Raw genomic sequence first — 58,469 nt, 5'->3', positions numbered from 1 at the left:
GATTTGTAGCGCGATGGCCGTTGTTCATTTCACAGGCTCTCCTCGTGTCAAAGTACCCTTGACATTTTGGTCTGTCGACGGGGTACTATTGCATTGCCGCCAGAAATATTTTAACACAGTAAACTACAAAGGTTGTGCTTCAACAATGTCTTCATTTTAAATTCAAACTTGACGTACCAATTGGGTTTCTTTTGTGTTGAAATTGACCTCTTCTAAGTGAATTTATACCATCTTGGCTTGATAATTCTAAAGTAATTGCCTTTCCTGTCTTAAAAACTCAATCAGTAGATGAATTAAAGCTTAGATTTTTAAACTGCCGAAATGGGGTTTCTTCTAACGGTCGAAGCACTTCCAATTTTCAAGCTTATCTAAATTTAACTAGTGCATTATGAAGAAGAGGGATGTGTTTATATTTTGTAAACATTTCATTAATGGAGGACATCGCGTTTCTTTCTACGAGCGAGATGAAAATGGGTTATTTTTAGTAAGTTTCGTGACCGAAAGGACGCTAATTTGCCGTATTTCAAACTTTGCCCGATTTCGAAAAAAATAACACGCTGATGAAACTTTTAACATTATTTTTGAAAATACGCCACTTTAGAGATTATATGGGCAAAATATGAAGGAATTCGAAATTTCACGACTGACGCCCAATTTTTGATAATTTCAGAAATCGGCTCTTAAGCCTTGGATAAAGTTGTTCTGTTGCACCAAGTTATTACGAGCATAAATGTTGCAAATAGAGAGTTTTACCTTATGAATAATCAAGTTGATGATTACGATCCTCCCTTCTGGATCGCTGAAATGGCTGGTGACGGATAGATCATAAGAAGAGTTAATCAGAATACAAACTCCTTTCTGACGATTGGTCCCATGGGAGAAAAAGATGCCACCTCCCCATTCATGTTTCCACACTACTTCATCTTTTGGTTCAGAGTATGTTTCTTGTAGGAGATAAAATAAACATTTTTGGCTCTTCAAATAACTGAAAATACTTCTTCTTTTAAGTTGGCTTTTCAAGCCTCTCACATTCAAAGAAAGTAAACTGCACTTAGATAAATCTAACATGTCGGAGAAAAAAAAACAATATTACATCAACACCTAAAACATAGGTACACAAACAACCCAATAATAGGACGCTAGGCACAAGAATACAAACATAAAGTCTATGAAATCAAGAGGCAATTAAACAACCTATGTACTACCCTTCGAGCAACAGCCTATAAATCGACAGATCCGCTAGATACCGGCATATATGCTAATAGTACACTCTTCAAGAATACAGGATAGTTAATAGCAATAAATGGCATCCTAGAGTTGCTTTACGTCTTCGATGGAAAGCATTTTCCTTGGTCTCCCCGAAGGGGCCGTTTTGATAAATACTTTCCCATCCAACAACCAGAAACTTATAATCTTTCCATTTTTCTTCTTCTGTAGAGCCAAGGACATCATTTCCCTTCTGTAATTGGTCAAGTTTTCATTAATAAAGATGCGGTGGTTCCTTTGTCCGGAGGACAAGGAGCTCGGTAAAATACTTGAGAGGGTTACATTCTTGAGCTGAGTGCGAGCTTTGTATAATTTAGTTTTGTCTTTGTGATTTGCAAATTTAACAATTATTGGCTTTATTCCCTGTTTACGATATAGACGATGCGATATCTCGATCTTTTCAGCCGTCATTTCCACTCCAACTGCCTCAGCCACTGTGCACACAATCTCATCGGTCTGGGCATCGATGTCTTCGGGAATGGCGTGTATTTCTACAGAGTTCTTCCTAGAATATTGCTCAAGCTCTTCAAAGCTTACCTGCAATTCTTCAATGTTTTCCTTCTGTTCCTTGACTGTATTTTTAACCCTGTTTAACTCGATTTCCAGTGACGCTACGTATGTGTTTTGGTGCTTGAGTTCTTTTTGTAGTTTGGTGACTGCGCTGTTACTCTTTGAGATTTCGTGTCGAAGCTCCGCAACCTCCTCAGTCAGTTTGCTGTTATCTTTAGCTAATGAAGTAATAGTGCCTTGAATTATGTCGATGGCACCCTGAATATTCTTGAGAAGGTTGTGTTTATCCTTTAGGTTCGGTTCAGTTTAGCCTAATTCCACCCGAAGTGGTTGGTTGCAATCAGAAGGAGACGCCATGTTTAATTGGTCACCACGTGGTTGTTTGTGGTCCGGTGAAACAAGGGCGGTACGGAGCTCAATTACACACGTCCGGCCATGATTGTGGCCCAAGCCTCTCTCTCTTTTGATGAGTAGACGTCAAAGCGAAACTATCGGGTCGACATGAATCTTGAAAACTTGCAAGAAAAAGTGAGACAAAACTTATGGAAAGCGTAAATATTACCCAAAATCTTCCAGAATCGGCTTTCTTTTCCGCTGAAGAGAAGGTCCAGTTACTCAGTGGTAATTGCCCACGGCACCTGACTAAAGAAAGACTAAAGGAATGGTTATCATACTGGAAATGAACAGCGAAAGATGGAGTGCGTGGTCCGACGTTACGAAGCTACGAAGGCTGAGCTATCTCAAAGGTATTAAAGACTCCAATATTTATTTCTCTGTGTCATTGCCTAAAGCGGTTTGATTTAAAAGTATAAGTTCTATGTTAATCTGTTTTACTTTCCGCAGGGTCGTCAGCTATATCAAGAATGGGTGGGAGGGAAATTTTACAGACAAATGGCAACACTTTTAATGAAGTAAACAGATAATGGATCTAACGACGTCCGTCAGAACGACCACTTGTTCAACGGGTTTATATTGTTGACGCGAAGAACGATGTCCCTGGATTTAATATGAAAAACATCGTTTCCTACTTCATTGAAAGAAAAGCTAAAGACAACGAGTCCAACGAAGACTACAAGAACATCAGCACCAAAGCTTTCGGTTTGTTTTGACATGGACACATCCAAAAACTGGAACTCGCTAGTGACGATGACAAAGTACATTTTCGATGCGACTGCCTACCTGAAATGAAAAAAAAACTTGAGTTCTAATGTAAAACTCTCACTATGTAATGATGGTGAACATGAAGGTGATATCGCACTTGCTAGCTGCCCCTGCCCAGCTGGCAAAGGTCCACGTGGTTCTTGTAAACGCATAGCAGCCCGTTGTTATGCGATTGAAGAATTAGTGAGACTGAGCTGGTGTACAACGGAATTTGAAACATGTACCTCAAGACTGCAGACTTGCAACCAACCGAGAAAGAGGAAGCTTGATTCACAGTCAGTATACGAATTTAATTTTTCAAAAAAGATTTATGGAAGGGAAGAAAGGAAAACTGCCAAACCTTTGAATGATCCTACACATCCATCTGAAAGGAACAGTGATCCGACAAAGGACAACAGAGAACTTCTTGATAATATCAAGGGGGTAAAACCACATTGTGGTTTCGTTTGTTTGCTGTCAGATGAAAAACTGTACCAAACGGATTCTTAAAACTACATAAATTTCAGTATACAGTTTTTCGAATCATTTTCGCGCTGTATATTAAATGGCATCAACTAGAGATGACCGCCGACTGATGTTCTTTATAGCCATTGCTATTTTGGTTGCCTGCCTGGTAGCTATTGCCGCTTTAGTTTTAGCTGCAATAACGATATCAATGGTGAGGTCTCGTAACACTCCGACAGCTACTAATCTTGATACCAATGTACAAGGTAAGAAACTCAAAACGTTTACGTGTTAGTCGTCATGCCAAATTTGAAAGTCTGTTGCTTACGATGCCTGAATTAAAACTGGTTGCAATCGTTTAAAGTACTCATTCAAGTCTGACCTGTTTAAGAACTAAACGTAAAAAATTTAAATGCATTTCAACACAAGTGCTAGTTGCATAAGTATCCTTGTCTTTATTACGCAATGATCTTGGAAGAGTTCTTTCTAGTCTTTCAAGGTCATTTTGTCACTACAGCTATCTACGTATCACAATTCAACAGGTTATCGTGGCTTTGTTTTACATTGACAGGCTATGCTTGATCGCTTAAGACTTCAAATCCACTAAAAATGGAAATTTCAAAACTGATCAATCGTTAATGCTCCTACAGGACTAATACCAGTCGGGTTTTGATATTTAAATTCGTTTATTGGGCCAAAAAAAGAAAGAGGAATAAAAGCGTACATTCCACAGTTACTGGAATATATTTGGCGAGGGAGCGAAGTAATTTTTTAGAAAAAAATTGAAAGAATTAGGCCGTAACTTTCCCCTAATCACGGTTGAGCGGTGGCATGTTTACTGCTCCCGGGGTATAAATGAAGTTTAATTAATTATCTTATTGAAAATGAGCTGCTGACTAAATTTCTCGCAGCATGCTGCACTAAAATCGAGTTTAAAACCTAACATGTAATTCTACATTATATTTCCTATTTTAACTATATAGAGTGTTTTCCAAGTAGTTTAGCTGTTTAACTGAGCTGAACATTAGCCACGAGTAGTAGGGGTCAATTAGGGTTTGGCATGCAATGCTATTAACTATTTTTAGTAAAAATAAATTACTCATAGAAACCCCTGGAAAGCAAATTCGCCTGAGGAGTTCATTAGAGGAGGGTACAACTAATGCTATTAATTGTCTTCAGTGGGACTGAACGAAAGATAGATTCCCTCCAAAGCAGATTCAATTATTTAAATCAGCAGAGCTATATCTTCAAACAACGTTTAAGTAACACACTCCGGCGGGGATTCTTAAAACTACCAAAATTTAAGTGTACAGTTTTCGAATCATTTTCGTGCTGTATTATGGTATCAACTAGAGCTGACCGCCGACTGATGTTCTTTATAGCTATTGCTATTTTCGCTGCATGTCTGGTAGCTATTGCTGCTTTAGTTTCAGCTGCGATAATGGTATCAATGGTGAGGTCTGCTAACACCCCGACAGCCTCTAATTTTGATACCAATGTACAAGGTAAGAAACTCAAAACGTTTACGTGTGAACAATTTATGTAGGAAAAAGGTTGCCATCGTTAAAAGTACTTCAGATCTGACCGGTTTAAGAACTAAACGTAAAACATTTAAATGCATTTCAACACAAGTGCTAGTTGCATAAGTATCCTTGTCTTTATTACGCAATGATCTTGGAAGAGTTCTTTCTAGTCCAAAATTTCAGTTTGACAATTTATTTTAAAACAGTCTCTTTTTGGTGATTATCTTAACTGCTTTAGTTAGCTCCAAGTCGGTAGCTGAAATTTATCCAATCTCCAAACGGAGTTAATCTTACTGTTACAGGAGTAAACTCACTTATAATGATAAATAACTGATTTCTTCTGTGATTTGTAATAACTCAAACCGTGGGAACTGCGCTATCTAAAGGCGTTAACTTCACTCCACTTTATCCCTTACTTTAACTTTTCCTGTGTCAACCGACTTTCAAAATAGCTTTTAAAAGTAATTATTTATGTAAGCTAAAGCACAGTTTAATCTGCTGGTGAGTAATTACTGGTGAGTAAAAGAGTTATCAATAAATTATTTGATGTAAAAGAATCCTATCTTGCATGGGTTTCGCAAGTGTATATTTCCGAATTTCTCTATTTCCTACTTAACTTAAACGAAAGTATACGACGAGCCCAAAACCAAAAGCTTCGGCGCACAAACCAGCCTTATTACCCCTCAATCGAAAGAAAAGTCTTTAAGCATTGAATTTATCGAAAGTTCGAGATGATATTTTCTGTTACAAATGCACGAGTAGCTAGGATTATAGAGACTAAGAAGTAATAAACGTTCTCTGGTTAACAATTTCTGTAAGAAATTGACTTTCGGCAACCTGACTGCAGTCTTTGACGAATGATAAAAAGCGCGCGAATGGATGAATATAACCATATGTCAGTGCGAAAAAATAGCGGAATAATAAACTAATTATAAAAGACTATTTTAAAAGAATGCCCCTAGGCAACGGCATGGAATTGTCATCTGCTTTACTAGTCATGCAGTATGCGGTGGTCACCTTTTTCAATCACTCTTAGGTTTTCAGAGTCAATTAAGTGATTGTTAATCTGCGAATGATCAACTAATGTTGGATCCTTTGTGACAATCTTAACATTTTAAATGTGTTACTTTTTTTTTTTTTTTTCGACTTTCAAGGCATCTACCCATTTGGGCGATATAAAAGTGTGGAAACACAAAATCAGCAGAGATTCCAGTCTCTTATATCACGCATCCAGCCACCCGAACACAACAGAGAAAAAATCGCAAGAAATTTGACATTACACGAATGACTTGGAAGCCAATGGCAACCCTCTGTCTTTTATTTCAAATTTCTAAAAAAAGGAACCTCCCACAGAAATAAGCTCTTTGCCAGAAGAAGTAGTCGCTAAGTTCTTCAAGAGCGTAATGACTTGCACTTTATATCAAAAACTGTGAAATGACGCTAAAAAATTGGACGGTAATATCTATCTTGTGGTGATCTACTTCACCTGCGGTCTGAGAAGAAATCAAGGTCATTTTGTCACTACAGCTATCTACGTATCACAATTCAACAGGTTATCGTGGCTTTGTTTTACATTGACAGGCTATGCTTGATCGCTTAAGACTTCAAATCCACTAAAAATGGAAATTTCAAAACTGATCAATCGTTAATGCTCCTACAGGACTAATACCAGTCGGGTTTTGATATTTGAATTCGTTTATTGGGCGAAAAAAGAAAGAGGAATAAAAGCGTACATTCCACAGTTACTGGAATATATTTGGCGAGGGAGCGAAGTAATTTTTTAGAAAAAAATGGAAAGAATTAGGCCGTAACTTTCCCCTAATCACGGTTGAGCGGTGGCATGTTTACTGCTCCCGGGGTATAAATGAAGTTTAATTAATTATCTTATTGAAAATGAGCTGCTGACTAAATTTCTCGCAGCATGCTGCACTAAAATCGAGTTTAAAACCTAACATGTAATTCTACATTATATTTCCTATTTTAACTATATAGAGTGTTTTCCAAGTAGTTTAGCTGTTTAACTGAGCTGAACATTAGCCACGAGTAGTAGGGGTCAAAACAGGGTTTGGGATGCAATGCTATTAACTATTTTTAGTAAAAATAAATTACTCATAGAAACCCCTGGAAAGCAAATTCGCCTGAGGAGTTCATTAGAGGAGGGTACAACTAATGCTATTAATTGTCTTCAGTGGGACTGAACGAAAGATAGATTCCCTCCAAAGCAGATTCAATTATTTAAATCAGCAGAGCTATATCTTCAAACAACGTTTAAGTAACACACTCCGGCGGGGATTCTTAAAACTACCAAAATTTAAGTGTACAGTTTTCGAATCATTTTCGTGCTGTATTATGGTATCAACTAGAGCTGACCGCCGACTGATGTTCTTTATAGCTATTGCTATTTTCGCTGCATGTCTGGTAGCTATTGCTGCTTTAGTTTCAGCTGCGATAATGGTATCAATGGTGAGGTCTGCTAACACCCCGACAGCCTCTAATTTTGATACCAATGTACAAGGTAAGAAACTCAAAACGTTTACGTGTGAACAATTTATGTAGGAAAAAGGTTGCCATCGTTAAAAGTACTTCAGATCTGACCGGTTTAAGAACTAAACGTAAAACATTTAAATGCATTTCAACACAAGTGCTAGTTGCATAATTATTGTTGTTTATTACGCAATGATTTTGAGAGAGTCTTTTCTAATCCAAAATTACAGTTTGACAATTTATTTTAAAACAATCTCTTTTGGAGGATTATCTTCACTTTTTCATTTAGACCATTTTCTGTTCCTATACGGATGGAGCTAATCTTACTGTTACAGGAGTAAACTCACTTATAATGACAAACAATTTCCTTTGTTATTTAAAATAACTCGAACTGAAGGAACTGCACTATTCTAAAGGCGTTAACTTCACTCCACTTTATCCCTTACTTTTAATTTTCCTGTGTCAACAGACTTTTAAAAATCAATTCTGTATGGCATTTTGTGAGCTAGAGCACAGTTTAATCTGCTGATGAGCAAAAGAGTTATGGCTTTTGTAACCTTAATTATTGCCTACCAGTAACTTGTTAGAAAGTCTACGACGAGCCCCCGGGGGGGGGGGGGGGGGGATAGGGGTGTGCAGCCCACTTCTCAAAACCCTTACCCTATTTATGACCAAAATCTGCGATTTTCCTTGCCCTATTTATGACCTGACAAAAAATCAATAGCTTCGGTGCACAAACCAGCCTTATTACCCTACAATCGAAAACAAAGTCTTTAAGCATTAAATATCTCGAAAGCTCGAAATGACATTTTCTGTTAAGAATGCACGAGTAACCAGGATTATAGAGATCAAAAGCTAAGAAACGTTCTCTGGTTAAAGAATTCTTGAAGAAATGGACTTTCGGCAACCTGACTACAGCCTTTGACGAATGATAAAAAGCGCGCGAATGGATGAATATTCGAAGGCGAATTAAATATTGGTTAATATTGGTTAATGAACTCTAATTATTTATCTTGTTGAAAATGAGCTGCAGACTAAATTTCTCGCAGCATGCTGGGCTAAAATCGAGCTTAAAGGTTAGCATGTATTTCTTTATACTGTTTCCAATTTTAACGATATAAGGTGTTTTTCAAGCAGTTTCGGCTGTTCAACTAAGCAGAACATTAGTCATAAATTATGGGGTATTATAGCGTTCCTTGGCATGCAATGCTATTAACTATATTAAGTGCAACTGCACGAAATATAGACGCTCTCCGAAAGAGATGCAACTATTCAACTTTGCAGTGCTGCTTCTTCAAATAAGGTTTTTAGTTGTGCACCGAGTTTCTCATAATATAATTACCTTCGTGGAATGCGTAGTTCGAATCATTTTTGTGCTGTTATGGCATCGACTAGAGGAGAACGCCGTCTGATGTTCTTTATAGCCATTGCTATTTTCGTTGCCTGCCTGGTAGGTATTGCTGCTTTAGTTTTAGCTGCAATAATGGTATCAATGGTGAGGTCTGGTAACACTCCTACAGCTTCTAATCTTGATACCAATGTACAGAGTAAGAAACTCAAAACGTTTACGTGTTAGTCGTCATGCCAAATTTGAATGTCTGTCTGTTGCTTACGATGTACTGTTTTCAAAATGTTTGGGAGTTAAACATTTTCCCATTATCTCTTATTTACATTTTTATGATATTAAATAGTAAATATTAAATAGTAAATAGTTGATGGTGCTGAATTTTAAAATATTCTCCATATCTATGTAAATAATTATACAATTCTGCCTTTTGGCTGCCATATGATTATCCATAATAACCTATTTATTTATTTATTTATTTATTTATTTTTAGGTGTCAAATTTTATAGTCGCTAAAAATGATAAAAAAAAAACTAACTATACTTACTAACAAGCTGACTACTTCTACTACAAATATTAAACCTATACCTTGCAAGAATGCCGCGTGTAATACCTGAGTATGAGTAAATGAGCTCGTGTTTGAAGATACGGTTTTTTTCTCTTTAATTTTAATTTTAAATACATTTAGTTTTTGATTCTTTTAATTATCTCTTAGGTAACCAATCCATATCACAGTTCCGCTAAAGCTAAAAATAAGCGCATGGATATGGTATAGATAGCTTAAATTCAGATTTACTGATACTGTAAAGACTGTTTAAAAGTTGTTCATGTTATGTTTGTTGCAGAGATCAATGAATGCGACAGTAACCCGTGTTTGAACAATGGCACGTGTGTTGATAAGATAAACAGCTTTAACTGCACCTGTCCAGGAGGATTTATTGGCAACCGATGTGAAACAGGTTAGAGGCAATAGCAAACAAGTTACTATGAACTCGTAGTAAAGGACTAAGAGTTTATTTGCGTTCTTAACTTTTTGTGGTTACGCAAATTGTCGTAGATTTTAATGAATGCGCGAGCAATACGTGTCTGAGCAACGGAACGTGTGCTGATAAGAAAAAAAGCTTAAGAGCGGATGTCTGTAAATATCAACCAGAGGTGTGCAATAGCGAAAAATTCAAAATTCTCAAAAAAATTCACAACATAGCCCACGGTAAACTATTGCAAGAAATACATGTTTTACTTCGATCCGATAATTATTTTTGATGTGAGGCTATGATCCTGAATTCACCGCTCCCGAACCGGGTTTTCGGTGTCTGACACCACATGTTGCTAAGACCTTGTTTTAAAAATCAAACCAGTTTTGTTCCAAACGAAAAACATCCAGTCTGATAAAGTACATAATTATGGACATCATGAATGGTATGTTACTCATCTGAAGTGAAAATTAAATATTTAGGAGATTTTTCAATATTTACAATTTTTTAAGCGATTTCTCGTGATGCCAAATTGACAAATTTGCGAGGCTAAAATCATCGACTGGTACATGGCGTTGAGGATAAAGATTGACAGCACGTGAAAGAGCATCATTTCTTCTTATAAAATCCGCTTTCAAAACTATGGGCAACACAGAAGGAAATTTTTGAGGCCGCTAATTACAAGTAGTACTTTAGTGAAATTTGAGCTTTTCTGTCACGGCATTCCGTTGCTAAAACTCAGATAAACACAACATGAAAACGTTTCAAACAACAATTGTTTGTTGGTACTTGCTAAAGGTTTTGGCCCACGTTCATAATATTACTTTCCATGGTTTTTAATCATCTCGGGCAGGCACAAAAGATTGTAGCAGTTTTATTAGACCCCGAGTTCAAAAGCGTATAAAGGTCACAAAGGTCAGTTTACGTAGTCAACGTTTTGAATTCGGACCAGAATGTTTTGCATTGAATCTTACTTTAGAACAAATGAAAGAATAGCTACAAGTGCTACGTAATTCATACCTTTTTAGCGAGCTTTCTGTACATTGTAGAAACCATCACATCAATCAGGAACGATATATGCATTTTGCCGCGATTTAAAAATACGTTTAACGGCAGAGATTGCGTTACAGTTTGCGCAGACCACTTGCCCCCAGGGGGAGGGGGACTCCTATATCAAATTGACGGGTTGATCGTCATAAAGTTTGAAAAGTATGACCCATGCTTATAAGACTATTTTCCTTCTTTTAGGGGCAGTGTCAAAAGATTTTAGCGGAGTTCAAAAGCCGTACACGGGTCAGTTTACGTTGTCAACCGGTCGCAACACTAGTGAATATGGAATAAAATGAAACCAGGACTTCTTTCATTCAATCTTACTTTGAAAAAGTGGAGCAAACAGCTAAGAGTGCTATATAATTCATACCTTTGAGCGGCCACACTGGATGTTTAAGAAATATGGGACATCTATAGGAAACATCGTAACACCTTAGGCCGTTTTATACATTTGGTCACAAAGATTGTTTTACGTACATTTCACCGGTAGACCGCTGACCTTGCACTTACGTACGCCCTTCTCTACGGGATAGAAAGCGATGTTTCGTCCAGCTAGACCCCAAAGACAATTAATTATATAATCAGTTCAAACTGAGATTACGGTTTTGGGTTATCACAATTTTATCTGATTGCGTCTACACTCGCGCAGTTGTTTTGATTTTTGATAAAGTTTTTCAAATTTCAGTCTAACGTAGCCTGCGAATACAGCCGCCTCTCATCGCCCCCGTCCCCGAGGGGCGTTTCGCGAGGCTACCATGAATGCTACTCAAGGAGAGTTAAAAGCAATGTGACTGTCTAGTTCATCTGGATAAGACCCAATTTTCAATTTATTGTTCACAAAAATTGTCTGTTGTATAAAAGATAAAAGATAGTTCATGGAATTTGAGCAGGCATATGGTTTCTTTGGCCTTAATGGGTCAAAGTAAGAACACGATCCAACAAGATCATGTTGCCTGAATATTTGGTGCTATGCTCTGAATTTTAAGAGTGCTTGCGAAAGCCGACAGGCACTAATATCGAGTTCATCTTGTGGATAAGTCTGGATTGCACAAATGTGATGCTCCGATCTCCCTTCGTTTGCTTGAAATGATTAGCTGCCCAACTTGGTGGGACCGGCGCAGAATCGGTTTTGGCAGCGTCGTCTGATGCCATAAGCATCTCGATGTCTTGAATAAAAAATGGACCTGATTAGATGGCTGTCATCGATTTCGAAGATATCATGGGAAATTTTGCCCTGAAGTTTAGTCAGTTAGTTATGTCACTTTGTAGAACTGGCTTTACAGCCAAAGGAGCGTAGCTGTGCCGTCCAGGCTGTGAAACCGTGGCCCTCTTTCTGACAAAAATTGCTCCCCCTACATCCCTCCCTTATTTCTACTGACAATGTTCTGTGGTCGACTGTAGCAGGTGTGAGTCGTACTGCAGGAATTGGGGAAAATAGGGACGACAGTGGTGACGCAACCCCGTTTCCCTCCTCGCTCTTACCCTACCGCCTCCCCACTAAGCTCCCCATTGTTTACGTCGGGAAACTGTAACAGTGACAAAGCACAGGGCCAAATAACTTTTAAAAAAATCACTAAAAATCATAAATGTGTGTGGATGTAATAACCAGTAATTCAGAATCAAATTGCAAGCGTTTTTAAAGGTAATTCTTATTTAAGGTCAGGAGTTTTGCGTTACAGTTATTCGATACCTGCTCTGCCTACGAGAAGCTCCGCCTCAGTTTTCAGTGTTCAGTCAGCAAACCCCGTGGCAATTAGATAGTTTCGAATGTCTGTGCCACAATCTCTGATTGGAATACATTGGATATTCGCTGGATTTCCAACACTTTGTCCACATTGTCCTCCAACAATCGAAGCATACTCACACGATACCATTTCGGCTCAATTTGTTTGAACGCAGTGAAACCGGCAGAATCGAGCATTTTAAAAGTTGGATTGCAGAGCAAAATAAAAAAACTGAAGCGATCTGAATACCAACGTGGGCTAACTGCACGTTTAGAAAGTTCAGTGACAGAAAATACAGCTCACAAGTAAATCGCAGTTACAGTTTGTATCGAAGGGGCAGTGAAAAATTACCCTTGGCATGCGCCCAGGGGGTACCATTCGAGCAGAGTCTCTTTGATCTTCCTAGATAAGTCGAAGGGCCTCTGCTCGCAGGGTACCCGGGGGTGAACCTTTATATAAAAATTGACGGGGGTGATCGTAGCTTTCGGGGGTTAAAATTCGTCGTTTGGTACCTGTCAAAGGTATGGTGGTACCTTTTAGCCAGTTTTAGGGTATTGAGCGGAAACATATGAGAGAAAGTTATTATAAATATCAGTCAACTGTCACTTAGCGTATTCATTTTAGAATTGGTACCACTAAGTAGGAAAATTATACAGACCACGGCTTCAAAACAAATTCTGGTACCTTTCAGTGGTACTAGCTTTTCAAACTTTATGACGATCAACTCGTCAATTTGATATAGGAGTCCCCCTCCCCCTGGGGGCAAGTGGTCTGCGCAAACTGTAACGCAATCTCTGCCGTTAAACATATTTTTAAATCGCGGCAAAATGCATATATCGTTCCTGATTGATGTGATGGTTTCTACAATGTACAGAAAGCTCGCTAAAAAGGTATGAATTACGTAGCACTTGTAGCTATTCTTTCATTTGTTCTAAAGTAAGATTCAATGCAAAACATTCTGGTCCGAATTCAAAACGTTGACTACGTAAACTGACCTTTGTGACCTTTATACGCTTTTGAACTCGGGGTCTGATAAAACTGCTACAATCTTTTGTGCCTGCCCGAGATGATTAAAAACCATGGAAAGTAATATTATGAACGTGGGCCAAAACCTTTAGCAAGTACCAACAAACAATTGTTGTTTGAAACGTTTTCATGTTGTGTTTATCTGAGTTTTAGCAACGGAATGCCGTGACAGAAAAGCTCAAATTTCACTAAAGTACTACTTGTAATTAGCGGCCTCAAAAATTTCCTTCTGTGTTGCCCATAGTTTTGAAAGCGGATTTTATAAGAAGAAATGATGCTCTTTCACGTGCTGTCAATCTTTATCCTCAACGCCATGTACCAGTCGATGATTTTAGCCTCGCAAATTTGTCAATTTGGCATCACGAGAAATCGCTTAAAAAATTGTAAATATTGAAAAATCTCCTAAATATTTAATTTTCACTTCAGATGAGTAACATACCATTCATGATGTCCATAATTATGTACTTTATCAGACTGGATGTTTTTCGTTTGGAACAAAACTGGTTTGATTTTTAAAACAAGGTCTTAGCAACATGTGGTGTCAGACACCGAAAACCCGGTTCGGGAGCGGTGAATTCAAGATCATAGCCTCACATCAAAAATAATTATCGGATCGAAGTAAAACATGTATTTCTTGCAATAGTTTACCGTGGGCTATATTGTGAATTTTTTTGAGAATTTTGAATTTTTCGCTATTGCACACCTCTGGTTGATATTTACAGACATCCGCTCTTAAATAACTGTAGCTGTCCAGGCGGGTTTATTTTCAACGATGTCAAACAGAATACAGATAATTGCAGACAATTTTTTTATCAATTCATCAAAAAGGATTTAAAGAATAATCCTGTTTTGGCCGTCGATAAAACCCGGAACATGTAACATTCCGGAACATCCCGAAACACGAAAAAAAATAAATAAAGGAAATATGAAAAAAAAAAGTTTGTATATTTATATAAAATGAAATTACATTGTATCCGAAAAAAATTCATACAAGAAGAAGTACGGAGTAGGTGGGACGGTAGTATAAATGGGGTATGTACTTCAATGGTATGTACTTCATGTATCCCTTATTATAATAGGGGATATATGAAGTACCTACGATAAATGTGGTGTTGTAACTGACCACACTGAATGAAGGCGCAAGTACTTTCCCGCCATTTGCATCACGTGCTTATTGTCCGCTACGCCAGAGATGGATCAGTTCCGGCTCAGCTGACCAAAAAATCAATTTCCTGATGTTCGGAGTGGAACTAAAAGTCGTTCGCGCAGTCTTTTTTACCAAAACCCTCCCCGGCTTCCCGCGTCTTCGCCTAGGGCCTCACGTTCCGTATTTGTACTCCTTTGTTGGTCGTTCGGGAGCTTGGACCCGTTTCTCGAATGAAAGCCACGATAACTTCTCTGCCCTTCCATGCTATTTTCAATGGGTTTTATCTTAAAAAGGCAAACAGGCCTAACAGCAAAATTTGTTCATATGAAAAATAGTTATAAGCGTAGACAACAGCTTTGTAAAAGGAAACAATCTGCAAGGAACCGCACAACGAAAATGCTGCAAGTATACGCAGGATCTGTGAAAGATCTAATCAGCCAAAAATATAAATGACTCAAATTTCTGTAAGGCTGATCGGACTGCGTAGGGAACTTAACACGACAGCGACATGATAGAGACCAAACCGAGAATCAACAGAATGCGGCACCTCTATCATGTCGCTGTCGTGTTAAGTTTTCTACCTTCATCCAGTGTGGTCAGTTAAAACACCCCATTGTACTACCGTCCCACCTACTCCGTACTTCTTCTTATATGAATTTTTTTCGGATACAATGTAATTTCATTTTATATAAATGTACACACTTTTTTTTTATTTCTTTCCTTCATTTTTTGTTTAATTTATTATTATTATTATTATTATTATTATTATTATTATTATTATTATTATTATTATTATTATTATTATTATTATTATTAATTTTTTTTTTTTTTATTTTTTTTTTTTTTATTTTTTTTTTTGTATCTTAATTTTTTTTTTCGTGTTCCGGGATGTTCCGGAATGTTCCATGTTCCGGATTTTATCGACGGCCTTTTGTTTTCAACTGCTTAGAGTTACTTTTGTTGCAGAGATCAATTAATGCGCGAGTAACCCGTGTTTGAACAATGGCACGTGTGTTGACAAGATAAACAGCTTTAACTGCACCTGTCCTGGAGGATTTATTGGCATCCGATGTGAAACAAGTTAGAGGCAATTCCGTTTCATTTACAGTGAAATCGAGTAAAAGAATCATTTATTCTTGTCTCTTCAAAAACTGTCTTCATGCCTTTTTTCTCAGCAGATTATGGAAATTGCAGGCAATATGCATTGAATTCGTACTAAAGGACTTTTAAAAAGTTTCTTTCTCTTTTTAACTGCTTGTGGTGATGTTTGTTGAAGATATCAATGAATGTGGAAGCAACTCTTGTTTCAAAAAATGAAACCTGTGTTGATAAGAGAATTTGTAGAAAAGAAAAAACCGCCAGTCATTTAATGTTACCGGATACCTTTGCGGGTGTCCTTCGCGAAAAAAAATATTTGCGCGCTGTCTTAAATGCAACAACCATAAACTATATATCAATACAAAGCTAATGAAATGTACTATCCGGTAAAAATTATTTCGTTTTGATATTTTCTAGCCGTAAGGAGAGCGCGTCCCAAAAGCCCAAAACGACTGATGTCTCTTTGAGCGAATTTATCGGGTATGGAATTCGACCGCAGAAACAAAACTACTGTATCATATCAATCACAAGGCATTAATCTTCAAAACTGTGTGAGGCTTTTTCGATATCCCTATTGGTTGCTTCGCAATTTTACTGTCAATTTTGATGATCAAAAACTCACCGATAAGTTTTACGACGAAGGCCATTGCGGTAGATCAATTTTACAAAACGGAGATCCCTGACACGGTTTTTTTGCTCGGTGTCTTGGGAATCTTCGGGCCAAATTTCAAGGCAATCCGTCAAATTCTTGTACCGTATAAATTACTTTAAAGAAAGCACACTCGCGTAAAAACGAAGTACGTTTTTTCCGCTTCTAAAGGTTTACAAACATTTCACGCCATTGCTGCGCCATATTTCAACACTATGGATGCCGCCGACGTCGAAAGCCGATAGAATTACAGGAGACTTACTGCTGAGTCCCCTGAGATTACTGGTGTCGCGCCGGAAAATAGTTGAATACGTGACTGCAGTTCTATTACCAGTCAGAATTTCTCGGATTTCCTTGCGAAATGCCGGGCAGAAAAAATTCTTCGAAGAAAAGGAAAACTGCTGTGGCCTCGACGGTGAGCCCCATCGATCCGAAAGAACAGCTGCAGGTAGAAATGCGGTCACTGGGGTACGTTGAAGGACTATTTATATATACCATTATCCATGCGAATAAATTGCCGTCGCAAGCTTGCAGTTCAATATCCGAGTTTTTCTGCTTTGCAGGTTTGATGGAGATATTTTCACCCGCAACCTGGAGGCCAGCGTTGAGCGCAATATGTGGGGAGGGAAAGGGCCTCAAAGAACTCCATATATCGATTATTGTACCTGGGCTTATGCGCTATGCGCTTATGCGGTTTCGGCAAGAGTTTTTCGCCATCCTTCATCGAAAACTTTCTTCTTCTTTTTCTTAGGACAAGTTTTCTTCTTAGTTTTTCAACCACGGACTCTTTTCTTTCAAATTTATCGCCATACACGATACGCAAAACGAATACAAGCAAAAACTTCGTGTGAATAAAGTTCCAAACGTAAACAAAAGGAAGAGAAGCGACATGAAATGAACGACTCCGGATGTTTTCCCGCTAAAGCCCTGACGCTGACACATTTTAATTGGCTTATAGCACTCTGGCGGGTGATCAAATTCTATTCTCGGTTTTCACTGTCACGCCATTGAAAAAATAATCGAAACCACTCCATGAATGAAGTCAAGAAATTGACATGGTATAGAGGATAAATAAATAAGGCATCTGTCCAAGTGTCAGGTCTGTGCGGCATTCCGCACTCGAGTTATTTGACAAAATGTTCCACATAAATTTATAGAGCTTAGTATGGAGAAGCCATGTTTGTGTCCCTCTGAGGAGCACAAACATGGCGGCCGGAAATACGAAAAAACATCTGGTGTTCACTTTTGCCAGAAAAGAGGTTTGTTTGCCCTTGTGAATTTTCGAATGTTTAGATTAATATTTCTCCTCAAACTTAAATTGTTTAGAATGCTGAAAATCACCCGAAGAGTCATTTTTAAGATACGGAAAAGCTCTGTCACGGCCGTCCTCCTTATGTCACGCCAATGGAAACTCAGAAATTGAAACTGTTCTATTTTCAAAAGGAAGCACGACATCGAGCTAAGAAATTGTGAACAGACATATTTTTAGGTAATCTTTCCTTGTATGAAGGTAAAAATTTTGTAGGCCTCCCAGTTTTGAATTCTAGAATTTGGTGACGTCACGTGAAAACCGAGAATATGTGAAAACTTTCTTGTTGATAATTCGCGCACGCCTCAAGATTGTAATATATTTGTTTTTCTTGAAAATGAAGCGAGACTAGTAATGTTTAATTTGGCCTCAAAATTTTTTTTGGCCAAAAAAAAACGTCTCTCGAAGGTATCTGGTAACCTTAAAAAGAGTCTAACTTAGGCCTCGGCTTAAGACAATCAATGGGCCTCCAAATCTGTTTATAAGTGGTTTATTTTAAGCAAAAAAATAGTTTTCAAGTCTGGGATGCAAGCCTTTTTGTTATCTTCGGCAGTTGACAATGTTTAGATATGATTGTTGGCAACATTGAAAATGGCTTACAGCGTGGTTTTGTTAAACACTGTCTTCCAATAACTGACACTTCAGTCACTTTGTGTTTTTAACTTGTGTGGTTAATAATTGTTTAACTAATATATCTCATCTTTTACCTATAACCAACAAAATCAAATAATCATGATCAAGTTCGTCCATATAAGTATCAAAATCCATGATTACTACCAAACGCACAATTCGTTTATGATGCACTTGGCCGAAATTTCACTTTTTACACTGAAGGACAATGTATTCAAAAATAACTTCAAACACCTGTCAAACCGGTGATACCGACCATGACTGCCTTAAAGGGAAAGTATCATGGGGTTTTTTATATATTTTGTTAAAAATGGTAAAATAAGACCTTCAATCAGCAGCCAATAATTCTAGAATGAGGAGAGGAAAGAAATCAACACAATTCTTGAAAGGAACAACTCGCGATCTGTTCTAGCGCATTTTGGAAACAAAAATGCGAAAACTTAAAAAAACATTAGCCTAACAGTTTTCCAGTTTCAATCCATACCGACCTACTCTGTCTCTGGCCAGAGGCACTAATCGACAGTTTTAATTCACTGAGGGGGATACTTTATACCAAACTTGACAATTGTTTCTTTGTTTCTACCTGTCAGACAAAGATTTTTGGGTTTGAAGTGACAGCAAATTTGCGTGATATTTCCCCTTAAAGGTAAAACTACATAATGGCATCGTCGATAAAATTGTTACATCATCCTATCATGATTCATGTCACGTTAATAAGAAACCACCGCATCTATTTATGAGATCAAGACAATAGGCTATGGCTTCATTGTCGTTAAATTTTTTTCCCCGCAAAAATACGGAGTTTAACATGCATTCTATCGGCTACTGTTACTGTTGTTGCAGAGATCAATGAATGCGACAGTAACCCGTGTTTGAACAATGGCACGTGCTTTGATAAGATAAACAGATTCAACTGCATATGTCCTGGAGGATTTATTGGCAACCAATGTGAAACAGGTTAGAGGCAATAGCAAACAAGTTACTATGAACTCGTAGTAAAGGAATAAGAATTTATTTGCGTTCTTAACTTTTTGTTGTTACGCAACTTGTTGTAGATTTTTCAAAAAATAATTCTGTCTTCAACTGCTAACGGTTACTTTTGTTGCAGAGATCAATGAATGCGCGAGTAACCCGTGTTTAAACAATGGAACGTGTGTTGATAAGATAAACAGCTTCAACTGCACCTGCCCTGGAGGATTTATTGGCAACCAATGTGAAACAGGTTAGAGGCAATAGCAAACAAGTTACTATGAACTCGTAGTAAAGGAATAAGAATTTATTTGCGTTCTTATCTTTTTGTTGTTACGCAACTTGTTGTAGATTTTTCAAAAAATAACTCTGTCTTCAACTGCTAACGGTTACTTTTGTTGCAGAGATCAATGAATGCGCGAGTAACCCGTGTTTAAACAATGGAACATGTGTTGATAGGATAAACAGCTTCTACTGCAGCTGTCCAGGGGGATTTATTGGCAACCGATGTGAAACAGGTTAGAGTCGACAATAGCAAACAAGTTGACCTTTAAGGTTTATTTGTTGTAGATGTCAATGAATGCGCGAGTAACCCGCGTTTAAAAAAATATATCTCATCTTTTATAACCAACAAAATCAAGTAATCATGATCAAGTTCGTCCCGTATAAGTATCAAAACCTATGGTTACTACCAAATGCACAATTCGTTTATGATGCACTTGGCCGAAATTGCACCTTTATACCCTTAAGGACAATGTATTCAAAAATAACTTTAAACACCTGTCAAATCGGTGATACCGACCATGACTACTTTAAGATAAAACTACAACATGGCATCATTAATAAACGTGTCAAACCGGTTCATAACCTTTTAGTAAGCCTAAAATAAAACATGACATCATCCTATTATAATTCATGTCACGTTAATAAGAATCCACCCAATTTTATTTATGAGATCAAGACAATAGGCTATGACGTCCTCGGCGTTAAATTTTTTCCTCCCGCAAAAATACGGGGTAAAACATGCATTTTATCGGCTACTGTCACTTTTGTTGCAGAGATCAACGCATGCGACAGTAACCCGCGTTTGAGCAACGGGACGTGTACTGATAAGAGAAACAGCTTAAATAGCTGTATCGTCCAGGGGCGTTTATTTTCAACGATGTCAAAAGGGTTCCAGATAATTGAACACATTTTCTAATGAATTCATCAAAAAGGATTTAATAAATAATTCTGTCTTCAACTGCTAACGGTTACCTTTGTTGCAGAGATCAATGAATGCGCGAGTAACCCGTGTTTGAACAGTGGCACGTGTGTTGATAAGATAAACAGCTTTAACTGCACCTGTCCAGGAGGATTTATTGGCAACCGATGTGAAACAGGTTAGAGGCAATAGCAAACAAGTTACTATGAACTCGTAGTAAAGGACTAAGAGTTTATTTGCGTTCTTAACTTTTTGTGGTTACGCAAATTGTCGTAGATTTCAATAAATGAGCGAGCAATACGTGTTTGAGCAACGGAACGTGTGCTGATAAGAGAAACAGCTTAAATAGCTGTAGGTGTCCAGAGGGGTTTATTTCCAACGTTGTCAAAAGGGTTACAGATAATTGCACACATTTTCTAATGAATTCATCAATAATGATCTAAAAAATAATTCTGTCTTCAACTGCTAACGGTTACCTTTGTTGCAGAGATCAATGAATGCGCGAGTAACCCGTGTTTGAACAATGGAACGTGTGTTGATAGGATAAACAGCTTCTACTGCAGCTGTCCAGGGGGATTTCTTGGCCACCGATGTGAAACAGGTTAGAGCCGGCAATAGCAAACAAGTTGACCCTTAAGGTTTACTTGCTGTAGATGTCAATGAATGCGCGAGTAACCCGTGTTTCAAAAAATATCTCATTTTTTATAACCAACAAAATCAAATAATCATGGTCAAGTTCGTCCAAAATTGTATCAAAATCTATGGTTACTAGCAAACGCACAATTTGTTTCTGATGGACTTGGCCGCAATTACGCTTTTATACCGGATTCAAAAATAACTTCAAAAACCTGTCAAACCGGTGATACCGACCATGACTACCATAAGATAAACATAGGACATCATATCGTTGATAAACCAGTCAAACTGGCTCATAACCTTTTAGTAAGCTTAAAATAAAACATGACATCATCCCATCATAATTAATGTCACGTTAATGAGAATTTAAGGCATTTTACTTGTGAGAACAAGTCAATAGGCTATAATATCAACGGCGTTAATTTATTACCCTGTAAATTAAAGATATTCCCCGCAAAAAAACGGAGTAAAACATGCATTCTATCGGTTACCAGGCGGTGTGCGTCACGACCCACAAAGGGTGCTGGGTAAAAATATGAAAATGGCTCATTTGCCTCTGGTCACGATCGAGTAAACATCTCCTCAAACGTAGGACTTAGGTCGACTTACAGTCGCACTGAAACTGGGCATTCAAACTTTGCTTCCTTTTCCAAAAACTATCACTAAAACCAGCAATTTGGCAAATTTTAACCGTCTAGTGGTAGCCATAGATGTTCTTGTTGGATACACAAAGCGATTTTGTTGAGTTATTCCCGGTTCGGAGACAATCAAAGGCGAGAATTTTATGTTTATTCTTATACTAATATTATGTGCCGTAACGTCTGCTTATAGACGCTTTTTTATTTATATATTGGTCTCTTTCTCTCTGTAGCGCGCGATGGATCTAGCTATAGCTAACGATCGAGCGGTGAGGCCGCGAGCCGCGAGTTCATTTTTCTAATATGCATAATTTTACCGTCACTTCGTGCGTGACCTAAGGAAAACTTGAAGTACGACTGCTCGCAGTCTATTTTTCATTGCTTTCGCTCATTTTTAGCTTGCTTTTTTATCTCCGGGTGAAAGAGATCCACATGTCCTTCTTGGATTTCTTGGAGAGTAATAACATTTGCACGTAGGCTTTTCCGGTCGTTTTCCCGGGAGTTGAGCTACTTGGTTTACACGATCTCTTCATAGATTCTTTATTAGATCAACGGCTTCCAACGGAAAAACCGTAAGGGGTAGACCCGGGTAGACCCCGGAAATTCTAAAGTAGAAAGGATAAGCTAGCTCAACGCACAAACGTATTGGCCAAACCCAGCAAGAGTTATTAGCTTTAGCCTAAAGAAATGCAGTAAATCAACGACCAAAACAATATGGCGGCAGGCGCGAGGTCGTCACCTTTGAAATGGCTACAAACGCGAACAAATGCTTCAGCTTAAAAAGTAACCTAACCAGCATTAAGCCAATTTGTTCCTCTAACTTTTGAACGAATTTCAACCGGGAAAAAATGTCACAGACTTCGTTAACGATGAAATTTTCGACAGGCGGACCTCTCCAAGCTGATGTTCTTGGGCGCGAAGACTACTGACCAAATAACGCATTCTGATTGGTCGAATTTCGTGACGCACACCGCCTGATCGGTTACTGTCACTTTTGTTGCAGAGATCAATGAATGCGCGAGTAAGCCGTGTTTCAACAATGGAACGTGTGTTGATAACATTAACAGCTTCAACTGCACCTGTCCAGGAGGATTTATAGGCATCGGATGTGAAACAGGTTAGAGGCAATTCCGTTTTATTTACAGGGAAATCGACTAAAAGAATCATTTGATCATGTTTGTTCAAAAACTGTCTTCAAGGCTATTTTCTCAGCAGATTATGGAAATTGCAGGCAATATGCATTAAATTTGTACTGAAGGACTTAATGTTTCTTGCTACTTTAAACAGCTTATGAGAGAAATGTGATGGTATATTTCCAGCCTGGTGAATGAATGAGAATGATGATTATTCAAGAAAGTGACGTAGGCATACTCGGAAAAAAGAAATCCGAGTGCTCCTATCAGGAGTCGAACCTAAGACCTTCCGATTACTAGTTCGGATGCATCCGAACTAGTAATCGGAAGGTCTTAGGTTCGACTCCTGATAGGAGCACTCGGATTTCTTTTTTCCGAGTATGCCTGCGTCACTTTCTTGAATAATCATCATTCTCATTTAAACAGCTTGTGTTGATGTTTTTTAAAGATTTCAATGAATGTGAAAGTAACTCTTGTTTCAAAAAATGAAACTCGTGTTGATAAAAAAAATTTGTAGTAAAGCAATAAGGGCCAGTTATTTAAGCAGAGTCTAACTTAGGCCGCGACTTAACGCCAACAGTGGGCCTCCTAATCTGTTTATAAGTGGTTTATTTTAAGTAGATAAATAGTTTTCTAGTCTGGGATGCAATGCAAGCCTTTTTGTTACCATCGGCAGTAGACAATGTTAAAATATGATTGTTGGCAAAATTGAAAATGGCTTAAAACGTGGTTTTGTTAAACACTGTCTTTCATAACTGACCCTTAAGGTTTATTTGGGTTTTTAACTTGTGTGGTTAATAATTTGTCGTATATATTAATGAATGCGCGAGTAACCCTTGTTTAAAAAATTATATCTCATCTTTTATACTCAACAAAATCAAATAATCATGATCAAGTTCGTCCCGTATTAGTATCAAAACCCATTATTACTACCAAACGCACAATTCGTTTATGATGCACTCGGCCGAAATTGCACCTTTATACCCTTAAGGACAATGTATTCAAAAATAACTTCAAACACCTGTCAAATCGGTGATACCGACCATGACTGCTTTAAGATAAAACTACAACATAGCATCATTGATAAACGTGTCAAACCGGTTCATAACCTTTTAGTAAGCCTAAAATAAAACATGACATCATCCTATCATAATTCATGTCACGTTAATGAGAACCCACTGCATTTTATGGGCTATGACGTCATCGGCGTTAGTTCCTTCCCCCACCCCCCGCAAAAATACGCAGTAAAACATGCATTCTATCGGCTACTGTTCCTGTTGTTGCAGAGATCAATGAATGCGACAGTAACCCGTGTTTAAACGATGGCACGTGTGTTGATAAGATAAACAGCTTTAACTGCACCTGTCCAGGAGGATTTATTGGCGACCGATGTGAAACAGGTTAGAGGCAATAGCAAACAAGTTACTATGAACTCGTAGTAAAGGACTAAGAGCTTATTTGCGTTCTTAACTTTTTGTGGTTACGCAAGTTGTTGTAGATTTCAATGAATGCGCGAGCAATACGTGTTTGAGCAACGGAACGTGTGCTGATAAGAGAAACAGCTTAAATAGCTGTAGGTGTCCAGGGGCGTTTATTTCCAACGATGTCAAAAGGGTTACAGATAATTGCACACATTTTCTAATGAATTCATCAATAATGATCTAAAAAAAAGTTCTGTCTTCAACTGCTAACGGTTACCTTTGTTGCAGAGATCGATGAATGCGTGAGTAACCCGTGTTTGAACAATGGAACATGTGTTGATAGGATAAACAGCTTCTACTGCAGCTGTCCAGGGGGATTTATTGGCGACCGATGTGAAACAGGTTAGAGCCGGCAATAGCAAACAAGTTGACCCTTAAGGTTTACTTGCTGTAGATGTCAATGAATGCGCGAGTAACCCGTGTTTAAAAAAATATATCTCATTTTGTATAACCAACAAAATCAAATAATCATGGTCAAGTTCGTCCAAAATTGTATCAAAATCTATGGTTACTAGCAGACGCACAATTTGTTTGTGATGCAGTTGGCCCCAATTACGCTTTGATACCATTAAGGACAATGGATTCAAAAATAACTTTAAAAACCTGTCAAACCGGTGATACCGACCATGATTACCATAAGATAAACATAGGACATCATATCGTTGATAAACCAGTCAAACTGGCTCATAACCTTTTAGTAAGCCTAAAATAAAACATGACATCATCCTATCATAATTTATGTCACGTTAATGAGAATTTAAGGCATTTTACTTGTGAGAACAAGTCAATAGGCTATAATATCAACGACGTTAATTTATTACCCTGTAAATTAAAGATATTCCCCGCAAAAAAACGGAGTAAAACATGCATTCGTTCGGTTACTGTCACTTTTGTTGCAGAGATCAATGAATGCGCGAGTAAGCCGTGTTTCAACAATGGAACGTGTGTTGATAACATAAACAGCTTCAACTGTACCTGTCCAGGAGGATTTATAGGCATCGGATGTGAAATAGGTTAGAGGCAATTCCGTTTTATTTACAGGGAAATCGAGTAAAAGCATCTTTTGATCATGTTTGTTCAAAAACTGTCTTCAAGGCTATTTTCTCAGCAGATTATGGAAATTGCAGGCAATATGCATTAAATTTGTACTCAAGGACTTAATGTTTCTTGCTACTTTAAACAGCTTGTGTTGATGTTTGTTGAAGATTTCAATGAATGTGAAAGTAACTCTTTTTTGTAAAAAAACGAAACCCGTGTTGATAAGAGAATTTGTAGTAAAGCAATAAGGGCCAGTTATTTAAGCAGAGTCTAACTTAGGCCGCGACTTAACGCAATCAGTGGGCCTCCTAATCTGTTTATAAGTGGTTTATTTTAAGTAGATAAATAGTTTTCTAGTCTGGGATGCAATGCAAGCCTTTTTGTTACCATCGGCAGTAAACAATGTTAAAATATGATTGTTGGCAAAATTGAAAATGGCTTAGAACGTGGTTTTGTTAAACACTGTTTGTGTTTTTAACTTGTGTGGTTAATAATTTGTCGTATATATTAATGAATGCGCGAGTAACCCTTGTTTAAAAAATTATATCTCATCTTTTATAGCCAACAAAATCAAATAATCATGATCAAGTTCGTCCCGTATTAGTATCAAAACCCATTATTACTACCAAACGTACAATTCGTTTATGATGCACTTGGTCGAAAATGCACTTTTATACACTGAAGGACAATGTATTCAAAAATAACTTCAAAAACCTGTCAAATCGGTAATATTGACCATGACTGCTTTAAGATAAAACATAACATGGCACCGTTGATAAACCTGTCAAACTGGCTCATAACCTTTTAGAAAGCTTAAAAAAAATAACATCATTACATCCTATCATAATTCATGTCACGTTAATGAGAATCCACCCCATTTTATTTATGAGATCAAGACAATAGGCTTTGACGTCATCGGCAGTAAATTTTTTTTTTTCCACGCAAAAAACAGAGTAAAACATGCATTCTATCGGCTACTGTTACTTTTGTTGCAGAGATCAATGAATGCGACAGTAACCCGTGTTTAAACAACGGAACGTGTGTTGATAAGATAAACAGCTTCTACTGCACCTGTCCTGGAGGATTTATTGGAAACCGATGTGAAACAGGTTAGAGTGAACTCCGTGTAAATTATAATTATATTAGGTCTTGTCACTTTATTTCTTTAGAAGCAAGTTAGCTTTAGCATTCAAAGAATTGAAAACGCAAGCTATCGAAACCATCAAGGATCCGATAACGTTTCGTCATTTGTCCAGTGATGTTAATTCATAGACGCCTATGGACCTACGTACATCGCCGCGGGTATTTGCTTGTCGTGTTAACGGTCCTTAAGACCCGCCGAAAATGGCTATAAATTGCTGCCAAATGTCATTTTGTTTTGTCACAAGGCACTATGTTGCAAATAAACCCCAGGCAAAATGAAAAATCGCTCATTACTCAGCTAATTTTGCAACTCAGTATTTTTGAAATTGTCTGAAAATTACTTCGAATTCGCCAGCGTACAAAGAAGAGTCGAAACATGGAAGACTCCAAGGTGCATTATATCTGACCGCATTGTCACAAGCTACGTTCCTCAGATCTTTTAACGTTCCGCCCGTCCGTCCACAAGATTCAACTTAACGAATAGTTTTGGTTTGTACTAGTACTCTATTTATCAGAAATGAGAAAAACAAAACTGCCCAGTGGATTGCACTGACTTTGTCAAGACTGAGAGCTGCTAAAACAAGCCACGTTAAAATATAAATATTTTTATCATCTGCAGAGTTTTTCAACAAGTTTGAGGGTTAGGGGAGGCAACAAACCACGAAATCTCATTCAAAATGAACTTGTTAAATCCATAAGCAAGAAACAAATCATTTGGTGTTGTGTAGCGGGCTGACTATCTGAGTAATGTTAATAGATTCTCTCAGCTCTGTGGGTTCTTCGCATCTTACGGGTAATGTTACTTTAGTTGTGTGTGACAGAATTACATAATTACAAGATTTTTAAAAAAATGTAGTTTTGTTGGCGCCTATGTTATAATCGCGCCCCCGAAAAACTAAAACTGTTCTCCAGGCTCACCTTGACCAACTCCTTGTCTAAATGGCTGGTTGCTACCGTACCTCGCTTACTGCCATTTATCCTTCATTTTGTTTCCAGTACCCTTGCTCAGCTCCACAATAATCACAGACAACGAGTTCTACCACATCAATCTCAGGAAGTTCCTTGCGCCTGCTGTTGGCAATGATTCTAAGTGGCTGCTGTGCTTCCGCGCTTCCATGCACCAATTTAGTGTCATTGAATTCCACAGCAGGTGTGACGGAAAAAGTCACACCGTCACCATCATTCAAGCCAACCAAACATATGTATTCGGGGGATACACGGACATACCTTGGGGTAAATATGTATATATCTTGTTGTTTTTGAAAACGCCGATAAAAAAGTAGGCTTTCAAAATAGACTTTAAAACTGGAGACTTTTGAAAACGCATCGTTTAGGAAACGCTTCATTTCTAGAGTTGACGGGTGAAAACGGAGACTTTTGAAAACGGTGACGTAAAAAGCGTCACATACCATTGGCTCCAGTCCAAATTGGAGCATCCAAGATGGCGGATGGTCTCGTAATGTTAACTATGCGCAATCGCAGGTTCAGGTCGTTTTCATTGCTCATCGCCCGGAATCTTATCTTTTTTCGCGACGTTTACTTACAGTACAAAACCTGGATCGATTGGTGACCTGTGGGAATACTCGATTGTTTTGTGTGCGAAATTTTAAAAATTCGACTCAGTTCCAAGGACTATAGAGTGTGTGCACGGCGGCCATGTTGGAAGACTAAAACAGTAGAAGATATTTGCATAAAAATAGAATAAATTTCCCAAAGGAAAATCATTGTATTGTTTCGGTCCTCCAACATGGCCGTCGTGCACACACTCTATAGGCGAATCTTTGCTGACGTCATTGGATATATTTTTCCTCATTAGCATAGGGTTTAACTCATAGAAGCCGTGGCCGTATATATAAACTTATTCCAAATGTTGAAAGAACTGATTAAGTTAAGCAATTTGTGCAATTTTTAGCTCTTTGCAAGCGATATTGAAGGAAATATCAGCCATTAAAAACTGCGAAATTGCTAGGTGGCAGAAAAGTCAATGAGCCATAAAGTCTTTGTAAAATTTGGAGTTTTTAGAAGAGAATATCTCCGAAACCATTCGATGAATTGGGCTCAAATTGTCAGAGAAAACTGAAACTGTTATGCCCTTTCAATATTCAGAGTTTTTAGTTTATTGGCGTTATCAGATAGTGATACGCATATGTTAATGAGGCAAGAAGTGTAGACAAAGATTCGCCTATAGTGTTTGTTCGTACAATTTTTTTTTAAACTTAAAGTCGAAATGGAATTTCAGATAGATAGTACTTTTGCAGTGGGAATGTGGGCCGCTAAGTAGGGACATATTCCCCTATCCTATATATCAAATAAATGGTAAAAAATCTTGGGACATTTCTTGACTTACGCTCAATCCATTGTTGTGAAAGTAAACATCAGCATTATCAGTATTCATTTGCTTCTCGAGAGGCTCTCATCCAGTGACGAAGGTAAACCGCGCAATCTACTTACGTTTCTACCTGAAAATCGAGTCGTAGCCTCATCGAATTCTTTCAAAGTACCATAACACTCTTCACCTGCTCTGGTTTTTCTTCCTAAACCAGCTGGTCCGCAATTCAAGATGGGCATTAATCCACAAGTAAAGCTCTCGGACGTTCGCCTGCTTTTTTTCCTCTCTTGTACAAACATTGAATCCTCTATACAAAAAAAAAATGTTACAGAAATTCAACGAGAAGAACAGTTTGAAAATTTTCCGCTTATGTCTTTGGGCTGGTCGTAAAATTTTGAAAAGTCCGCTATCATGAAGATCATCGGCCGCCATTTTGATAGAGATTGTTGTAACGGCCTGTAATAAAGGTTTTTTAAGTATTTAATTCCACTCGCGATATATAATGACTTCTTCACAATTTTCCTCGTAATTACGCTTCACGCAGGCTTTTTCAGTTCTGTAAAGTTGATCTAACAACGGATTCTAGACTCTACACTCTAAGCTTCATCGATCCGACGATAACATCTCAACTCGAAGGCATGTTCTTCTCACGTGGCCTCTTCCCGCCACTCACTCGTAATTATGCTAATTTATGCTCATAGTTTAATTTCTAACACACTCCCCACCTTGACTGACACGAGTCAATCAACAATATAACTGCTCAAAAACGTTACAAAATTAACAGAAGGGGAGAGTTCATCGTTTCTTTCTCGTTATCCTTAATTAATGTTTAGCAACATTTTCTTGTTCAGCGTTTCCTACAAAAGTTATAGGAAAATCAGTGTTTCCGTTCTGACGTTCAAGCTCTCGTAATCCAGCCTCTACAGGATACAGCTTCTTCAAGGGTCTTGTCACCTCGATGACTCGATCACCACCACGCGTTCTCACCACAGCTCCTCTATGAAATCCATCTCGTCCTGTGATGAGGGATTTAACAACTCCCATGTTCCAAAATTGTCTGGGCGTCTTGTCCTTGTGAATGCAAACGACTTCTCCAATTTGGACGGTTGGCTGTCTGTTCTTCGATTGCCAATTGTGATGAACACGTAGCTCAGTTAAGTACTCCTTTTGCCAACGTCTCCAAAACTGCGAAAGAACAGTTGTCAGATATTTCGCGCGTTTTGGCAATTCACTTCCTGTCAGGGGCGTTTCCAACGGAGGCCCACCACTTTTCCGTTCACTTATATTGTACGGTGGAATTGATCTGTCGGTAGCCTGTCGGTAGTCTGTTGGTAAACTGTCGGTTAGCTGTCGGTCCACTGTCGGCCGACAATTTACCGACAGTCGGTTTGGGGAGCTCTTCTCCAAAATTACCCAACAGTCGACGACCAATAATCAACTGCGACGGCGTCAGAGGATTTCGCAATTCATCGTCCTCGTACGTCAAGGGTCGTGAATTTAGTATTCCCTCTATTTCAACAACAACAGAGAGTAGTTCTTCATAGCTGATTCGTGCGGTTCCCAAGGTTTTCTTCAAGCAGCGTTTTGTTGACCTAACGAGCCGTTCAAAAAATCCTCCCCACCAAGGAGCTAATGCGACATTAAATTTCCAGTCGATGTTGTGTTCTGCTAGCAGTTTTTTTAGCTCTTCACTCTTGAAAGTGGATCCATTGTCTGACACTACGAGACTTGGAATACCTCTTCTGGCGATGAACCTCTTAAAACTTCTCACGAACGCTTCGGTTGTCAACCTTGGGACGAGGTCGAGATGAACAGCACGACTAGACGCACACGTGTATAGCACGATATATGCGTTGTTCATGTTATCACTCTTGCGATAAATGTCCTTGACGTAAATGGGGCCAGCAAAGTCTATTCCGATACTTGTAAATGCGAACTCGTCCGTTAATCTAAAACCAAGTAGTTGTGAGGTAGGAGGCATTCCATATGGGCGACCTTCAAGTTTCTTGCATACTACACACTTACTGATTATGTTCTTCATCGTTTGTCTGCCCTTCACAACCCAATACTTTGAAGGAACTTGAACCAATGTTTCCGCCACTCCATTGTGCATCACTTGATCATGACAATTGAGGATCACCAGTTTAGTGAAATGATGACCTCTCGGCAAAAGTATCGGAAGTCGTGTATTGTGTGGTAGGGATGACAGGCCTATTCTTCCTCGACATCGTAGCATCCCTTCGTCGTCTTGATAAAGGCCTAGTGATGACTTCATCTGTGGATACTTATCACTCTTTAAAATCTCTTTCTGGACGTGTTCAATCCACAGTTTCTCGGCTTGTCTGTACAATCTTAAAGGATTCTCTTCCATTCCTTCTCTGGACGTTGCTTTCTTTAGTTTCTCAACAAACATTAATACCAGTGCAGTAACCCTTATCAGCTTGGTAACGGAACTAAAGTTCTCAGACTTGATAACGTTGGCTAGACTCGCTTCTCCTCCCTTGTCTTCCACACACGTTGTCACTAGGATGGAGGCAGCCGACTTAGACGATTTCAGTTCGCATAATTCTTCTCTGACTTGTACATTTTCTGGCTGCTTTGGCCAGTGTTCACTACTCTTCAAGAGGAATTCGGGTCCGTGTAGCCAGAGCTGTTTCCCTTCAGGTCAGTAGCCTTGATTCCTCAAGGCGCTATATCAGCTGGATTTTCTGCTGTGGGACAGTACCTCCACTGTTGAGGTGGTGAATTTCTTCTAATCTCAGCCACTCGATTTTCAACACACTGCTTATACTCCTTGTTAGTATTTGTGATCCACCACAACGAAATCATAGAATCTGTCCAGTTAAACACATGGTCAATTCTCACAGCTTCTAAAGCCTGACTCACACTCTTTAACAATCTGGATGCAGCTAGGTTCGACAACAACTCTAGACGAGGGATAGTTTGCTCAGCCAATGGAGCAACTCTAGTCTTTGAGGATATTATCTGGCATTCCACTTTCGAGTTATATTCCACTCTCATGTAGATAGCAGCTCCATAAGCCTTCTCTGACGCATCAGCAAAACAGTGTAGTTGGACTGACTTGACCTTATCCCCATTCAAACCTTCAGCATAACATCTCTTGAAGGCGACTCTTCCAGCCTGTCTCAGATCCAACAAAATTGTCCGCCATTGGTGGTGGAGGTCAGTGTCAAGTAACTCGTCCCAGTCTCTCCCATCCTTGCAAAGTTTCTGAAACATGATCTTAAATTGAGGATGATAGGAGCTATTAATCCCAAGGGGTCAAAAAAATTTGTAGCTGTACTGAGAATCAATCGTCTTGTTGCTGGTACAGCATCTACATCCCCCAATGTCTTGTTTAGATCATAAATCAGTTCATCTTGGGTAGGGTTCCAAAGCACTCCCAGAACCTTTTGTTCTTTCTGTGTACTTTGCTTAAAAACTGACTTGGAGAAGCTTTCATCTTCTTCTTTAACACCATATCCATCACTCTTGTCAAAGTCTTCACGGAAAGCTTCATCCTCTTGCAATGCTCTCAGGAGTCTCTCTTAATTGCTGTTCCACTTTCTCATATTGAAACCTCCTGATTTGAGACAAAACTTTATCTTCTTTGACAGAACGAATGCACTGTCCACATCACCATCCCCAGAAACATAATCATCAACATACAGAGACTTCAACAATTCTCTTGCAAGTGCACTGTCAACTGGCAAACAAGTGTCTGATTGTGGCATTGAGAATGAAAGGGCTCGAGTTCACTCCAAAAACCACTCGTGCAAAACGCATCACCATGACCTCTGGACTTTCCTTGTCCAGATCATCAATCCACAAAAAAATCTGAGAAAGTCTCTGTGTTCAGGATCAATCTCAATGTTCAAAAATGCCTTCTCAGTATCTGCAGTTAAGGCAACTTCATGGACTCTAAATCTTAACAAGATGTCAAATAAATAAGGATTCAGAGAGGGTCCAATGTGCAGACAGTCATTTAAACTTGGTCCAAACACCTTGGATGAGGCATCATATACAACTCTCATCTTCGTTGTATCTCTGTCAAGTCTCACAACTGCTCTATGTGGGAGATAATGAACACTTCCAGGCTGTGGGATTTGATCCTGTGGCACCAATTCAACTACGCCACTCGGCAATTGCTCGCTGACCACTTGATCATACTGCTTCAGAATTTCTGGCTGGTCCTTTAGCTTTTTGATTGTTGTTGTCAGTCTGCGTGATGCAGCTGAGTAACTGTCTGGTAGCACCGGATGGTTATCCTTGAAGGGTAACTTGACCTGGTATCTCTCCCCAGTGAACCTGATGTCACTTGAGAACTTGTCGTAGACAGAAGCTTCTCTTTCCTTTATCCCCAAAGTTTCTAAGTCCCAGAATTTCTGAAGATCATCTTTCATGTCACTTATCTCTGTGGACTCTATCTTTAACACATGTGTTGAACTCAAATTCACTGTGCATGACTTTGTCGACGTTGAGCACACAGCTGGGCCTGATAACACCCAACCCAACTTGGTTTCAAGGGCTACCGATCCGAAGGGATCTCTCTTAATAATGTTTCCAGTAAAGAAGGACCAGTAGTAATCTGCTCCTATCAGCACGTCAACACTAACAGAATCACTTGTTCCACATGCAAATTGTAGACCTTGTAGGTAAGGGGAGCATTCCAATGTGTCTTGAGTTTGTTGATTGGACACAGGGCTACAAATCACTGGTACAACATATGATGTAACATAGACATTCAATCCATCTAATGTTCTGACACACAACTGCACAACATCACATTCCTTGATGGAAGCTGAGTCATCTCCAAATGTTTTGATTAAAAGGGTTTCCTTACCCACAGTTGGCAGTTTCAACTGCTCTCTTGTCATGCTGGTTATGTAAGATCTCTGGCTACAGGAGTCAATATCATATGGGCATTCACTCCAATTTCCTGGTTATCTGGGCTAAAAACAAAGGCTTGGGCTGTCTGCAACAGCACAGAGTTGACATTATTGCTAATGTACATTGTTGAAGCTCCTGTATCCCCGCTCGTATCTTGAGGTGGTTCAGATCCATGTGGTGTTGCTCCTTCAGAACCCAAGTTTCTGGATGTTACAGTCTTATTTGTTCTTTCACAAATGGTCAAATGGTGTCTACCTTCACAGTTAAAGCATTTTGCCCTTGATGGGCAATTTGCAGAGATATGACCGCTCTTCAAGCACACAAAACACCTGCCATTTCGTCTCAGCATTGTTCTTCTAGTCTTCGGTTCAGTGACAGTCATGCAGTTAATGGACTTATGATTCTTCTTACAAAAGGCACAGCGAGGAATACTTTCTTCGTTACCTGTGTAAAGCGCAGAGGCAGAATAGGGCTGTTTGCTTCTTGTCTTATACTGTTCGAACTTTGAAGTATTAATAGTTGGTCCACTTGTTTTTATTGCAGTACATCTTTCTCTGGCTTCCAACTCAGTTTTCAATGCATTCAAAAAGGCATCAAGATTCCATGTTCCTTCAATGCCAAACTTGCGGCTTACAATCAATCTCAACTCTGAGGGGATTTTCTCCATTACGATAGGGACAAGTAAATTCCCAAAGGACTGTGATTCAACGCCTAACGCATCAAACCTCGAATGTTGATTTCAATCTTGTCATACAATTCATATAATTTCTTTGTTTCATGTACTGAATTGACAGATGAAAGTTTCAATAAGGCATCCATATAATTGGATATTAACAACTGTGGTTTACCAAATCGGTCCTTGAGAATGTCGATGGCTACCTTGTAATTGTCTGCAGTCAGACTTAGTCCAGCAATTGCGGATTCAGCATTACTTATCACACAACTCTTCAGATAAGTGAACTTTTCGATGGGCGAAATGCTAGGGTTTCCATCTACAGCGGACTGAAATGTGTCCCAATAACTCTGCCATTCTTGATAATTTCCCGAAAATGATTTGAGCTCGAGTTTAGGTAGTTTCACTTTCCCTGAATTGCCGCCGGAGTCTGCGCGTGTCCGCCATGTTTGGAATGTTCAGAATGTTCTAATCTAAAGTCAATTTTCGCCAAAATACTGTAAACATGCTGACAAAACTCACCAAAATCTTCTATTTCTTTCTCCAGTTGCTTTTTTTAGTGTTCTCCAGTATCGTTTCATCCAGCTTTTTTACGGTTTCCATTTTTTCTGCCAGCAAAGACCTCAACGCAGTTAACTTTTCCTTGGACGACGACAAATCTTCCCCGCCATCTGTTAAGATCTTCTCCGCATTCTCCAATGTTTTGTACACAAACCCCTTGTGAGCCTCTCGAATATTCCTGGTCTTTTCGACGTTCATGATGTTTCTAAACTCTCCGCTAAGGGAACCTTGGCTTTTCAATGCAGTCCATCGGCAATTTGTAGTTGTTTGATGTTTGTCTTCACTCGTTGTTCTGACAGCTTATCGGGATCGGAGGACCATGTAATAAAGGTTTTTTAAGTATTTAATTCCACTCGCGATAAATAATGACTTCTTCACAATTTTCCTCGTAATTACACTTCACTCAGGCTGTTTCAGTTCTGTAAAGTTGATCTAACAACGGACTCTAGACTCTACACTCTAAACTTCATCGATCCGACGATAACATCTCAACTCGAAAGCATGTTCTTCTCACGTGGCCTCTTCCCGCCACTCACTCGTAAATATGCTAATTTATGCTCATAGTTTAATTTCTAACACGGCCTAGGCTCCGCGCGTCGGGCTGAACTACTGAGTCACGTGGTTTAATTTAAACCAATCAGACATTTTTCACCAGTGAAGCAAAATACAGTTGGTCAGTATTGCGCATGAGCAGACCATAATTTTTAGGCAGTTATTTGCAGGTCACTCGGTTTGCTCTCGGCCAATGAAAAGGAAGAAAAATTGTATTGAATGATGAGGCTGTCTGTTAATAACTCCCCTTCATTGATAATAGTAAGCTCCCTATGGACATGCTGGAGATCGGCATTTTTCTTTATCCCCCCCCCCCCCCCCTTATTATTTCCCATTTAGGTAAACAAAAAAAATTCTGGCCTATCAGTCCTTAAATTTTTCAGTGTCTAAAGGATGACGCAGTCTGGTCAAGTGTTATTGTGAAACGCAACCGGCTTTACCGCAATGTTTTTTTTTTGTTTTGTTTTTTTGACATGCGGTCAATTTTGGAAACACAAATTCATTATTAAAAAAAAAACCTCATGATCTGTATTAAATTAAGCCACCCACTATGATGAGCCTTCCTGAAAATAAATTAGCCATTGTGGGCTTAATATATAGAGCCATTTATGATCAGTTAAAATCGTGCAATGCTTGAACAGTTTTTGAAAAGGACTCGTTTAGAAAGCTTTGATTCAGTTCAGTCTACTCCTTATTTTGCATTTCAATTTGGCAACGATAACTTGGCATCTTTGCGCCTTAAAGATAGTAATTTTACCAGCTCAACCGAGGTTTATTGATCGTCTCGAATGTTTTACGCGGTTACCGTGTCAACATGATGTGTACTTGACATCTATTTGGAAGGCTAAAATTATTTTACCATGCCACAACTAGAATCACCAAAACTAATCGACTTGACCGTGACGTAGTACATGTAGCTGTATCTTAAAAAGTTGCCGACGATTTTTTCTAAGGGGTATTGACACTGATCCAGTCATTTGAAGTGATATAAACATTTCAAAGAGGTTCAACCCAGGAAACAAAATGGAAGCTCTTTTAAGCGAACTCCCTCGGAACAGGAAATGGTGTCCGTAACTGGAGCTGGCCACTTGTACGAGATTGGTTCCATAAGCGGTCACTGGAGGTGTAAGGGATGGATGACCGCTTACCTTCAGTCTCAGTTTTAGCTAATATTTTTTTTTTTGGCCATTTTTTCTTGCACATCGTTACAAGATCAATATATATTAAAATATAAAAGATAAATAAATAACAAAAGAGACAGAAGGTTATGGCGAGAGCTTCCACTGTAGTTTGAAAGATGAACATTTAGCGAAGTTTCCAAAACTTTTGAACTGCTTTAATTTTTTGTTTTTCGCTTTGTTTTATTTGTAATAAGAGGAAGATAAACAATGTTTATGTAAGTTATTTGTTACTTTGTTTCAATTCTATTTTCTTGCTTTTCAGAGTCCCGTGGTGGCTTTGCTTACACCAACAACTCTTTTATTTTCTCCCTACGGAACAGCGAAGGACTCGGACCTTTCAAAAGTAATGTGACAAACCCATCAAAAGCAATTTTCAGGAACCCAAGCTATGCTGTAGTATTTGGAGGCCGGGACATCGTCATTCGTCCAAGTAATCGCACCTCAGCGGTCTTGGGCCAAGCCTACTATGTACCAAGTGGAGTTAGTGACGTGCAGACAATCATGGGTGGGAGTCTTTACTTCATACCTAATGACTGGGAGGTATTCTACCTTGCCTAAACCACTTTTAAAAGAATCCATGCCCTTACAAACGTTTTACGACTTCTGACACAACTATTTCTGGACACGAAACCAATCGCCATTTTTCCATTACGGAGCTTAAGCAACGACGACGGCAACGGCAATTAAAACGTCACGTGAAAATATAACGTTGTTTCATTTGTGCTACTACGTAATTATTTCAGCTCGCTCAACTTTTACAAAAATGGCGAACTATCCAGGAATCAAATTGGTAGGAGTGGCGAACAAATTAAGAAAAAAAATGAAAAATTCACCTTCGTCTGTTGATGTTCTCCATAAAACCTTAAATGTGCTCATTTCACGTTGTTGTTTTGCAGAGGACGACAAAGAAATGTACCAAAATGTTAAACGCTCGTGCAGTGATTGTTTTTGCTCATTAAACCTATGGTTTTGCGGCGTTGTCGTTGCCATCGTCGTTGCTTAAGTGGCTATTAATCATGTAAGCCCCAGTAGTGACCAGCATCTAATTTCTCCTCACAATATCACTGTCCATCAAACATACAGGTTATGAGAAAATAACAACATTTACACAAAATTCTGTCAAGTAGTACAAAAGAAATATAAAAAGAAAAGTAAGGAGATTGTGCACGTTGATATTGGGGAGATAAGGGTAGCAATGCAATAAGCGCACGTGTCGCTGAAAGGATTATTTTGTCCAGCTATGTTTTTGTTGTTGCTTTTAGTTGTTTAAGTTTTTGATAAGGGCGTTCAGGTTTTGTTTGAAGTCTAGAACTAGAAATGATAAATGGGGTGCAGTGGTTACTTACACTAAGTTATAAAAGTGTGAGAGTGGGGAGGGGGGAGGAGTTGATGGCTGAGGTCAGAAGGAGAAGATGAACGGGGCACGTCAATGAAAGGCTTTGTTAATGTGTAGTTTGGCTAAAATCAGAGGATATCCCGCAAGATTGAACAGGGTCGTTGTTTTGCTATTCAAAACACTGATAACAAAGCACATTTTTACCGTAGAAAAGCTGGAGACGATGCTCCGAGGTCGTTCCTTGTTGAAAGCGCTCTGTCACTCTTCTCCCCCGACAAACGAAATTACGTTTCTCGTAAGATAACGGCATGTTGCGTACATACGACGAATATTGAGTGCACAGATGACCATATTTAGGAAGTGTAACAATGGCTTGAACAATTGAACGTAGATTATGCATGTCTATACTGGCCGCATGTACAACCTTAAGTTCTAAAGTGAGTTTTAATGACAATGTTGGAACATAATTATTCGGATGACGGTTCGTGCGACTTTGATAAAACAAAATTCACACATGAACAACCGACCGCATTGCTTCTAGCAAGCGTTGTTTAATTTGAGATTTATTTTGGACGATAAGCTGTTGGAGTTGATTGAGAAAAATAATCATATAGGCTTTTCAAGGCTCATCTGAGAAATCTAGAACTTTTTTATGAGCTTTAACGAAACAGCAATAGCAATACTTCAGCAATTCCAATAGAATGAAAATTAAATGTTCTTAAACAATGCTCGAATCATGTAATAGTTGACAACATTTATCCGCTATGTACATTGCTCTTCTTTTTTGTAATTTTCTGAGGACGTTAATAAATTTCTTTGTTTGTGACAAATCATTTTGCATTTCTTATTTCTAACATATCTCAGGATATCTACTATACGAGAGAAGGTTGTTCCTGGGTTAAGAGAGGACAGAAACCGCCGGGAAAACAGGCGACAAATTTGGGAAATAAAACACCGTAAACATATCCGTACTGTAAACTGTGATTTCATCGGCTTCCTCACGTTTAGTGTTCAAAATTAACCAAAATGCAGATTATAACTCAGGATATCGTGACCAAGTTCCTTTAACCCGTCCTTTTCACTCTGTCAAAGTGACGTTTTTCCCACCCCCCCCCCCCCCCCGAAAAAAAAAGAGAGCGCATCCAGAGCAAAAGCTTGGGATAGTATTTTTATCATTCCCATTTTGTACCACTATTTTGAAGCTCTGTTATTTTTGTAAAAGAAACTAACAAAATGCGGTTGACCTTTCAAAATAGTTCGCCAAAGAAAACGTTTTGCCAGTGAAATTAAAAGAAACGTAAAATTACCCATCTGTGGTGGAATTTTAAGCCCCTCATGACCAAACACAGGTTTTTTTATAATAAGCTTATAAATGCAAACTCTGTCTTGTTCCTGTATGTTCACTTGACGAACTCCAAGACGCGCAGCCACTGAGAAACAAACAGATGCATGTTTAATAGCATGTTTAATAAGACGGAGGGTTTTCCCTGAGATCCCTACCCTTGTGGTTGAAAGTTCTCACTCCCCCCCCCCCCCCCCCCTCCTTCTCAGCTCTAGCTAAGGAACTAAGAGACTAAAGCAGGGTTCTCTTCTTTCACCAGCCTGGCATCAGAAACCCACCCCCTTTCCTCTCGACACACATATACTCAGATCAAGAACAACAGGACGAAATCGGGTTAAGATTGGATGGGTTTTACGTGAGATAGAACCCTCCCCTTATACTGGCAAAATCTGCAGTAATTGGCCAATCACATCTCCGTATTCTTTCACAGGGTCGGCGGAGCCTATTTTCAACTGGAGGGGGGGGGGGGGGGGGCTTGAAAACGAGCGCCGGAGTCACGAGGGGTCTGGAGCCATCTACCCCAGAAAAGTTTGAAATCTAGAGGCTCGGAAATGGTATTTTCAACATTCTCCATGAGATATTTTCTGTCGAAAAGTTTCCGACAGTTTTTGTATAAGGTTGTAGCTTTGTAAATTCTAGACACAGAATAAAGCAAGTACGATTCAAACACTACTTTCATCTGGTGAATGCTTTTATGTATTTTACGTCTTTTTTCAAAAAACTTGTGAACATGAATCGAATTAAGTAACGCTCCGGCTACAATCGATAGCAAGAAGAATAGGCCCGCGGCAACAGGAACCTCTAATTTCTGGCAAGAGTAAACGTGTTAATTAAGTTATATTTGGTTATAGCATTGGGTTAAACGATATTAGCGCGAAATTCAAATGGTTGTACGAAAATTTCAAACCCTTTAACTTCAATTGCACGGCTGAAATCCACAGAATGTAAAAAAAATCACTTAAGCTTTCAACATGCAAGGTCTAAAAAAATGTATGAAAGGAACTATGTTTCCCTATGATACATCTTACCGATGGCAATGGTCGGCTTTGTTTTCGTCATAATTTTGACAGATTAGTTAATTATTCACCCAAGGTCGGACGGAAAATATTTCAGATCGGTTTTCAGTTTACCGCCAAAAAGAACGTTAAACAGAACAGTAACGTGAATTAGTGTTCAGGATCTTCGTCGTTATCCGTACTGTCCGAGAATTCCCTAAAATATCCTTTGCTGATTCCATCTAATTAAAAAATCTCAGGCAATCCCTGGCAAACTCAGAAACGTCTTTAAAGAAACAACATTACTGTCACTCAGTTTATCTCCCCAGCAACAAATGTCTATGACGGACTCGTAGGACAATAGACACGCTATGGTCAGGACACCACACTGACTGCTGTAGGAGATGTTCACGCTTCGTAAAACTTTGCAGTTTATATTTCGCATTGAAGATCGCCTCCTCCGAAATCGTCCTACACTTTGTAATGTCTAGTGTTCTTAGCTTCTGTGCTTCCGTCGTTAGTGTTAAAAAATTCTCAGAACTAATTGGTGTGCCTGTAAGACAGCTTTTGAATTCCTCTAAAAAGACGAAGTGGGACTTTCTGGTATAACTTGCCAGTGTTGCTTATGTTCAAAACGTCACAGCTTAGCAGAGCTTATCATATCGAGCGATTGCCACGAAACGCAATCTTCACCAAGAATAGCACACACAAGACTTAGACAGCTATCAGATCTTGTGGCCATAGAAACACAAAAACCAGCACCCAAAAGAAATACTCCACCAATGTTAACATTCTCAAATCGTATAAAATCACTGCTAAATGCCCGTTGCTCATTGAAAGGAAAAGAATAAATAAACTATGACAATTTTGCTAGTTGCCCGGCTCAAAATTCTATCACCTTTTTATTGGAAGTTGCAATTCCGTTCGGTATCTTAACTTGTTCTGCACGTGATCGAACCTGTTTTCACCTGGCTCTTAACGTAGTGAATTTAAAATCGTTCGTTTCCAACGCTGCTTTTTTACTCTACAATTTTCAATTGAGTAATGGATCAGAGGTAAGCGGGAATTCCAGAGTCTGTATTTCTTTACAGAAGAAAAACGTTTCGTCTATTACTTTCTGCTTTTTTTGTTGTTTGGGTTCAAGAAAGGGACCATTCCAATCACACACATCTTCCAACTGTGAAGCGGATGAAGCGTGACTGCAACGTACTGTAAGTGTTATTTTCGGCTCGATATTATAGCTAGAAAAAAAATCACCAAGGCTCATCTTTCTTTCGTTTGTTCACCTCTTTGTTTACAGAAAAAGCGTCTTATTCAGCCGCATGGAAAGAACCAACGGTCAAATAAAAAACTTCACATCGTTTAAAAAACGTTAACGGAAGCAGTTTACTGTTCAGTCAAAAATGTTGCGAGATACGATCCCTTGCTTAAAAATTACTCTGGAATGACAACAATAACTGTCATTAACAGTAAACTAAATTTCGCAACAACTATAAAATGGCGTTTTACAACATATTATTACAAGTTTTGCTCCATATTTCAAAATTATGAGTCGTTAGTTCAGTGTAGCAACGGCACTCTTATGGCATCACTTATATCTCACCACAATAGTGAATGAAAATCCGCCACCGTGAATTTCCTAAAATTTCGCATGCGATTGTCATTGAGCTATACAAAAGCATTGGCAACGGCACCAGGCAAATAAGTAAGGATTCTAGTCAAATGATATCACAAGCAGACCGCCCTCTGTTTGTGTGGGCCGTAGCACTGCCCAAATATGATAAAAGTGCATTAAATGTTCCAGGGAAGCCTTTTTAATCTCAAAAGGTAGAACACTTTCTCCACATGGCCTTAATATTCGCGAAGAAATGTACTAGCTTTTTCACTTTTATTATTTTTTATTCTTTGTTATTATTATTTCATTTGCTTCATATTTTATACTGTCAATCAATTTAGTTTAACGTAGTTCCGCTATTGCGCAAATATTTGTCAGCTATATAAGCGTATGTCCCAATGTAAATTTTCATTATACCTGAAGAAGGCTGGTTTGGCCAGCCGAAATATAGTAACCTTTAAACCGTAATTCTACGTTGTATCGGTCTCTGCTTCTTTTATCATTAAATGTTCGTGGTCAAAGTCCATACACAACAGATATCCAGCGAAATATGTAATTTCGCGTCTCGGGGAGAAAAATGGCAGACAGCTTCAAACAAGTAACGACCTCGAAACAAAGTCTCCAGTAATTTCTGTAAATAAAACCGTGCTATTTCTATCAACGTGTATGTTAACACCATCTCCTAATTTCAACCAACCGGGCCTACGGCCTCGTTGGCTAAGTATCAGGCGATATTTCAACCGATTTCGCAGGATAATTGTAAAACATTTTTCTGTTTTATTAACTGATTTTCAAAACAGCTCACATCGCCTAAACAAATTACGTCACAGTCGTACAACTTGCTTATCCCCAAGCTGTGCATCAATCTCCGCTTAGCAGTTTGAGGGTTAAGATTGTTTGTTAACCTTTTCCACGTTTTGCTTTAGTAACTTGAAACTTGCCCCAAAACGGACCTTACCGTAAACAAATCACTGGCTTTAGCTCATGACAGTGACATGTTCAGTTTCTATCCGTGTCATTCATGCGGACAAATTAAGGGTTGTTTCAATATATGAATATTGTGATTTTCTGTTTTACTTTTTTATGTTTAAGCCATGTTAAAAAGTTAAAAAAACCAGAGTTACATCAGGAAAGGTTACTTTTCTTCATTTTAAAAGGGATTTTCCATTTCTCAAAAAACTGCCTGTCAAAAATTAGTTTCCATGGCCACACAAAATTCTGCAAAAAGCCCATGGCATTTACGCAAATATCGAAAAATATATTTTGTTCAAAATTGCCGCGGGCAGAATTTCCCCCGCGCCCAGTCTAGGTAACTATAGGTATCACGTGCACTCCATTTAGTCGTAAGGGTGTTCGGTGTAAAGACACATCACGTGCTCTGCATGTTCACGTGACCGTCTCATGTTAGTGTAGTATAATCCGATAAAAAAGTACAATTTTAATTTTAGGGACATGTTTCGGAAGTTTTATCTGCCATTGTCTGTTTAATATAACGTGTTGCAGAGTTAGTTAAATACTAAGCAATGTAAGAACAAGCAACAACAACAAAACAAAAATGCGACACCAAGAAAAGCATGTCAATTTAAGTCCCTTATATCAATCGTTTTTGTACTCGGCTTTTGTTTTTTATTTTGTAAGTATCGAATGTCTTTTCTTTGACATTGCATTCCTTGTTGTTGTAATTAGCTTTGGTCTTTAACCAACACTGTCATGCGAGTGAATATTCATTTATGTCTTTGAAATAAAAATGTTGTCCTTTTCATCAAACTGTTGCGCAAGTCTGCTGCTTCTCAGACTGTTTGTGTAATGCCACTTGACGTCTGTATTCACTAATGTTGAACAGGAATTGTAATGCGCACCAGACCTCAAAAACTACGCAGTTTAAATTCAAAATCGAAACACTCTAAACTTGAAAATCAGAATTAATTCGTAGTCGAACCACAAAACTCGAAAGTGAAGCAAACTAGAAAACGAGCCAGCCAAAGCTCAAAAAAGAATCATCGACGAAAACTTCGCAAAGGAAGCATCGAGACACTCAAAAGTAAAACAGCCTAAATCTGTAAAATGATCGGGAAGCACAGGGGAACTCGAAAACAAATCATCGGCTACTAAAAATATCACGGAACTGGAACAAAAACGAAGCACTCTGACTAAAAACAAAACACCTTAACTTGAAACGAAGTTGAAATTTAATCCAAACAATTATTGTATAGCTATGTGTTACGCTACGTGTTTCGTTTAAAACTGTAGTCTTAGTCTTATATTGTAGTGATATTGTTGTCTTTTACTTTTAATACTTAATTTTTGTTTATTACTAATTATTGTACCTAATAGCTATTTGTTTCGTTTGCAACTGCATATCACAGTCCTGCGTTGTAGTGCCGATGTTGTAGCAATATTGTAAATTTCTTTTTTTTTTTTATTTTATTTTTTTTTTGTTTATTACTAATACCCGCTAAGATAAGGTTATGTTATACGCGGGTTGTGTAACTTGTCTTTATATATTTGTTGAAAATAATAATAAAGTGTACTATAAAGTTATATCAAAAGAAAGAAAAAACCAAGACACTTTTAAGTATAAGTTAGTGATTATCGGACACGGATCGAAATGTTAGTGTCGACTAAAATACCCAGTAATTATCAACACCAAAACTACTCCAGTAAACTATATTAAGGCATAGAGCTATTTTGCCAAAACGTTGGGGGAGGGGTGGGGTGATCTAATCTTCTCAGATTTTCACCCTAATATCGTAAGCGTCTCAAATCGCAAGTTTTGCCATTTCGGAATGTGTGACCTATGTATATTTGGCCACGCGAATCGTTGTGGCCAGAAAATGCTGGAAAACTTTTGAACCTGCTATCAACTTTCTGATAGTAATTTAAGTTTGGTGCTTGGAAATTATTAAATTCTTCGAATGTTCTGAAACTAAACGATGTTTTCTACTGGTACCTAGTCCCACATAAAATAGTTGAAATTTTCGAACCTTAAATTTCAGTTAATTGAAAGTTGCCAAACGTGAAAATTATGTAAGTACTATTCTTGACAGTAGAAAGCTTGTGGTAGCCAAGTGGAAGCCTCCAAGAAGTAATAAAAATTGTTCTCATTTCGCTCCCTGAAATGTCACTAGACAACAGATGAACTCTCAAAAACCTTTCATTTACTATAATTTTTTGCTATCCAGAAGATGGTAGATTTATTTAATGTTTTATAAAATGTTAATAAAGTTTGACCACAGCCCATTTTTATTTTATTTATTATCTTTTTTTTTTTAAGGAATTAAGGCCAAGGCCTCAATTCACCTGTGTGTATTTAATCTGATCTGATATTCAATTTCCCCGAAATACCAATAAACGTTTCATTTTCGAGTCTCGGCCGCTTCTTTTTCGAGCGTCTGATGTTCTTTTCAAATTTTTGGTCATTTTGTTTTCGATCGTTAGCTAGTACTAAACAAAACGTTGCTTTTCCCGTTACTGTGTGGATTCAAGTCATTCCCGATCGAGAAGATTTGTAAAGTGTGAGAGGTATCGTGGTAAGTACAAATATTTTCAAAGTTTATTTTTTTATATGCCTTTTGTATATCGTATCACCGGCTTCAGCGTTGGCCTTTGCGTATGTAAAGAGCAAAGAAAATATGTTTTGATTCACTGACATGCGAATTTGACTGACGCACTCCGAAATCAAGAAATGAACAGAAGATATGGAGGACAAGAAACCCTTCAGTAACGAAACTCTGATGGCAATAGAATACACTGACAAAAGAAGTAGAAAGAGGACATAGTACGTTCAGTAAACTATATTATATATTCTTTTTTTTTTTTTTTTCGTTAATAAAAAAGAATACATTTGAGCCACCCTTCAGACTGAAATGAAAAAAAATGTTAAGGGCTTAGTATCTCAAGACAATGTGGTACTGAGTCGGTGGGGAGTAGAGAAGAATGTTTGGTTTATCAACAGAGTTGATGACTAAAGGTAAATTGATCACCGTAAAGAGATTTGAGTGTTGAAGTTTCGAACGTGAGCCCTTCGCCGTCGTGTGATTCGCTTTAATTAGATGAAGAGCTAATGATCGAAATGTCAGTGTTCGAATTTCTTTACGGTGGCCAATTAACCTTGAGAAGCAAAACCTGTGATCTTACTTTGCAATTGATTCTGGGCTTTCATTTAAAGCTTTGACGGCTGGAATTCGAGAAAAATTCAAGCTCTCAAAAGCGGTGCATTTCTTGTACTTTGTCATGTCCAATTTCAACCAAACTACCTATTACATTGCTGATGACTCTAACATTATTTTGTTTTTATCTTGAGATTAGCACGGTACTACCTTAACATTTTACATGTATGCAAAATTCAACATGCACCTTTTAATAGGAACGTGTAAGCGTGGAAATTTGTGTAGGTGAAAAAAAATACCTTTTTGATATAACACAAGATATACTGGATAGCTTTGTGTCATATAACCATAGGAGTTAAAGAATTTAAAAGAGAGAGCGAGATACTTAAGTAAAAAAATCTAATTCAACACACAGTAGCACTGCCCAAATATTGTAATAGTGCATTAAATGTTTGTCGTCAAAGTCCGTACACAACAGATATCCAGCGAAATATGTTAGTTCGCGTGTCGGGGAGAAAAATGGCTGACACCTTTAAACGTAACAAGTAACGATCTCGGAACAAAGTCTCCAGTAGTTTCTGCAAATAACCGTGCTATTCTATCAACAATTTGCATGTTAACACCATCCCATAATTTCACTTAACCGGGCCTACGGCCTCGTTGGCTAAGTATCAGGCGATATTTCAACCGATTTCGCAGGATAATTGTAAAACATTTTTCTGCTTTATTAGCTGATTGTCAAAACAGCCCACTTCGCCTAAACAAATGAGGTCACAGTCGTACAATTTGCTTATCCCCAAACGGCGCATCAATCTCCGCTTAGAAGTTTAAGGGTTAAGATGGTGTGTTATCCTTTTCCATGTTTTGCTTTAGTAACTTGAAACTCGCCCCAAAATGAACCTTACCATAAACAAATCACTGACTTTAGCTTATGACAGTCACAACTTCAGTTTCTATCCGAGTAATTCATGCGGACAAATTAAGGTTTGTTTCAAAATATGAATACTATGATTTTCTGTTTTTCTTTTTTTTTATGTTTAAGCCATGTTAAAAAGCTAAAAACCCAAGAGTTACAGTAGGAAAAGTTAATTTTCTTTCTTTAAAAGAGATTTTCCATTTTCTCAAAAAAACTGCCTGTCTAAAATTAGTTTCCATGGCAACACAAAATTATGTAAAAAGCCCATGGCATTTACGCAAATATCGAAAAATATATTTTGTTCAAAATTGCCGCGGGCAGAATTTTCCCCGCGCCCAGTCTAGACAACTATAGGTATCACGTGCACTCCATTTAGTCGTAAGGGTGTTCGGTGTAAAGACACATCACGTGCTCTGTATGTTCACGTGATCGTCCCATGTTAGTGTAGTATAGTCTGATAAAAAAGTTCAATTATTAATTTTAAAGACATGTTTCGGAAGTTTTATCTGCCATTGTCCGTTTAATATAACACGTTCCAGAGTTGGTTAAATACTAAGCAATAACAGTGAATGTTATAACAAGCAACAACAACAAAACAAAAATGCGACACCAAGAACAGCATGTAAACTTAAGTCTCTCATATCAATTGTTTTTGTACTCGGTTTTTGTATTTTATTTTGTAAGTATCTAATGTCTTTTCTTTGACATTACATCCCTTGTTGTTGTAATTAGCTTTGGTCTTTAACCAACAGTGTCATGCGAGTGAATATTCATTCATGTCTTTAAAATAAAAATGTTGTATTACTCATCAAAATGCTTGCAAGTTTGCTGCTTCTCAGACTGTTTGTGTAATACTACTTGACGTGTGTATTCACTAATGTTGAACAGGAATTGTAATACGCACCAAACCTCAAAAACTACGCAGTTTAAATTCAAAATCGAAACACTTTAAACTTGAAAATCAGAATTAATTCGTAGTCGAACCACAGAACTCGAAAGTGAAGTAAACTAGAGAACGAACAAGCCAAACCTCAAAAAAGCATCATCGACCAAAACTTCCGGCGCAAAGAAATTATCGATACACTCAAAAGTAAAACAGCCTAAATCAGGGGAGCTCGAAAACAAATCATCGACTATTGAAAAAAACAAAGAAGAAAACACGGTACTGGATAAAAACGAAGCACTCTGACATAAAAGCAAAACACCTTGAAACGAAGGCAAAGTCAGTGGTTATCGGACACGGATCGAAATGTTAGTGTCGACTAAAATACTCAATGATTATCAACACCAAAACTGTTCCAGTAAATTATATTAAGGCATAGATCCACTGGTACTTCGCCCAAAACTTCGGCGGTGATTTAATATTCTTACGCTTTCATCCTAATCTCGTAAGATTCGCAAACAGCAAGTTTTGTGATTTCGGGATATGTGACGTATGATAATCTGGCCACGGGAATCAGTACGGCCAGAAGATGCTGTAAAACGTTTGACTTTCTGATGATAGTTTTCTTTTTCTAGTACCAAAGGTAAAGGTAACAAGGGTAGAAACAGTTCGGTGTTGGGAAATTATTATTTCTTTCGAACTAAACGATGTTTTGTACTGGTACCTAGTCCCCCATAAAATCGTTGAAATTTTCGATCCTTAAATTTCAGTTATTTGAAAATTGCCAAGCGTGAAAATTATGTAAGTAATATTCTTGACAGAAGAAAGTTGGTGGGAGCCAAGTGGAAGCCTCCAAGAAGAAATTAAAATTGTTCTCATTTCGCTCTAAAAAAATTTTAATTAAAAAAAAAAACCCTGAAATGTCACGTGACAACAGATGACCTCGCTAAACCTTTCATTTCCCATATTTTTTGCAACTAAGAAGATAGTAGATTTAATAAATGTTTCATAAAATGCTAATAAAGTTAGACCACAGCCCATTTTTTTTTTCAATTCACCTGTGTTCTGATATTCATTTTCCCGAATAACCAATGAACGTTTCATTTTCGAGTCTCAGCCGGTTCTTTTTCGAGCATTTGATGTTCTTTTCAAATTTTTTGTTCTTTTTGTTTTCGATCGTTAGCTTGTACTAAACAAAACGTTGTTTTTCCCGTTACTGTTTGGATTCCAGTCATTCCCGATTGAGAAGATTTGTAAAGTGTGAGAGGCATCGTGGTAAGTACTAATATTTTATTTTGTTGTATGCCTTTTCTTTATATCACCGGCTTCAGCGTTGGCCTTTGTGTATGTAAAGAGCAAAGAAAATATGTTTTGACTGACTGACATGCAAAATTGACTGACGCGCTCCGAAATCAAGAAATGAACAGAGGATCTGGAAGACAAGGAACTCTTCTTTGACGAAACTCTGATGGCAATAGAATACACTGACATAAAAAAAAAAATAAAAAAAAAAAAAGAGGACATAGTTTGTTCAGTAAACTATATTATATATTCTTTTTTTTTTTTTTCAGACTGAAATGAAAAAGAGAGTGTTAAAGGGATACTCTAGACCCCAAAACAACTTTAACTTAAAAGGTAGCATTTGGACTATAATAAAGGGTAAACGGCACCAAAAGTACAAAAGGAAAAAATAAAAGGCCGAAAATTACCGGAGAAAGGCGAAATTTTCCCCGTTTTGAAGACCGGAAGTAAAAATCGTCTTTGGTAGAGCACGTGATCGATGACGTAGAATGAAGAACCGCTCTTGTTTACAACACTGAAGACAATATGGATTCTGGGGATTAGCGCAGTTCTTTGGCTTGTTTTTCTTCTGAACAAAATAGTACAATCGAAATTGCCGACGGAACAACGTTAGCAGAGCTATGAGGGCGCTCTTTTGCATGTGTTTAGCCGTGCAACAGCGAAGTGAACTCGGTTACGGACTCTACAAAATGAGTGCGAAGAGGTGTTTTAGAGCGGATTGGTAAGCGACCAGTTATGCATTCTATCGCAAATTCGGTGTATTTCACATCCGCAATGTGATTTCATTGGCGATTGAATAAGTTTTGAGTAGCATTAAAGTTTCCTTTTTATGGTACGGCGTTGTTATTTGAAATCTAATTTAGTTTGGTCATTTAGTTATATTTTTTGGCCTGTTTAATAGCAATTAATAGAGCAGAATAGAGACACAGCGTACAAAGCTCAGCGAAAGCTTGGAGATGTGGGCAGCTTTCATTGTAACGATTCACACTTTACAGGAGCGGTACCTGTACAAACAGCAATACTACGACGAAGACTAAGCACATAAATAAATTCTGGAGTCATCCTGATCGTGTTGTACTGGGCCTTTTGGGATATTAAACGAGTTTAACCTTCCATGCCATATTGCGTTCTATAGTACTGCATTCGAGCTCACTTTACAGAGATTTTTTCCGCTAAGTAATGTGACTGGCAATTTTTCACTGTTTTCCATTTTAAAGCAAAACAAGGCCTGTCATCTTTGATATTATGCTGATTTAGAGAACGGTGTTCACCGTTGTTGGTCATTTTGCCCTGTTGCGCTGCGTATACAGCGAATATGACAGTCGCGTGCGTACCTGAACAGAACAAGGTTAATGAAATAACTGCGATACTACGTGTGTTCGAAAGGTAAGCTTAAGTATCATTATCGGCTAATGCTAGTTTTCTTCAGGCTGCACTGCAATAACAATTTTTTATTATTTTTCAAACATACAGTGAACCCTAGTTCTGGTGGAGTAGCTTGTTTTGTGATCTGTCTGGCGCGAGCGGCTTCATTGGACGTGCTGTCCTCCATCGGGCCTATGCTCTTATTTTCTGATAGTCCTTCTTTAAAACAAGGTTGAAATGGCGTTTTGTGAGCTTTTCATCTTTCTTTCTTTCTATCTTTCTTTCTTTCTTTCTTTCTTTCTTTCTTTCTTTCTTTCTTTCTTTCTTTCTTTCTTTCTTTCTTTCTTTCTTTCTTTCTTTCTTTCTTTCTTTCTTTCTTTCTTTCTTTCAGCTATGATCATTTGTGGTTGAGAACAGTCTTCAGAAAAGTGAGCAGAGGTCGTGGGGTTAGCAAACAAATCGAATCGCGTGTGTCCGAACCATCCGTACAAAACCCGAAAGAAACCACTCTGCTCCCGGGGTTTGCTTGTCGACAACTTGCCGCAGGCTACCCGCGCCGTGCTCATATTTGCTACCCGGCAAACAATTGGACCGTTGAGCATGTCCACGATACTTCGGTCGCAGTTCTAACGAACAACTGAAGCTGGAATAAATGCTTCATATTCACGCGCGATGTGTCTGGATTTGAGTTCGATCGACCTGAGGGGACAGTTAATTATCTCTACTTTGATTCTGTGAAGGAATTGGGGCAGTGGGATATTTTCAGTGGATTTTATGGCTTCGAGCGGGCGAGCACCCCGGGATCTTGAGTTTCGCCTTCTCTTTCTCTTAGGAGTGGATGTCAACGGAAACGATAACTCCCCGAAATTGCTTCCAATCGACTTGAAAAACAGACAAGCAACAAAGAATACCACAGCGAGTCAAGGTAAGTCAATTTTATTGAGAAATCGTTCAAATTTCTACGGTTTTAAACAAAGCCGTTGGCTTCCCATATAAACCAAAATAAATTCAAATGTAACACAATATACGCCCGGTACTGATCGCCACCAGTCACGTTTATTTCGTAACATGAGCTTGGGCCACCTGTGCATCAAGCAACTATAAATCGATACGGTGTTATTGAATTTTTCTCAAAACGCAAACTATACATTTTGTTTTGGAATTTTAAAATCAAGCCATTTACCGAATCTTGCTAAAGAAATCCAGGGGAATCTAACCGGAAAAGGTTTGGCGAGTTCTTCTTTCTGCGTCATTTCCGGTTTTCGGCCCAAGCGCTGCTTCGAATCCCATGGCGAGAAACTTTCCGTTTTTCTAGGCAAAATAGCGGAGATTGAACTCCAATTTTGGTAAATATCTTTTATGTGGGTCATGAGCTTTCTGAATTTGGAAAGTTGTTTAGGGGTCTAGAGTATCCCTTTAAGGGCTTAGTATCTAAAGACACTGTGGTACTGTGTCGGTGGGGAGTAGAGACGAATGTTTGGTTTATCAACAGAGTTGATAACTAAAGGTAAATTAGCCACCGTAAAGAGATTCGAGTGCTTAAGTTTCGAGCGTGAGCCCTTCGTCGTCGTGTGATTCGCTTTAATTCGATGAAGAGCTAACGCTCGAAACGTCAGCGTTCGAATTTCTTTACGGTGGCCAATTTACCTTGAGAAGCAAAACCTGTGATCTGTTTTTGCAGTTGATTCTGGGCTTTCATTTAACGCTTTGACGGCTGGAATTCAAGAAAAATACCGCAAATTCAAGCTCAAAAGTGCGTTTCTTATACTTTGTCATGTCCAATTTCAACCAAACTACCTATTACATTACTTATGACTCTAACATTTACTTTTTCTTTATTGTATATTGGAGTTGTTGTTCAGACACCCGCAGAAAGCAGAAAACTTTCATTTGGCCGAATGAATCAAAATTTCTATCAAAAGTGGCGCGCACAGCGGAACACCGAAAGTGGAAATATTACAGCATAAAACCTGAATAAAAGCTGCAAGAAATATTTGTTTTTATTTTGAGATTCGTGCAGTGACCTATCTAAATATTTTACAAATGTTTGTATGCAAAATTCAATATGCTTCTAATAGGAAAGTGTAAGCGTGGAAATTATCCTGTAGAATTTGTGTAGGTGAAAAAATGCCTTTTTTTGATATAACACAAGATCTGCTGGATAGCTTTGCGTCATATAACCAGAGGAGTTAAAGAATTTAAAAGAGAGCGAGATAATTGCAACAACTGAAATTTAGAAGTCCCCTTAAGGGAGGGGCAGAGCTAACCTGTTTTCATGGTAACCGCAATGGCTATAAATTGGCCTTAATGTACATTACGTAATGCCCAACAACAGAGTTACATAGTCCGCTTATATGATCAGATATAATTTTTGTAATCTGTCATCATTTTACAAACGCTACAAAAATCAGTAAAAAAAATTTAATTCTAAGTAATAATTCAACACACAGTAGCACTGCCTAAATATGGTAAAAGTGCATTAAATGTTCGTCGTCAAAGTCCGTACACAACAGATGTCCAGCGAAATATGTAATTTCGCGTGTCGGGGAGAAAAATTGCAAACAGCTTTAAACAAGTAACGACCCCGAAACAAAGTCTCCAATAATTGTAAAACATTTTTCTGCTTTATTAGCTAATTGTCAAAAGGGCTCACATCGCCTAAACGAATGACGTCACAGTCGTACAACTTGCTTATTCCCAAACTTCGCTTAGCAGTTTGAGGGTTAAGATCGTTTGTTAACCTTTTCCATGTTTTGCTCTATTAACTTGAAACTCGCCCCAAAACGGACCTTACTGTAAACAAATCACTGACTTTAGCTCATGACAGTCACAACTTCAGTTTCTATCCGTGTCATTCATGCGAACAAATTAAGGGTTGTTTCAAAATATGAATATTGTGATTTTCTGTTTAAGGTTTTTTTTATGTTTAAGCCATGTACTCAAAACCTCAAAACTAGAGGTTAATATAATTATGATTGATTACGAGTATGGTTTATTATGAATACCATTAAAACGTACCATACTATTAATACCATTATGTAGTGGAATAAGTCTCAAATACTTAAATTATACAGGTGCTCTATTTTCGAGTTGAACAGCCGACTTTTTGGCAACTTCGTTTGTATTCAAATGTAACAGCTGCATTGTTAACGCTCAAAACAGTCGGCATTTTTGCGTTGGTCCGTCGTATGAACACCCGCGGTCTTCAAACAAAAGTCAGGACCGAGTAATGCTCCTACGCGCGAGTCCACAAATCAGGCACTTCGCGCCTTCAGCCAATCGTGTCAAAAACCGGGAATTTCAAGAGCAAGAACAAGTGTTTCCAGTTTACTTGTGTCCCAACTTGGAGTACTTCGTTTTCAAGTTACGCACGTCACCGCTAATTTGGTCTTGTTTCTTTTTTTAGCTATCTAACCAATAACAGACCACTTTTTCGCCACCCTTGTGGGTCCATTGTGTGCATTGCGCATATTGACCTCAAGTGGCGTCGTAGTTAAGGCTCGATATTTTAAAACTTCGTAGTCTTGTATATACCCTTTATTTATACCAATTGAGTATAGAACTATGATTTCTGCTCTACCGTTGTCAAAAAGCAACACAGTCGTATCAAAATCTATCACTTCTTTTCGCCGCAGGGGGCTGTTTGGCCGTATGATCTCGAAATTGGCCCTGGTTACGAAGAAAATCTTAAAGGGTAAATTTACAACAGATCAAACCGTGAACTTGTTAGTTAACTTTCTTAAATAATTCTATCATATCAATTTGTTGGTTTTTTACTCCATTGAAAGAAAAAGGTATTATTCTTCTTCCTCTCGTTTTTTTTTTTTCGGGGAGGGGTGGGGGGGGGGGGGGGGGGGGGGTTGGGGGTAGGTATTAAGGACGGTGCCTACTAATTTCGAAGTATTTTTGTGCGGCTTATGACTATGCGGGAAAAGCAGATCTTAGCAAGGCCTATTGGAATCCAAAACGAAAATTGGGGGTAGCCACGCATTTTTCAGATATAATTAGGCAATAATATCTCTAAAAAGAGCCAAAATATGAAGTAATGTATGGGATTTTTTCCTAAATTGAAGCTTAATTATCTCTGAAAAATGCATGGTTACCCCCAAGTTTCTTTCGAGATACCAAAAGCGTTTGCTAATTTCTGCTTTCTCGGCATAGTTTTAAACTGCGCAAAAATATTCCTGTATTAGCAGGCACCACCCATAGGAAACCCGAGTATCTCGAGATGCGCAGAACGTATGCGCAGTAACAATAGTAGGCACCGTCCTTAAGTGCTACCGTCGTGAAATAAAGTAATTAAATTACCAAATAATTTGATTAGAAAACGATGAAATAGGTAAAAATGGTATGGAACTGCACGGTTTTTCGAGGCTTTAATTGAGTAGAAATTTGTAAATCAGCAGGTGAAAATGTAATGTAATTTTAAACAACACTTTCGTAACGAAACTCGTGCCAATGGAATGGAACGGAATATTGGCAAAAGAAAAATGAAGTTAAAAAATACGTAATTTCTTTCCTTTTTTTCACTGAATTTAAATTTATATGCAATTTTGTAATTTCTACTCAAAGGATGGCAGACTGTCAGTTCTTGCGCGTTTGCGCGTGTTTCCTTTAAAGAAAAAATCCCTTTTTTGCGCGAAAGTTTCCTTTGATGATTAGTCGCAATGCTGGACTATTGTCAATACTGAGCCGAGAGTTCAGTCACTGACAAGAATGCAACAACATCTTTTAATAACCAATTGTCACTTCATGTTTGTTGTACTGAAGTTTATTCGTTGTAGCTGGACGCTTCTAGAGCCTTCTAAAAGATAAAGTTTTCCACGCTCACAATATATAGACAAGCCAACGTAGAAACAAATCCTTAGTTGCTCAGATTAGTAAACCGTTAAACGTGTTGTATTAACTTAGCCGTGAATTGTTTTGTTTAGATCATAACTGTAATTAGAGTTAGGTGTAAAATATGCAACATATGAGTCAAAATACACAAGTGTGGTTATGCCACCGGTCGATCTACCGCAACCCTGACCCCACTCTGAAGCCGTTTTCTGGTTTAGGTTCGAGAGATTCAAGTCTATTGCTGGATCCAAGAGCTGCCTATTCCGTCAATCCCGGGGATTTCTGCTGTACAGGTCATGGCCTTTCCGCGGCTAGCGAGTATTCCTTCAGGTTGAAAGGCATTTCATAGAGACAAGAGAATCTTGTCCAGATAGCCCAAAAACTTGTCCTTACAAATCCGCAGTTTGTCAACTGTGGGAAAATCACTGCTTGTGTATAAAAATATCTTTTTTCCCTTTTTGGTTTTCTTATAAATCTTCTCTTACAACTCCAACGGGAGCACTCGGGATCTTTTAAAAAAAAGGGTTATCACTCGGTATGGCTTTTATGAGGGATCAGTGGGTCTGCTAAAATTACCAGAACTTTTTGGCAAAGTAGCCTTTAACGTAAGGCTAGCTTTGCTGGTGTTAGAGCTACCATCACCCTCCCCCGAATCGGAAACTCAGATTTTGAATTCTGAGTAATACCATTCGTGAAATCATTCGTCAGATATTCCCACTTTTTTTGAGGAATATTGAGTCACGTGACCAGTTTCAACAAATTTTAGCAAACAAAACTAATAAGAAAGCGCAGCTCCTCGAGCAGAATTAAAAACACCGCAAATTGAATAGAGGGGGCAGATTAATAGAGCCTTTAAGTCTACAGATTTGTACTCTGTTATTAATTTTAGCGGCTTTAGCAGGGTTGCCGCCCAACGCCCATTTGCCGGTACAAAGAAGCCCCAGACTATTGCACTTTTCTTTTCTTTTCCTGTTTTCAGTTTACACCATCATGGACAACACAGTCGAAATTTTGGACACCGTCTGTATTGGTACAGTTGTTGCCATATTTCTTCTCAACAGCAGTCGAGTTCTCCAAGCTATTAAGTTGTGCCAGGAATGTTTGATTCTCGTAAACAACACACCCCAGGAAGAAGTAGTACAATTAGGCAACAAATGCCTATACATGCTGATGACTATGGCATATGATCTTCTTAACGATCACACAAGTGGGATAGAATGCGCTAAAAAAAGTCTGGACTTTGTTCGCCGCCTTGGCTCAAGAGACGAAGAATGTACCGTAACCTCTCACCTGGCAAACATATATAAACGTCAAGGAAAATATGGACAAGCAGAGGTTCTTTTAAAGAAATCACTGGGCATCGCGATAGAAACAGGCGGTAGGAAGAAAGAAGCCTCGTGTTATGAAAATCTTGGTACTATCTATGAGTCTCTCGGTCAATATGGAAAAGCTGAAGAATATCAAAGGAAAGCACTTGCAATAGCAAAAGAAATTGGCGACAAACAAGGAGAAGCCGCGTGTTGTGCAAACCTGGGATCTGTGTATCAATCTCTCAGTGAATATGGACAAGCTGAAGAATGTCTAAGGAAAGCACTTGCGATAGCAAAAGAAATTGGCCACAAACACAGAGAAGCCGAGTGTCATGAAAACCTGGGAGCTGTGTATCAATCCCTTGGTCAACATGAAAAAGGTGAAGAATACCTAAGGAAAGCACTTGCAATAGCACAAGAAATTGGCGACAAACGCAGAGAAGTCTCGTGTTATGCAGGACTGGGAACTGTGTATCAACCTCTCGGTCAATATGGAAAAGCTGAAGAATATCTAAAGAAAGCACTTGTAATAGCAAAAGAAATTGGCGACAAACACGGAGAAGCCACGTGTCATGAAAACCTGGGAGCTGTGTATCAATCCCTCTGTCAACATGAAAAAGCTGAAGAGTATCTAAGGAAAGCACTTGCAATAGCACAAGAAATTGGCGACAAACGCATAGAAGTCTGGTGTTATGCAGGACTGGGAACTGTCTATCAACCTCTCGGTCAATATGGAAAAGCTGAAGAATATCTAAAGAGAGCACTTGTAATAGCAAAAGAAATTGGCGACAAACACAGAGAAGCCACGTGTCATGAAAACCTGGGAGCTGTGTATCAGTCCCTCTGTCAACATGAAAAAGCTGAAGAATATCTAAGGAAAGCACTTGCAATAGGACAAGAAATTGGCGACAAACGCAGAGAAGTCTGGTGTTATGCAGGACTGGGAACTGTCTATCAACCTCTCGGTCAATATGATGGAAAAGCTGAAGAATATCTAAAGAAAGCACTTGTAATAGCAAAAGAAATTGGCCACAAATACGGAGAAGCCACCTGTCATGAGAACCTGGGAGCTGTGTATCAATCCCTCGGTCAACATGAAAAAGCTGAAGAATATCTAAGGAAAGCACTTGCAATAGGACAAGAAATTGGCGACAAACGCAGAGAAGTCTGGTGTTATGCAAAACTGGGACTTGTGTATCAACCTCTCGGTCAATATGATGGAAAAGCTGAAGAATATCTAAAGAAAGCACTTGTAATAGCAAAAGAAATTGGCGACAAACACGGAGAAGCCGCGTGTTATGCAAACCTAGGAGGTCTGTATCAATCCCTCAGTCAACATGAAAAAGCTGAAGAATATCTAAGGAAAGCACTTGTAATAGCAAAAGAAATTTCTTACAAAGAAGTAGAAGCCGCGTGTTATGGAAGCCTGGGATCGTTGTGTCGTATGCATGGTAAACATTCTAAAGCTAAAGATCACCACGAGAAAGCACTTGTCATAAGCAGAGAGATCAGTGACATAGGTTCAGAGGCTAGGTGGCACCTTCAACTTGCACGCGACATTATTTCAGCAGGGGATGGATGTTTACAGCATGAAATCGTGCCGAATCTCCGTGCAAGCATTGACAAGTGCGAGAAAATGCGAAACTTTCTGGGAAGCAATGACCAATTTAAGATATCCCTTTTGGACGA

At 38.5% G+C, this 58,469-nt stretch overlaps 3 protein-coding genes and 2 pseudogenes across 11 annotated transcripts in view; 4 read left to right on the top strand and 1 right to left on the bottom strand.

The window, feature by feature from the left end:
* Positions 1-1,185: 1,185 nt before the first annotated feature.
* LOC146466652 (uncharacterized) lies at positions 1,186-2,169 on the bottom strand (annotated as a pseudogene).
* A 149-nt stretch (positions 2,170-2,318) lies between these two features.
* LOC146466651 (uncharacterized) lies at positions 2,319-3,426 on the top strand (annotated as a pseudogene).
* Positions 3,427-3,457: 31 nt separating this feature from the next.
* LOC146466650 (uncharacterized) lies at positions 3,458-38,934 on the top strand. 9 transcript variants are annotated; one of them, XM_085126956.1, is made up of 14 exons: positions 3,458-3,647; positions 9,579-9,692; positions 19,184-19,297; positions 19,449-19,562; positions 19,714-19,827; positions 20,578-20,691; positions 21,001-21,114; positions 22,791-22,904; positions 24,207-24,320; positions 24,630-24,743; positions 25,301-25,414; positions 26,435-26,548; positions 27,579-27,815; positions 37,031-38,934. In XM_085126956.1, exons 1-14 carry the CDS (start codon positions 3,482-3,484, stop codon positions 37,324-37,326), a joined length of 1,953 nt encoding a protein of 650 aa, XP_084983082.1. In that variant the 5' UTR covers positions 3,458-3,481; the 3' UTR covers positions 37,327-38,934. The 9 variants fall into 9 exon arrangements, with proteins under 9 accessions (XP_084983082.1, XP_084983081.1, XP_084983080.1 ...); XM_085126950.1 differs by lacking the exon at positions 3,458-3,647 and adding an exon at positions 7,067-7,419; XM_085126955.1 differs by lacking the exons at positions 3,458-3,647; positions 25,301-25,414 and adding an exon at positions 7,065-7,419.
* Positions 38,935-51,178: 12,244 nt separating this feature from the next.
* On the top strand, positions 51,179-57,778 carry LOC146466649 (uncharacterized). The gene is made up of 3 exons (XM_085126979.1): positions 51,179-51,556; positions 56,450-57,546; positions 57,674-57,778. Exons 1-3 carry the CDS (start codon positions 51,406-51,408, stop codon positions 57,776-57,778), a joined length of 1,353 nt encoding a protein of 450 aa, XP_084983105.1. The 5' UTR covers positions 51,179-51,405.
* A 315-nt stretch (positions 57,779-58,093) lies between these two features.
* LOC146466648 (tetratricopeptide repeat protein 28-like) overlaps positions 58,094-58,469 on the top strand; it is a 3,460-nt gene continuing 3,084 nt past the window's right edge. The window contains exon 1 of the mRNA XM_085126949.1: positions 58,094-58,469. This exon is cut by the window's right edge and continues 1,374 nt beyond it. Coding sequence (XP_084983075.1) covers positions 58,225-58,469 — 245 coding nt within the window. The 5' untranslated portion in view covers positions 58,094-58,224.

Source organism: Pavona decussata, unplaced genomic scaffold (assembly GCF_977016875.1).
Source record: "Pavona decussata unplaced genomic scaffold, jaPavDecu1.1 SCAFFOLD_142, whole genome shotgun sequence".
Classification (NCBI taxonomy): domain Eukaryota; kingdom Metazoa; phylum Cnidaria; class Anthozoa; order Scleractinia; family Agariciidae; genus Pavona; species Pavona decussata.
The sequence above is the reverse complement of the archived record's forward strand: the minus strand, read 5'-3'. Positions and strand labels throughout refer to the sequence as shown.

Excerpts from the sequence above, each read along its gene's own strand:
- LOC146466650 (XM_085126950.1), top strand. The coding sequence starts at position 7,074 with ATGCTATTAATTGTCTTCAGTGGGACTGAACGAAAGATAGATTCCCTC. Across the intron at positions 19,298-19,448 it reads TGGCAACCAATGTGAAACAG|AGATCAATGAATGCGCGAGT; the intron begins GTTAGAGGCAAT and ends CTTTTGTTGCAG. Across the intron at positions 27,816-37,030 it reads ATACACGGACATACCTTGGG|AGTCCCGTGGTGGCTTTGCT; the intron begins GTAAATATGTAT and ends CTTGCTTTTCAG.
- LOC146466649 (XM_085126979.1), top strand. The coding sequence starts at position 51,406 with ATGGCTTCGAGCGGGCGAGCACCCCGGGATCTTGAGTTTCGCCTTCTC. Across the intron at positions 51,557-56,449 it reads GAATACCACAGCGAGTCAAG|TTTACACCATCATGGACAAC; the intron begins GTAAGTCAATTT and ends TCCTGTTTTCAG. Across the intron at positions 57,547-57,673 it reads AATATCTAAAGAGAGCACTT|GACAAGAAATTGGCGACAAA; the intron begins GTAATAGCAAAA and ends CACTTGCAATAG.